The 72,089-nt window shown below is 39.4% G+C and overlaps 1 protein-coding gene and 1 long non-coding RNA gene across 4 annotated transcripts; one reads left to right on the plus strand and one right to left on the minus strand.

Moving 5' to 3' along the window:
- Positions 1-15,994: 15,994 nt before the first annotated feature.
- On the minus strand, positions 15,995-51,994 carry LOC109935772 (trimeric intracellular cation channel type B-A). Of its 3 annotated transcripts, XM_048595017.1 has the most exons (7): positions 51,208-51,312; positions 37,927-38,088; positions 36,584-36,740; positions 22,904-23,088; positions 22,490-22,577; positions 20,836-20,953; positions 15,995-17,874 (listed from the first exon to the last, which is right to left on the minus strand). In XM_048595017.1, the coding sequence occupies exons 2-7, from the start codon at positions 37,934-37,936 to the stop codon at positions 17,650-17,652; spliced, it is 783 nt and encodes a 260-aa protein (XP_048450974.1). In that variant the 5' UTR covers positions 37,937-38,088; positions 51,208-51,312; the 3' UTR covers positions 15,995-17,649. The 3 variants fall into 3 exon arrangements, with proteins under 3 accessions (XP_048450974.1, XP_048450973.1, XP_048450975.1); XM_048595016.1 differs by lacking the exon at positions 37,927-38,088 and having other exon boundaries at positions 51,208-51,994; XM_048595018.1 differs by lacking the exons at positions 37,927-38,088; positions 51,208-51,312 and adding an exon at positions 51,015-51,036.
- Positions 23,950-29,343, plus strand: LOC125482783. The gene is made up of 3 exons (XR_007261755.1): positions 23,950-24,102; positions 26,437-26,781; positions 29,102-29,343. It is a non-coding gene; the product is annotated as an uncharacterized LOC125482783 (long non-coding RNA).
- Positions 51,995-72,089: the final 20,095 nt, after the last annotated feature.

The following is a 72,089-nucleotide window of genomic DNA, read 5'->3' on the forward strand; positions in this document are numbered from 1 at the left end:
AGGTGCAGATAAAACAGAGGATTGCAGGGCAAGAGAAGCTTACAAAAACAAATAGGTGGATAAGGCCATAAAAGGATTTGGAAACAAGGATTTTTTTCCCCAATCAGGGAATGTTTGTAGGAAGAATTGAAGACAAATTGAACAGTACAGCAATAACTTTGACATCATACAAGTGCCAGGCAATGACCATCTCCAATGAGAAAGAATTTAACCATCTCACTTTGAAATTAAACAGCGTTACCATTACTAAATCCCCCACTATCAATAAGAGTCACCATTGACCAGAAACCTAACTGGGCCAGTTATGTTAACACTGTGGCTACAAGAATAGGCCGGAGCCTTGAAGTCCAACAGCAAGTACCCCTCCTCCTGACTTCACAAAACCTTTCTATCATCTGCAAGGCAGAAGTCAGGATTGTGATGGAATGCTTTCCACCTTCCTAGATGAGTGCAGCTCCAATAACATGCAAGAAGCTTGACACCATCCACAAACTTGGGTATTCTATCTACCACCACTAATATTCATTCCCTCCACCACTGACACTCAGTGGCAGCAGTGTGCACCATGTTAAGATGTGCAAAATGTGCCAAGTACTTTGTAAATCAGTAACCTCTACTACTTAGAAAGACAAAGGGTAACAATTGCATGGGAACCTGCAAATCTCCCTACAAATCCTACATCACCCTGACTTAGAACTCTATCACTGTTTCTTTACTGTCACTAGGTTGAAATACTGGAACTACACAGTAGTTCAATAAGGCATCTCACTATCATCTTCTCAATGGCAATTATGCATGGGCAAAAATGTTCACTTTTGCAGCGATACCCACAGACAGTACATGAAAAAAATGTGTTCTCTGATTATCATGTAAAGATTCTCCCTCTTTATTCTACTAAAATGATTTATGATTTTGAACACTTCCATTAAATACTTCCATAGAATTCTCTGCTCTAAGGAGATCAATCCAATCTTCTCTATTCTCAATATGCAATGCAGGTCCCGCACGGTTATTATCATTCTAGTAAAACTCTTCTAAAGCTAAACTAGATTAGGACCACAGAAGACTCAGCAAGTAGCACAGTGGAATTGTAATTGTAGGTCTTAGTTCTAGTCTCTGATCTGCTGAGTTAGCTAATCTCGGCTGCTATTTGTAGGGATTCTATAATTAGCTGGAGTATTTATGGGCTATGGATTGGAAAATATGACCAGGTTCCTACATGTTATTGCTAGACAGTGATTCCTTTTGGAAATGTGTTTGTACTAATGGAGGAGTAACCGGTTGCAGCATGGCTGTGGTACCCACCACAGTTGAGCAATTCCTTGACACATCATCATTATTTTGGGAACTGGGGTATAAAAGAATTAAAATTATGCTGCAGTTGTGTAGGAGTCTGGTCAGATTCCATTTAGCGCATTGTATTCAGAACTGAACACCACACGTCAGGAAGGAGATGTTGATGTTGGATAGGGTGCAATGCAGATTCACTGGTTTAATACCAGGGTTTATAGGATTAAATTATAAAATCAGGTTGTTTCATCTTGTTTTGTATTCCCTTGAATATAGAAGAGTAAGGGCATTTTAAGTTGATTAGAGGAGTTGATAGTTTCTCTCAGCTGACCCTATTTCTTCCAGTGGGGGGACTCCAGGTATAATCAGGTATAACCTTAAAATTAGAACTTCATTCCTCAAGGATCATGCCAGAAAGCACTTCTTCTGACAAAGATCAATGGAAATCTGGAACTCTCTCCTCCCAAAAAGCTGTTACAACTTGAGAGGATATTGAATTGAAAATTCCAAAATTGATAAATTTTTGATGGGTAAGGGTATTAAATGTTATAGAGTATTAATGGATAGATGGAATCAAGTTACAGATTAGCCATGACCTAATTGAATGGTAGAACAGGTCTGAGGGACTAAATAGTCTTCTCTTTTTTCCTATGAGAATTTTTCTAGGTGAAAAAAGGGGTAATATACCAACAACAGCCCAGTAAGGAGCAGGGCAGGTGAAGGGGTGCAATGGATCAGAAGACAAAACTTAAAGAAAGGAAAAAAAAAACTGTCAGAAAGTATTTAATTATGTTTAAAGTGTTACAGTATTTATGTAATTGTCACTGGCATCTGGAGAGGAATTCCATCATATAGGACAATAAGAAACTGCAATGCTTTGAATGATGGTACCTCCCAAACCTACAAACTCTACTACCTAGGACAAGTGCATGGAAACACCACCACCTGCAAGATCTCCTCAACGTCACACAATATCCTGACTTAGGAATATATCACTATTCCTTGACTGTCACTGGTCTAAGTTCTGGCACTCCTGATCTAACAGAATTTTAGGTATTTTGTACAAGATAATGGTTCTGAAAGTGTTAATGGTGAAGTTGAAGTTGCTTCATCAACTCAACTAATGTCATAATGTCTTTGGATGGAGGCTGTCACATTCTAGACTTTGCAGGGAGCACACAGCACCTGAGTGTCCCAGTAATTATGCCTGACAAGTAATACTGTTATTGCTGTCAGGCAATATAACATGTTGTCAACTAAGTCAACTGTCCCTTCTTTAAAGACAAAACAGTGGTGGATCTTCTGCCATTGATCTTTATATAGGCCCTAGACAGAATATAAACAAAACAAGATAGGTGAAAGCAAACTACCTCCACCACCCTTGGCCCACATTCTGGAAGTGGGGGCAAATATCACAGGCATTTCAGCAGGTTCAAGAGGGTGGCTAACCACCATTCCCTAGAACATATAAGGATGAGTAATAAATGCTTATGTCTCAAAAAAGAAGTAAACTCTCCAGACTGAGTGATAAGTTGGGGAGTGATATCACAAACTACAGCACAATGCAAGAAAGAAACTAATTGGTGAGCAGAGATAGTAGGAACTGCCAATGCTGGAGTCAGAGATAGCACAGTGTGGAGCTGGAGGAAAACAGCAAGCCAGGCAGCATCAGAGGAGCAGGAAAGCTGACACTTGGGGTCAGGATTCTTCTTCAGAATTTCTGACCTGAAACGTCAGCTTTCCTGCTCTTCTGATGCTGCCTGGCCTGTTCCTCCAGCTCCACACTGTGTTATAATTGGTGAGCAGGTTAGGTGAATTTCCAGTTCTTTACAGCAACAGTAGGGCCTCCAGTTTGTGTTTAGGTCTCCAGTGGTTTTCTTCTCTCTTGTGTTAAAAATAACTCTTTAATTATTAGATTGATATCCCCTTGTTTAGTTTATATAAATCATTAAAATATCATTACAGCAAAATGTAAAGAGCAGGCAATCTCTTAATTAAATGAAATATGATAGTAATGGCAGATCAGGTGATGTGTTGCTGCTGCACCAAGTGGACGCTGCTGGACAATGTGATCCAGAACAAATATATCTGTAGTAAATGCTTGCAGCACAAGGAACTTCAGATCCCAGTTGAGGAATTAGAATCTGAATTACAGACATTGCTGCAAATCAGGAAAGGGGAAGATTACATGGGAACTTTGCTCCAGAGGGCGGTCACACTGCTCAGATTAAGTCTGTGATCAGGAACAGGACAGTGTGACTGCAGGTGAGGCTGATTTGAGGACCAAAGGGATAAAAATTGAGGAGCCTTGGCTCCTGCAGTTAGAAGGTTCTTGTAAGCTGTGCAGTCAAGAGTTGTGTCTGCAAGGAGGATACGCAAACTGACCACAGCATCTTGGTATAGGGAGCCATTCTAGTGGAGGAAGGAAATACAAATATAGTTGTGGTTGGGAGCTGTATAATTTATAAGATAGATACTTTTCTTGTAGTCATGAATGGGATTGCTAAAGGCTGTGTGGCCTGTCTGGTGGCAGGGTTAAGGTCATCTCCTTGGGGGGCTAGAGAAGAATTTCGAGAGAGAGGGGAGCGATCCAGGAATCATTGTCCGCGTTGATACCAATGACAATGGTTGTAATAGAAAATAGATTTTACTGAATGACTTTGAACAGTTGTGAGCTCAATTAAAAAGCAAAACCTGGATTACTACCTGGGCCACAGGCAAACTGCACAAGGTCAGTAAAGTCAAGGAGTTAACTGCATTGCTCCAGAGACTGGTGCGGGAAGAATGGATTTCTGTTCATGGGGCACTGGCAGCTGTATTAGGGTAGAAGGAAATTATTGTAGTGGGATGGCATTCACTTGAATCATGCTTGGAACAGTGTTTAGGTGAATTGAATAACTCAGGCTGTAGTGAGAAGTTTAAGTTAATTTGCGGGGTGTGGGATTTGGAGAGGGGAAAGGTAGACTTTCAAAACAACGGGAATGACAGCATTACAGGGAAGCTATTTGGATAACAAGAATCAGAGTGGAACAGGGAGGGACAGAATATACAAACACAGAAAAACAGTGGTAAATAGGGTCAAAGGGGGAATATGGTAGCAAGGCAAAATCAATAGCTCTCTACTTGAACGTATGCAGTATTCAGGACAAGATAGATGAGTTAATGCATAAATATAGGTTAACAGGTATGATCTTATTGCAATTACAGAGACATGGTTACAAGGAGATAAAGGCTAGGAGCTAAATATTCAGGGGTATGTGACTTTTCAGAAGGAAATGCAGGAAGGAAAGAGTGGTGGGGTAGCATTGTTGGTACAGGATGCAATAAGCATGATTGCAAGAAATGATCTTGAATAGGAAGACTTGGAATCCATGTTTATGGAGGGAAGACATAAAAAGGGGAAAGAAGATGCTGGTAGGAGTCGTCTATAGGCCTCCAAACAATGGTTATACAGGGGACAGAGAAAAAATCAGGAGATGCTGAGTGCATGTAACAAAGGCAGAAAATTAATCATGGGTGACTTTAATTTTCAAGTATATTGGGATAGTTAGAATGGCAGAGGAAGCCATAAGAAAGAATTCATACTGTGTATTCAGGACAGTTTCCCAGAACAATATGTGGTGTATCCAACCAGGGATCTGGCTATTTTGGACCCAGTGCTGTATAATGAGGCAGGTTTAATAAATTATGTCAGTGTAAAAGATCCCCTAGGAGACAGGACAATAACATGGTGGAATTTAGCGTTCAGTTTGACAGAGAGCAACTTAGGTCAGAAACAACTGTGCTGGCTAAACTAAGGGAATTACAAAGGAATGAAGGCAGAGTTGGCTGCAGTGAACTGAGAGAGGAGTTTAGCAGCAAACGCATTTGAAGAACAATGGCAGATACTTAAGAAAATTGTTCATGGTTCACAGCAAAGATATATTCCAGTTAAGAAGAAGAAGGCTTCTAGGAAGGGATTAAGCTAACCATGGTTAACCAGGGAAGTTAAGGACACAATCAGATTGAAGGAAGAAAACATACAATGTGGCAAAGATTAGTGGAAAGCCAGAGGATCACAATACAATACAATATCCTTTTATTGTCACGTGTGCTCCATTGTAGGAGTACAGTGAAAAACTTTTACAATGTCTGCCTTCTTATGGCAACATCTTAGGTACAAGTACCTAGGTACAATTCTTGGATTAGGAAAGTTTTAAAAACCAACAAAAGTTAACACAGACAAAAAGAGGGAGCAAATAAACTTTGAGGATAGACTTGCAAGTAATATCAAAATGGATAGCAAGAGCTTCAAAAGTGAGCATAGGGCCTTTAAGGAATGAGGCTGGGGAAATAATAATAGGGAGCCAGGAAATGGCAGAGGAGTTGAATAAATACTTTCCATCAGTCTTCACACTAGAAGACCCAAATAGCATTCCATAATTGCCATATATTCAAGGATCAAAAGGAGAGGGAATACATGTCACCAGTGAAAAAGTGTTAGGGAATCTAATGGGTCTAAAAATCAATAAGCCCCCTGGACCTGATGGGATGCATCCTAGAATATTAAAGAAAGCAGCTGCAGAGATAGTGAATGCACTGGTAGTAATTCCCCAGGAATCCTTAGGTTCTGATAAAGTTCCAGAGGACTGCAAAACTGCCAATGTAACACCTTTATTAAAATAAGACAGGAGACGTAGAAGGTAACCATAGGTCAGTTAACATCTGTTCTTGGGAAAATGTTAGGGTCTATTGTAAAGGATGCAATGGTAGTGCTTTCAGAAATGCATATGATTCAGCATGGCTTCATGACGGGAAAGTTGTACCTGACAAATTTATTAGAATTCTTTGAGAAGGTAACAAGTGAGATAAAGAGGGAACAGTTGATAAGAAAGAACAACGAACAATACAGCACAGGAATGGCCCCTTTGGCCCTCGAAGCCTGCACTGACACATGTAATATATTTGGATTTTCAGAAGGCATTTGATAAGGTATCATGTTTTTAGCTACTTAATAAGAACCCATAATGCTGGAGCCAGTATATTAGCATGAATTGGCCACAATTATTTACAATATATGTTAATGATTTGGATGAGGAATGTGAATGTACTATCAACAAGTTTGTGGACATCACAGAAATAGGTGGGAAGGCAGGTAGTCAGGATAACACAAAGAGTTTTCAGAGGGAGACGATCAGGTTAAGCAAATAGGCAAGAACTTGGCAGATGGAACACAGAGAAATGTGAGGTTATGCGCTTTGGCAGGAAGCACAGAGAAGTTCCAATTATTTAAATGGAGAAAGACTGAAGAAAGCTACGAAACAAAGACGATTTGGGAGTCCTCATCCATGAATCAAAAAAAGGCTGGCTTCTAAGTTCAGCAAGTGATAGGGAAAGCAAATTAAATGTTGATCTTTGTTTCAAAGAGTTTGAAGTAAAGGAGTAGGGATGTTTCCCAAAAAAAAATTGCCAGAAAACTCAGAGAAGATTCAGAAAGGAGAGGGTTCACTCAGTTGATATCAGGTATAGAAGGCCTTATGAGAATGTTTCAAATACATTAAGTACTCATTGGAAAATAGATGAGTATGGGGCACGCCTATTATGATATTCAAGATTCATGGAAGACTTGACAGGGTAGATGTTGTTTCCCCTTTCTGGAGAGTCTGGGAGCAGAGGGCATAATCTCAGAGGAAGTGTTGGCCCAGAGGAGGAATTTCTTCTCTCAGAGAGTGGTGAGTCTATGGAATTCTTTACCACAGAGATTTGCAGAAGCTGGGCTGTTAAAGATGTTCAAGGCTGAGATAGTCAAATTTTTAATCAGCAAAGGAATCAAAGGTTATGATCAACTTGAACAACAGAGTGGACTTGATGGGCTGAATGGCCTACTTCTGCTCCAATGCTTTGTGATCTTATGGTCTTATGATTAAATTCTATTATCATGATTTTATCATTTAAATAATTCAACAATTTTGTTTCAAATTCTACACATGCTGTCACTGCAAAAGTATGGGAGGATGAAGCGACGTAACAGAGTAGTCAGCTAATACGCTATCAGGCTGAAGCATTCTATAAGTTCTTGATTTGCTGTACAGGTTTGTTAGTTTATGTAGCATTTTGAACACATTACTGTTTAATATCGATATTTTCACTCGGACCCTCGGATTGAATTAGTTTTTATTTCTGTATTGCAATGGGCAGTTTTATAAGAGGTTCCGATTTAATACAGAAAATATCTACATGTTTTCACATTGCAGGGGATCGAGACATGTTCTACCTTGCCAAGGAATAAACATGAATGTCATGCCACCTACAGGCACACAAAGAAATCCAAATAGCATTCTTGGCATGTCTCCCATTATGGTGCGCTGTAGCTTTTCGGTTAATTCCGGCAACATCTGCAGACAGTTTCCGTTGCGCCTAAAACGAGATCGAAAAGGGCTGGTTAGATTACAGTTCAAGTTTCCGCTAAAACTGAATTGCATTGTCGGAAACATAAAATCTTCGATGAGCAGTCGGGGTACGACAGATAATGTAATTCTTCCCATCAAAACGCATTGTTTAATGATATTTAAGAAGGCAGACGCCGTGTTTTTAATATACAGCTGAGCATTGATTTACTACCAAGAAGCAAGCAAGTCTCCGGCTGTTCACCTTGAGAACGGCTTAAAAATGTACCGAACCATTTTACTGATGTGCACAAGTAAATTCCCCAACCTGTTGCCGTGGTTCAACTGATTCCGTACCATTGAAGGAAAACAAAATAAAACTCAAACTCCTTTCGGATCCAATTAACTTGCGGGTACTCAACATGTGACTAGTACCTGTTTGCAGAGACAGAGGGTTTACCAAAGTGGTGTGAAGTCTGTTGGATTCACACCTCACTCCCAAGTTAGGGAAAATAAGAGCGTATTGGAATCTGCACAGAATACTGCTGCAGTTGTTGCTCTATTAACATTGCGAAGATTAAAAATAAAGGTTTAAAAAAACTCTCGTGTCCAACGGGAGCACATCGCTCCACTTTACAGATATATTACAGCCGGTGCAAAGTGAAGTTCTGTGAGATTAAGGTCGAATCAAACCACTTGCCTAATTTTGATTCATGAAGGAATGCAGTGCATTTGCCATGTCGACGTAAGGCCAAAAATACTTTATTTAACAATATATGAGTTATTATGCAACAAATATTGCTGTTGAGTTCAAGAAATAACCACCACAAAATTGGTGGTAACATGACGTTCGTGTCTTGGACACAACACTCACATCAGCTAGTTAATGTAACAGCCTGAAGTTTAGGTGTTTGCCGAATAGAAAGCTTAAGTTTACACATCAATAAAAAATGAGCACCCATATACAGTGGTAGAATTTTTCACCCAACCCAATTAGATTTCTGAAAACTGCCTTAATTGTAGCATTTAATATAAATTTAATTTCATGAATTTAATTTCACAGCATGGCCCATCACATCTCTGATGGGATGGTTTAAAAAATGCTGTTCAGCATAATCCCACTTTACAGTTCTTGATCTCTCAGCCTATAAGTTACAATTCCTCAACTGGGTATCCAAGTGCTTTATAAAATATTGTGAGAGTTTCTGTCTCTATCACTCTTTCAGGCAGTGAGTCCCAGACTCCTATAACTGTCTGGGTGAACAGAAATTCCCAGCACTCCTCTAATCCTCCCATCAATTGAGTTATATCTGTGCCCCTGGCAAACAGGACTGGACAGAGCCTTCCTATACCAAACCTTCATACTTCTCATTACCACAATTAAATCTGCCCTCAGCCTCCTCCATTACAAAACTACCTAGTCAACACAATCTTTTATCATAATTAAATTTTCCAATTGTGACAATATCCGTGTAAATCCAGCTGAACCCTCTCTACTGAAATCATATTCTTCCTGAAATTTGATGACCTGAAATGCATAATGTAACTGTGGCCTAAGTAGAGTTTTATACAGTCCTAGCATACCTTTGCCACAATTATATGTTATGCCTTGACCAATGAAGTATCCAGTATAATTTTTTAACCACCAGGTCCTGTTACTATCAGTGGGTTGTAGTATACACTCCACAGTCCATTTACTCCTCTGCACTTCTCAGCATTCTACCATTTATTGTGTATTCCCTAGCATTATTTGTCCTCATGAAATGCCTTACCTCAGACATCTCCAGAATGAATTCCATGTGCCACTTTTCTAGCTAACTAGTCTGTTGATATCTTGTTGTAGTCTACAGCTTTCTTCATCGTCAACAACACAGCCAATTCATTTACCATTTGTAAATTTTCAATCATTCCTCCTACAATTAAGTATCATCACAAATAAAAAAGAGATTTAGTACAGCCATACAAATTCCACAGGAAACAGCCTTGTAGTCAGAAAATCACTCATTATTACCCTTTATGTCCTACCACTGAGTTAATTTTTTATCCAACTTGATAATTTTCCTTGGATCCCATGGGCTTTTGTATTTCTGACCAGTCATCCTCAAGGGACAATGTTTATTACCTTGGCAAAATCTACATAGGCAAAATCAAATACCTTATTTTCACTGACCTCCATGTTACCTTCTCAAAATGTCCAATAAACTTAAGACAGATGATAAACAGTTTATTACGATAAATATAAACTATCAAATTTTAACTTCCATCAGTGGTTTATATAAGGCTAAATACTGACCTAAAACAGCCGCCATGATGACCTAACTACAGATTGTGGCAAGTCCAGGGACCCACGTGGCATAAACAAACTGTTGTCTGCACTAAAATTACCATTTATCTAAAGACATTGAAACCAAACAACTGAGTCAGCATCAAGAAATTTGCATTCCCATTTTAAATCACACTTAAATGAGAATTTAATATGTTGAGTGACGAAAGGTTTGCTTGCCAACTCAGCCAGCCTGCAAAAATAATGGAGCCAGACTTAGGAATTTATAGTGAAGCATATTTCTGTAGATGTTTTTGAGCAGAAAGAGAAAAAAAATGGATTGGTAACAGAAGAGACTGTAAGACTCTGTCTGCCTGATTCTTTCTCAGCATCTCAGAAGACAGTGTTCAGTGGAAAAGCAAAATGGGAAAACAACCATTTGCCCAGAATGCAACAATATTTATAAACTTCACCTCTACGAAGATACAAGTCAACAATTAAACATATCTAAACCTCAAGTACTGAAAGGGTAGCTTTGCATTTTTCTTCATGTCCATACCAAACACTCTCCTATTAAAAGTATTACCTGTGTTTGTGTTCGATGTTGCATTTTTATTATTTTCTCAAGGTTAATGACTCATTCAATTCCACTTTCTTTCAGTTGAAGAAACCTTGTAATTGGATCCTTTATTTAGATCTAGTTGGTTACATTATTGACATAGGATCCAGCTGCATTTAAAAAAAAAGGTCTTGTGGTGCAGTGGCAGTGCCCCTACCTCCAAGCCAGGAAGCCTGGGTTAAAGTCCCATTTGCTCCAAAGGTGTGTAAGAGTCATAAAGCACAAGGACAGACTCTTCGGTCCAACTGGTCCACGCTGACCAAGTTTCCCAAACTAAACTAGTCCCATTTGCCTGTGTTTGTCCCATATCCCTCTGAACCTTTCTTATTCATGTGCCAATCCAAATGAGTTTTAAATGTTGGAAATGTACCTGCACCTGCCACTTCATCTGGCGGTTCATTCCACATACGAACCACTTTCTGTGTGAAAAAGTTGCCCCTCAAGTCCCTTTTAAATCTTTCTCCTTTTACCTTAAAAATATGCCCTCTAGTTTTGAACTCTCCTACCCGAGGGAAAAGACCTTTGCTATTCAACTTATCTATGCCCCTTATGATTTTATAAATCGCTATAAAGGTCACCCCTCAAGTTCCTATGCTCCAGTGAAAGAAGTCCCAGCATATCCAGCCTCTACTCATTACAAAATGTCTATAGCTGCATGCAAACAAGTAAATAAAATGTTGCAATCAACTGAGAGTGGTTTAAAAAAAAGAGGGGAGCTGAATTCCCTTCCTCATCTGGTCATAACAAGTTCCAGAAGGTTGTGCATCTTAACACAAACTGGAGCCAAGGAATGGAGAATAAAGAATTACCACAATTTTCTGAAGAGTGCTTGTTAAATTCAAATTATTTTGCAAAATGTAAAAGTTTTTGTGACATATTATTGGTGTCATCTACCATAGGTCAAATACTGAAAGAAAGAACTTGCATTTCTACAGATCCTTTTACAACTTTAGGATATCCCAAACCACTTTACAATCAATGCATTTGAAAATTATTTCAAAGGTTAACATAATATAGGAACTAAAATATTTATTTTGTACTCAGGAAAGTTTCCTCAAAAAATGTGGTAAATGATTGAATATTCTGTTTTAATAATGGTGGTTGAAGGGACTGTATCATTCATGACACTGGATAGGACTATGAGAGAATGTCCCCAGTAGGATGCATCCTTTACAAGACAAGGAAATTAATGACAGTACAATAGCCTCCAAGCAGTTGCTTTAAATTCCGCCAATATGGACCTTGCATTTCCTGCAATTCCATCATAGAAGCGGGAAAGAGGAAGGAGATTACCTCCCACTGCTTCAGTTTTCAGTCTCAGCCACCTCTTAATTTTCCCTCTTCCCCACACTCATCCAGAGATGCTCACCTAGGATCAGAGAGGTGGGGAAAGTTAGGAGGACTGAAAACCTCAACCACAGAACATAAGGGAGCAGGATGAGGAAGAGAATTGTGCTCAAGAGAGGTGGCGATCTCATGTGATGAACCTGCATACAGGGACTTAGGACTCCTGTTCGAATCTTGCTCAGCAACACACGTAGAGCAATCACAGCAACCAAGAATATGCGAGGCGACAGGAGTCACAGTTTAGTTTACTGACAGGGATGTTCTGGCCTCATGCACCACGCTAAAAAATGTTATTTATGGAAGAGTCCACACTGCCATCCCTAGTTGCCCCTAAAAAGGCATTGGTGAGCTTTTTTCTTTAAAATCCACGTGGTTAGGGTATTTCCAGCCTTATTAGGAGAATTCCAGGAATACCTGTTGTTAAGGAAGTTCTAGGATATTCACCCAGCAACAGTGAGATATAGTTCTAAGTCAGAATGGTATGTAGCTTGGATAGGACCTTGTAGATGGTGGTTCTCCCAAAAATCTTGTCCTTCTAGGTGCTACAGATCACGGGATTGGAAAGCAAAGTTAAAACAGTTTTGGTGTGTTGCTATAGTATGTCTTGTAAGTGGTACACATTGCAGCCATTGTGCATCTGGGGAAAGCAAATCTTTTTGAGGAAACTAGTTCAGTTTCTGGTCAATGGTAAAGACCCAGATATTGATAGGGTGACATTCAACCATGATAATGCTGACTCCTTCCATATCTCAGGAATCATAAATGGCACTGAACATTGTACAATCTTCAACCAGCATTGCCACTTATGCAAGAGGGAACTTAAAAAGGAAATTAGGAGAGCTAAAAGGGAAGATGGAAGGGTACTGGCAGGTAAAATAAAGGAAATCTTCCATTGCTTTAAATATATTTTAAGGGTAAAAGGATATCGAGAGAAAGTGTAGGGCCCACTAAGGAACTACAGTGGTAGTTTGTGTGTGGAGCCATAGGATACAGGTGGCATTCTGAAGGAATACAGTGTGTCAGTGTTCACTAGTGAGAGGGATGATGTGGGTATAGAAATCAGGGAGGTCTGCAGTGAAATTAAAGAAATTAGCATAGACAGAGAGGACATTATGAATGGTCTTCCAGGCTTAAAAGTAGATAAACCTCCAGGGCCAGATGAAATGTATCCCAGTTTGTTGAGTGAGGCAAGACAGGAAATAGCAGGGGTACTTGCAAGTTTTCAATTACTCTCCAGCCACAGGAGAGGTGCCAGAGGACTGGAGGACAGCCAATAGGGAACCATTATTCAAAAAGGGAGCAAGCAATAAACTAAAAAAAAACTGTAAGCCACTCATTCTAACCTTGATGACGGAGAAACTATTAGAAGCAATTCTGAGAGACAATTATTATGCATTTTGAGAGACAAGGATTAAGAACAGTCAGCAATATTTTATTGAGGGGAGATCATTTCTGACCAACAGGACTAAATTTTTCAAAGTGACCAGGAATGTATATGAGGGTGATGCTTTTGATAAGGTCATGCATGGGAGCTGATAGCAAAGGTAAGAGCCCATGGGTTCCACGGCAATTTGACAAATTGGAATCACAATGGGCTGAGTAGCAGGAAGCAAAGGGTGATGTTTCAGGGTGTTTTTCCAACTGGAAGTCTGTGTCCAGTGGGGTCCCACAGGGGTTAATTCTGGGGGCCCTTTTGTTTGTGGTTTATATAAATGATGACTTGAATATAGGAGGGATGATCAGTAAGTTTGAAGATGATACAAAATGTGGTAAATAGTGAGGAGGATGGCCTCAGATGACAGGATATAGATGGCCTGGTCAGATGAGTGTTCAGTAGCAAATGGGATTCAATCTGGATAAATGTGAGATGATGTGCTTGGACAGAGCAAACAAGCCAAAGGAATACATGATAAATGGAGAAGTACTGAGGATCAGAGGGACCTTGGCGTGCATGTATACTGGCTCCTTCTTATATCAGGACAAGTAGATAAAGTGGTTAAGAAGACATATGGTATATTTGCCTTTATTAGCTGAGGCAGAATTTAAGATAAGGGAGACAATGCTGGAACTGTATGAAACATTGGTTAGGCCACAGCCAGAGCATTACGTGTATGTCTACATTATAGGAGAGGTGTAACACCACTGGAGAGGGTGCAGAGTAGATTAACCTGGATGTTGCCAAGGCTGGAGTTTCAGTTAAGAAACTGGATTGACCAGATGGGCTATTTTCCTTAAAGAGGGGGAGACTGAGATAGGATATGATTGAGATGTAAAAAATTATGAGGGACATTACAGGGTAGCAGTGAAGAAACTCTTCCCCTTGATGAGGGATCAATGACCAGGGTGCAAAGATCTAAGATAAGGAGCAGAAAGTTCAGAGGAGATAGGAGGAATAAACCTTTCTCAGCCAGAGGGTGGTGGGAGTCTGGAATTCACAGTCTATAAGGGTGGTAGAGGCAGAATTCCTCATAACATTTAAGAAATATATAGATGTACACTTGCAATGCTGTGGGCCAAGTGCTAGAAAACAGGATTAAAATACTTAGGTGGTTGTTTTCAATCTGTGCTGTAAATCTTTATGACTATGACCTTATGATCAAAGGAAGATCTCTATCTCCCAAGCCTCCATTGCACAATTCCCTTCCTGCTCCTATGTTCTGTTATAAACATTTTTGTTCCTGCTAATTTTCCAATCCTGGTCACGCAGGTGAAGAGTAGGAAAGTGAAGATGCGGATGAAACTGTTTTTTGAAGCAGTTATTGAATATCAATAGGAGATGGTTAGGTATTTGTTGCTGATAGCCAGTTCCTACCACTTGTGTGGTGTGAATGTTACTTGAGACTTAGCAGTCCAAAAATGAACATTACCCAAGCCTTGCTGTAATGGTTTCAGAGTTTTGAATGATGTGGAATTTTGTGCAATCATCAGTAAATATTTGATTTTATGGTAGAGAGAAGGTCATTGATGAAGCAGCTGAAGCTGGTTGAGTAATGTTCCAGGACTGAGGTCATTGAATTGCATCAAGCCAACCATCTTCTTTTGTGCTAGCTATGACTTGAATAAGTGCAAAGTTCTCTCCTTCGGATTCCCATGAACCCCAGACTTGCTAAAGGATAAAGACAGTATACCCAGTCAAATACTGTCTTAGATATCTCAAAAAGAGCTTGAATTTATATCAACCATAGTCTGGAGGATAGCATAGTGTACCATGGGCTCATTACGGCACCTCATCAATTTCCCAGCTGTCCTCTCAATTATGACACAAGTAGTTAAATGTACCACATGCTGTTTGAGAACTGGAAGCCCTTCCAGTTAGGAAGCTCAACAATCAACAGATAGAGCCCACATTCCACCCACAGCTCCTGTACTTCTACAAAACCAGCCAATTCTCACACTAAATAAATTAATTGCCTCATAAAATGGCATTTTAATCACTAACCTGGTAAGTTTAGGAATTGAATATAGAACTAATAATGCAAGAATCTCTGGCTAGAGCCAGTCAAAATGAGATCTGGTCCTTTGACTACAACAACAGGGAGATGGCATGCAGCTTTGCTATACAAGATGGCACAAAGGCTTTCTTATTATGTATGTCTCTGGAGTCTGCAAAATCAGAACAAAAGGGAAGATCACAACTTCACACAGCATAATTGGTCATCCTATTGCTCCAAACAAATGACCTTCCATTACAGAAACTCAACCACACCATTGTAACAGACGGAGCAGGTAGGGAAAATTGTAGTTTGCAGGAATACTTGATTAAGACAGGGTGAAGGTAAAATTCAAATCAATCCACTAATAAAGACAAACATAAAAATTTTCAAGTAATATTCCCTTTAAAGTTTACTTCCACTAGGAAAAACTGATTCTGGCAAGCAACTGTAACTGCTCCGTACAGGTTTTACAAGTTTTGGTCTGCATTAGACTTTCCTCAGGTTCCGTATCATTAATATAATGTGAAGTGCGAATTGGTGACATTGAAAAAATGTTAAAAGTACAAATATTGCAGTATTCCTATGTTCTTTGGAATGCAAAACTGATGTGCAGTCAAATGAAATGTTACAAGATACAGATAGACACAGATGTATTCTTAATGACTGACCAAATTGCTAGAGTAGGAAAGTTGAACTTTATTTGCATATCCTTCAGCCAAAAATGCACATTTTTAAAAAATTAGTGCGCATGGATCAAAAAAATTGTTACATTCAAGTCACCATTAACCTAGAAATTATAAAAGTGATCTAGTAACTAATCAGTTGTGTACAGAATGGTGATGGTAATTTCCAATAGTTTTCCCACACAAAGATTGCCTGAATTACTATCATAGAACATTTTGCTTATCTAGACAAATCTTGACTCCTAGTAGGACATGGATTCAAGTCCATTATGGATTCTGATGTCGAGCAAGCAACCATTAGATGATATTTCACATCGGAATATATAAATCAAACATAGAAAATAAATTCAGATATTCTCCTGCATCATAGGTTTCTGGAAAAGTTCCATCTGAAAATACACTATATAGTAATTTTTGTCTACCTCATTTTGCTACAATTGCTTTTTTTTTGTAAATGTACAAACAGGTTTACAAAAACATTTGTGAAATAGTACACTTTAAAACAGTGAACAAAGAAAGATTTGTGCCACAAAAAGTAGTGTTTAATCAATATTAAGTGAAAAAGATCAAATTCACTTTGTATAGGAACAAAAGTAAACCACCTCACGTTCAATGCACAGTTTTTATTTTAAAGGTTGCAGTGAATTCCTAAGTTTGCAGTATACCAAAATACAAAAACAAAATAGGTCCTCTATCAGAAAATCAGAACCAAAAACCGAGTTTGACTATGCTGCAGATTTTATTACCAAAATGTTTTACTTCTTTCCAAGTAAATTACATAGGAAGGTTACGGTCTTGAACCAACAGGACTGCAATCGCTAACAGTTGACGTTGATATCAATGAACAAACCACTAACAGCAGGAAGCAGTGTATAAGATATATTGTTTCAATAGTACTATAACCTGAATAGGAAATTATTAGAAAAGAAGGCTGTCCAAGTTACCTTGCATCATACTCCCTTCAAATTTACCAGACAACGGTAGTTAACAATTCCTCTTCCAGATATTTTGTTATGTAGAATGACCCGGGTGATGCAGTAATGTCAATCTAAACTGCATTACTGCCTTTTTTCACTAGTAATCTAGTTCAGACTGCCAAATGAAATTGAGAATATCTAGGTTTCAACTTCAGGCTTCAGAGTTGGGTTAAGGTGTCCCTTACCACAGCTTAAAATGTTTGTTTCTCCCAGTAATTTAGACGTTCATTCAAAAATAAAATAGCATTTTGTGGAATGTATAATTTTAATATTTTCTGGCACTTGTAAGTCTTATAAACATGAATAGTTCTATAAAAGGTTTCCAAAAATTTATTACAAAATTTGAAACAATATTTTAATCTTGTTTTCTATATATATTACAGCAACCTTCTCTATACAGCAAAAGATCCTCAAATGTTACATGCAAAGATCGAATGTACTTCCCACTTAAACCCACAGAAACATTGCAAAACAAAAAAAAAAATCCACTAACAAGAGTCATTAGACTCCTTTAGGTCTATTTGAATTCTGCAAAACTTTTCATTCGTACCTCAGTACATTTCATTTTGCAGATGTATTTTTGAATTTCAAGCCTCATCCAGGGGATTTTCCTGGAACAGAAGTGCAACAGAAAGATAACCCTGTGGATCTTGCAATTCTTGATGAGCATCTTATTCCACCTTCTTTGTCCTCCTCCTTTTGATACTTTCACTTTCTTCAGGAGTTGCACTCAAGGGGGCAGAGCACTGCGTACCCCGTGTTTCCCCTGTATTAGAAGTTTCCGTTTGAAAATGTGATTCAGAGGAAGTGGACTGCCAACTAAATGCCATATGGTACAAAGCAACTTCCATAGGTGCAAAAGGGGAATGACGAATGTTAAAGAGCACCATTGCAACCTAAAATACAAAATGATATATTTGTCAAATTGTACACAGCTGCCTGAACAATGCACAAAGAACATGAATAAAAAACAGCATAACAATCAAAAAAAGGATATATGATCATGTAACTCAAAATTAGTCACTTTCAAAAGTACCCTAGAGTGGTCAATGAAGTCTCCGAATAAATCTAAACAAATATTTTAGTGTTGAAGTCACACAGCAGATCTAAATACAGCATTTTTAATTTAAAAAAGGCTGAATAAAAGCTAGAATGTAAGCAAGTTTCTAAAAGTTTTAAAATTTTGCATATGTACTAAAATGGGGAAGAAAAATGTCATTTAATATGAAGAATTACAAAATTTACTAATCAACAATTGGTTTCTGCCACCAACAAACACTGTTCACTACATAAGCAACACTTAGTTTTTGTTGATAGCTGCTCGACCAGATTTAATAGATCATTCAAAAACTTATTTTATATAATTCAGATCATTCAAAAAACAGCAAAAGATCATGAAACAAAAATTGAATGTATATATCATTAGGTCGACTGAATAATACTTAACCTTTTAGTGAAGCATTTTCATGAGTCTTGAATCATTAATGAGTAAGCAGTTTATAAGTCATTCAGCCAAAATATGCTGAACCACTGTTCGTGGTTCTTAACACTAATTGTGTTAAACAAAGCTAATTTGTCTGTTAAAGAAACAAATATATCTATTTGTACTGGGTAAAGAAAACACTAGACTTTGATTAAATCAAAGCAGTTTCTCTGAACATATCACTTATCCTTACAGCAAAATTGAGCACCACCCCCAAAGCAAGGGCACAACTTCCAGAATCACTAAAAAGCAACACAATCTAAAGTTTCTGGTCTCTAAAACACCTTGACGGAAGTCAAATCATGTGAAGTCACAGAATGAACAGGCAGGAAACTAAATAAGGAGTGCCTGGTGTCCCACTGAAGCATCTCATTTTTTTCTGCATGGATTTGTTGAAGCTAACAGGAAAACACATGGAGAATCCAATTTTGATACCTTATTCTTTTAAGTGTTCTAAGTCTGAGAGAAATATCTTGTAGATTTTAAATAGCAATATGCTTTATCTTTAAAAGTGACATAAAAAAGAATTTTTCTAAAAGGTCCTGTAGTCAAACATTAGGAAATTTGAGCTTTTAAAAGCTATACCTGATCATGGAATTCAGAAAACACTGGTAACACAAATGCACAGAAATAATTAAATTTCAATTTGCTATTTATCCTGTAGTAAAGCAGATTTATTTAACGAGATCAGATTTTAAATACTTTTGTTTATTTCTAGCACAATATAAATATCATAAGGGGCAAAAGCAAGTAAACAAACATGCACAAGCTACCATATCTTAAAAACATCCCAACAGGTTTAGTTTTCACCTTGATTGTTTAAGTTTCCCTTCAAAATTTCACTTAAATAAGGCATTCCTTTCCCTCCCACAAGATTGTCAGGCAGATGCCTGAGTGCAAAACAAAGGTTCTTTCCAAGTTGAAAGTGCTGTATCATGATGGCACGAAGAGAAACAGGATTTAAGCTCATCCAATTAGGAGTTTTATTGTTATAATCAATACACCAATATTAAGAAAAATACTTTAATGTAATTTGTTTAAAGGGCAGCAAAATTAAGCCTTCCTCTCTCTCCATCCTTAGCAGGAACAATTTCAACCAACTTAACGTTGGTGACATGCTTATCACCTGGCTGCATTTTAAATAGAATTCAGCTGAAACCATCAACAGGAGGGGGAAGACATATCTTGAATTTTTGAAAAGACAAGAATAGATTGCAAGACAAAGTACTAAGGCATGTATAGGGATCGAAACATGAACAATCTTCAGCAACCCAACGGAAGAAGAAATTACAAACCACATTACAATAGCAGAGGTACAGGACAGTATTTAATGCTTGGAATATCCTTTTTCACCCATTTAGACTTGCTTCAGAAGGGCATTTTAGAGAGTAGGCTACTAATGAAGAGAATACATGAAAGAATTCACACCCAACATGAGAACAGGTCTATAAAAAATTCTGAACAGCTCATCCCAGCATTCATTATATCTGAACCATGTACATCAAGTCTATATATGCAGTCTGTTTTTCAAATATCAAATAAGCTCTAGAAGCACAAAATGCTACATCTCCAAATTCATTTCACTCTGCTATCATATGAATTACATGACATTTTGCCTAACTAGCAATACAATTAAAGCTACTGTTGTGTCCTTACTCCTGAAATGCCTACCATTTGGATGATGGCTACTTTCTATAATGACAAATTTATCACTATAAATCACACAGGGCTACAGTATCATTTTGTACTCAATTCGATACACCTTCGATTATTTAGGATGTCCAGTGCAAAGCAATAGGACACAGACGTGGAAAGGGTGGGATGAGAAAAGTACATATGTAAAACAGATATAAATGTTAAAATTTCAAAATGAATACTTTCACCTTCTCAACACTGCTAATGATACAGCACATATTAGAAAAAAAAATCAGCTAATCTAAAAACAAACCATACATGCCTTGGGAAGAGATTTAAGTGCATTGAGATTTTAAATAAAAACAAAGTGGTATTTTCATTGGAAAACTTTTACTCTTGTGCAGCACTAAAGATCCAAATAATACTCAGTCTACAGAAGATTTAAGTAAATATAAATTAAGCAGGTACCATCTGTACCGTAAGGTGCAATAAACAAAATTCAACACCAGTCTGACATCACAATTTATTTTTGTTTCCTACCCCCCAAAAAAGTGCTAGAAAGTCAGACAGTACAACAGACTACATAAATTGCAAGTACTGCAGATAAAAAGAGTGTTAAATGATCTCACACAAGTTAAATAAAAAAGGGTTTATCTAGTTATATTACTCCATATTTATTTTTCAAAAGAAAAATGTATTCAACTATAGCAAAATCACATGTTTAATTACGTTTACATACCTCTGTTGAAACTACAAACATAGTGTACAAAAAGATGAGGTTGTGTTTGGTAATAGGCAGATAATTCATCTGTTGAAAAGTAAAGAGTACAGCTCCTATCAGAGTTACCTTTGTTCCACTGTAACAGAAACAGGATAATTAGTATACATATCAGAACAGAAACTCTTCCAGAGTGACTCCACAAAGAGAACAACATAGCTCTTCTGTTGCCCAACTCTGACTGCTATTCAACATCAGTGTTAATAAGCTGGAGTTTTTGTGCCTAGTTACAAACATGGACTAGGTATTACCAACATCCACAAGTGTGCATTGTCTGGTAGGAGCAGAAACCGTCGTTAATTTTTTTCCCTCCCTCTATGGTTCTGAGAAATAAGATCTTTGGAGCAGCTTGGAACACAACAGTACTAAAAGTGCTTTCAATCAGCTGTCTAGGTGAGAAAATCATGCTCAGCAGAAGCTAGCATGCTTCGCTAGATCACCAGAAATCCTCTACATTGTGATCCAAAACATAAAATAGCTCAAAATTTTCCATATAAAGGTTCGCAAAGGTGTAGTTTTCTAACCGCTTTTTTGTAACATTCTTATCTGAAGTATAATCTCAAGTGAAATTATCAACATGCCAATCTACATTAAGCAGTCAACAACCGAGTGATGTATTTCAGCACACAAAACACAAATGTGCTCTTCTAAAACTATGTTCAATGTCAGATCTGGAAGTGGAATCAGCTTTAAAATTCCAGTAGAGTCATTTACTAGTAACTGTTACTTGTGCAGAATTTCAGTAGTTGACAAAAGTTGAGAGACAATGGAATACGATGCTTGGAAAAGGGATGAGAGGAGCAATATAGATTTGGTAACTTAAAGCATGCAATATCTGAAGGCTAAAATGTGGCTGGAATAAGCTACAATATCAAAATCTCAACATAGCAAAAGGTAACTTCAAAAAACCTTGTTATCTAAAATGAAGTATTTTTGTAGAAAAACAAAAGATCAGACTCAGGACATTTTTTTTTTAAATAAAAAAGGTCTTGCATCTATGTTTCAGAAATAGCAGGAACTGCAGATGCCTGAAACGCCAGCCTTCCTGCTCCTCTGATGCTGCTTGGCCTGCTGTGTTCATCCAGCTCTGCACCTTGTTATCTCTTGCATCTATGTTGTTGTCTCTTCGTAAGATGACAGGACATTCCATTCGTACTTTGAAAAGTGGGAATGAACACAATATCTTTTGCACTGACCAGAGAGAAAATAAATAATTTGCATATAGGTGTTGGATCCTTACTATTCCAGGCTTGATATTAATTGATGTTTTCTAGCAATTTAGGATTTTTAGGCTCCAGTCAAGCCTTTTCAGTGACTTCTTTTAGATCACTGCAATTTTCTTTTTAAATCCTGATAAATAATAGATTTTTTTTTTTTAAATTGTCCTGCAGTTTACCAACTTTACTAAATGCATCATATCCCATTTTTAAAATGCAATTATATTACAAAGTACAGTCTATCATTGGAGGAAAAAAAAACACAAAATGGAAGGTCCAAAACAATTTCTTGATAACAGGCAGGCAAAGAATCTGAAGCGATTTGAAAGGGATTTTTCATCGTTACTTCAGTGCAGAACTGGTTAGAACAAATTAATAATTTTAAAACCACTACGTACTAGGACATTCTCAGCAACTCATTTCTCTCAGGTATCCAGACACCCCGCACTAGTTGTTCAAAGTTAGCTATTAGCCCAGAACCAGCACCTGTGAAAAAAGAAATTTTGTACATACTAAACCAGAAACATACCATTTAAACAAAAACTTAATTGGAAATAGACTGCATTGATTTTCACAAAGAGGTGATATTAGCAGTGACAGTAGTGATTGCAGCATAGTAATTTATTAAAAGACTAGACTAATGTCATCCAGCAGTCCTCCTAATTTCTATCAGGGTAGAGGAAACCACTGGTGCCAACTGAATGGTTGCCAGAACGTTAACTTAGTGCATTAAGAACTGAAAGGCAGGGGCAAAAATAAACAAACAAGTTCAAACCTGACAAGATAGAGCCAAGAATGAAAATGCTACGCACCTTTTGCCCATCCAACAGCAATCACTGCAAGCCAGCCATTTCTGTAGCGGCTGTGTGCATCCATTACACCTGCAACAATTTTGCGGGCTCTTGTCACTTCTTTCATACCGGCAATAAATAACTTTGATGGTAAAAAATTGCAGCATTTGTAGAACTTGTCATATGGACAGTAGAATATCAAATACCTAAAAATATTTAAAAATATAAAACAGGATGAGGACTGGAGATTTTACTCCCCCAGAGCACAATGTATAAATTGACAATGATTTTATTTCAAAATTGTAAAATTCAAGTGTGATTACATTTTCATCAGCGTCATTTGACTCAATTTCTTTTTCCCTCACTCCCACTCCTTAAAGCATCACCCATGCTGCAGTTCTGATCCATAAGCACTGGTCATCTTTTCATAGACGAACCAAGCATACATTCATGAATTAGTCTGGGTTATTTGAAATGCTTGCTCCATCAAAAGAGAAATGTACACTTTCCTACAAGCATACCGAGAAGTAGCAGCAACCCAGCTTGGATCTTTTCTGTCTGACCATCTGGTGAGATAACTGACCAGTACAATGTAATGGAGCTCCTCCATTTAGTTCATGAGCAATTCAAAAAAAAAAGTTTCATTTTCTACTTAACTGCAGTTTCAAAAGAAAGCATACTGAAATCAAGCATTCAAGAATACATCTGGATTATTCAGGTGGAAGGGTGACTGCTATAAATTTATAAATGATCACAAACCCAATGCCCTTTAAATCAGAGAGATCAATGTTGTTTGGTTTAAAAAAAATTCGATCCAAACAGTAATTATACAAATACTCTAAATTATGGTCACCAAGCATAAAGTTAAAGAAAATGGAAAATCATCTCTTTAAAAATTAGTGTCCAGTGTGATCTCAGCTACTTCCAACTCCTCAAAGTGATATTTTAAAAATTATTATTTTACTGGATGTGGACATCGATGGCTAGGCCAGTATTCGTTGCTTGTTCTAATTACCCTGGAGATGGCGATAATGAGCTACCTTCTTGAACTGTGGCAGTCTTAGAGAGGTAGAGACACAAGCATGCGGCTAATTTTTACTCAGCCTTAAAATGAAGGAAAAGCAATATAGTTCAGAGTCAGGATCGTGTGCGCCTTGGAAGGTTCTTGCAGGAGGTGGTGAATCTGCTACCCTGGCTCATTCTAGCGGCAGACGTCACAGGTTTGTAAAATGCTGTTGGGAGGAATCTTGAACTACTGCTGCAGTACATCTTATATGTATGACAAGCACTGTGCATCGACTTTTAAGGGACTGAATGTTCAAAGTTGTGATTATGATTCCAATCAAGCAGGTTACTTTTCCCAGAATGGTGTTAAACTTGAGTGTTGTCGGTGTTACCATCGTACAAGCAAATGGAAAGTATTTTATCACACTCCTGAATTGGGCCTGTTGGTAGTGGAATGTCGCTGGGGAGACTAGAGGTGACCTGCTCATTTCAGATTTCCTAGCCTGTTTCCCGTTCTTGTAACCACAGCATTTTATGGCCAGTTCAGTTCAGTTCTGTTTTTGGTCAATGGTAAGTCCTCAATGTTAATAGTGGGAATTCAGCGATGGTAATGCCACTGACCATCAAGAGATGCTGATTAGATTATCTCTTGTTGGAGATGGTCACTGCCTGCCACTTATTTGGCACAATTTTTACTTACCAGCCCAAGCCTGCATGTTATCCAGATTTTGCTGCATATGGAAACTGGCTGCTTTAGTATCTGAAGAGTTGAAAATATCCCCACCTATGGCCTTATACTGGAGGGAAAGTCACTAATGAAGTTGGATCTAAGACTCTATCCAGAGGAACTCCTGCAGTGATGTCCTTTGGTGAAAATGACTGACCTGTAACAACCACAACCATCTTCCTTTTCTTAGAATGCTGAAGGTACCCGTCAGGAAATGCAGAGAATAATAAAAACAAACACAAATTCTATGGTACCCAAAGAGAATGCAAAAGTGGCTATGACAATAATCATTTTATCATCCTTAAATGTAGAGGTTGTGCTAGAGGTCTAAACAATTCCCAGTGGGAATCAGCTCCAGATACTTAGACTACTTCTGGAAGTGACTCAAATCACAAAATCCTGTTTACAATTGAATCAGAGAAGATATCAATAGCAAACTTCCACTAGACATTTTGAGAAAACAAAACCTGTTTGAGACAATTTGACATGAGATGTTTCTTGACAATATTAAAGGTGTGCAGTATTAAGACAAGGAATGCTTTGGAAGTTGGCCAGATGACAGAAAATAATAACGATGTGCAGATACTCTATGGACTTAAAAATGTTCCACAATATTTAAAAAAAAAAACTTGCAACTGACATTAAAACACAGAGCATTGTAAAGACAAATATAGAAAACTGGAGAAGCTGAACAGGTTGGTAGGTACAGCAAGCCAGTAGTTCTATAATACATTTGATCCCTGAGAGCTGTTACATTTTGAGAAGAACTGACAGATGATACATGATAGAGAATATACACAACCTCTAAAAATTTTCCTCGGTGGCCGCGAGGGTTCCATTCCTGAAAATGCCTGTGAATGATGAATTTGAGAGTGTGGAGCTTAATAACTTATGGGAAAAATAGAATTAGGTTCTTGGACCTTAAGATTATTACTTTTCGTCTATTACTTTTGGGATTTCTTTGTGTTCAAATAATAAACACAAACATCTGAAATAAGAGTTAATATTAATAGAATAAAATGTTAGAAACAATTCTAGTGTATTGAAACTTATCAACAAAGGCAAGAAGTTCTCCGTGGCATGGCTAGGAGTTGTTGGGTGAGGTTATGGGTGGCTACTGAGTGTGGGAAGGGGTGAACATTGCAGACGTGGCTCACTCCCAGCCACTCTTCCCCAATGATGCACCCTCATTCCCCACCTTCACCCCACAAATGTCTTCAATCTGTGCTTCCTCCCGAGCACCTACGCACTTGTTCGTGGAGGACTGAAGAGAAGGGCTGCATAGCGTAAAAGTTCGGAGAGCGAGAGCGAGGTTGCTGCTCAAGTAAAATGGTTGCAGATAGGGGAGCTTTGTTCGTGGATTTTGAATGATTCGTTGCTTATTTTTTGGCGCAAAACGTGAAAATTCACGATGTGAGTTTGTGGATGTGGAACAATGGCTGTATATATACACAGGTATTTTCCATTTCAAACCCACATCTCAAAGGTCGCACACAGACTACCAACTACTCAACCATGACAGCCACATCAATTTCACTGACACATTTGCCTTTCCCTTGCAAGACAAGGTGACAAATAACCAGAGATGACAGTACCTAATGTGGCCAAATGTCCGAGAAGGAGCTGGCCTGTAGTGGTGTACCTGTTGCTTAGGTCGTGGCCTGATGTGGAGTTGAAACTATTCAAGATGACAGTATTCTCATACCTAATCCTCTTTCCCTTATCCTGCACTCACTTCTACGTTACAAGCCACAGATGATTTAAACATGTACCTCTCACTTCAAAACCCTCCTCTCTCAACCTACCCTTTTTTTTCTTTTAGATATCCAAGAAGTGCCTCTTGACAAAGCACTGAAGAAACACCAAGGCGGCAGTGAAGAAAGCACACTGGCCCCCAATTTCACAGTCACAGCAACCATCTTACATATTGATATCGTATATTATGTGTTGCACATGTACCACGAACACAGGATCCTCACATAAAGAAACATCAGGCTTAAGGTGTGCTGAAAGTGGGGAAAGAAGCCAGGATCACACGGACAAGGTGTCATCTCGGAATGAGAATTCTGCTGCAGACAATTCAAATGAGAATTTCAACATACAGCCTACAACGAACACTGACGGGGTAGAGATGAACCAGGAAATTAGACTGTTGAGTCTCATAGCAGTAAGTTAACATCCCTTGAAAAGGCATGGGTTAATTAGGGGTAATCAACATGGCTTTGTCAGAGGGAGGTCATGCCAGAAAATTTGTTAGAATTTTTTGAAAACGTGATCAATGTGAGGGAAGTTCAGTTGATGTGGTCTATATGGATTTTAGCAAAGCTTTTGACGAGGTCCTACATGGGAGACTGATTGAGAAGGTTAAAGCACATGAAATTGAGGGAAACTTGGCAAAATGGATCAGAAGCTGGCTTAGTAATTGGACACAAAAGGTTTGGTGGTAGAAGGCTGTTTGAGTGACTGGTATATCACAAGGATCAGTATTCAAACCCTTATTATTTGTTATATACACACACAAATGATATAGATGAAAATGTGGAAGGAATGTTAAGCAAATTTGCAGATTTCATGAAGATTGGTACAATGGTTAATAGCAAAGATGGTTGCATGCTGCAGGAAGATATAGATAGGTTGGTCAGATGGGCAGACAGCAGCAGACAGTATTTAATTCTAGTAAGTAGGAGGTAACGCACTTTGGAAGAAGAAACAAGATGTGGGAGTATTTAATGAAATAGCAGGACATTAGATAGCTTAGAGGAACAGAGGGATTTTGGGATAATTACTCACAGATCCCTGAAGTCAGCAGAGCACATGAATAGGATAGTGAAGGCAGCATATGGAACGTTTGCTTTCATCAGTTGTGGCATACAGTATAAGAGCAAGGAGCTAATGTTGGAGTTGTACAGAATGTTGGTCAGGCACAGTATTGAGTACTGGTCACTTCACTACAGGAAGGATGTGATAGCACTAAAGCGGGGTACAGAGGAGGTTCACCAAGACGTTGTCTGGGGTGAAGAAATTGAGTTATAGGGAGAGATTGGATAAGTTTGAATTATTTTCTTTAGAGTAGAGAAAACTAAGGGGGTCATGATTGAGGTGTATGAGATTATGAGGGGAATGGACAGGTGAATAGACAGCAGCTGTTCCCCTTGGTTGAGGGGTCAATCAGAAGACGGCATAGCCTAGGGTAAGGGGCAGGAGATTCAGATGCAATTTGGGAAAAAAATCTTCACTCAGCAGGTGGTGAGAATCTGGAATGTACTGAGTAGGAAAGTAGCGGAGGCTGGAAACCTTGCAAAGTTTAAAAAAAATTTAGATGAATACTTCAAATATTGTAACATTCAAGGATATGGGACAAGTACAGGAAATTGGGATCAGCACTCTTTTAGTGGTAGTTATGTTGATGCAGACTTGACGGGTCAAAGGGCCTTTTCTGCACTATATGAATCTATGAATCCTAACTAAAGCACATTCCCCCATATTGTTCTGAGGTTCAGGAAGGCAAATTATTCCCTGAACACACTAGACAGATGTTTGAGACCCAGGGCTCAAAATACATAGATAACAGCTGGCACATTTGTCCTCAAGAGCACCAATAAGGAAAAAAAACGTACGCTGTGAAAAATCAAAGATGGGCCAGAAAAATTCAAAATAGAGAAAAGTCACCTACTCCTTTGAATTCCAAATGGTGTTGAACAATTGATAATGCAAGCATAAGAGAGAGATAAAATAAAAAGAGTTGTGACCGGAGGAGCGCTGAGCAAGGCAGAGTGAGGATCTACTCCTCTAATCATAGTCTGTCTCTACCAGGCTCCTGGCTTCAAATTCTTCTGAGGTTCCCTCAATCCTGCTCCTCCAGAGAGGGAAGCTATAATTGGAGGAGCAGCAAGTACTGAAGAAATGGAACCAGTAATTTGAAATAAAGAAACAGCCATACTGGCTGCTCATGTACGGCTGTCACGTGGGAGACTTTCAGCTCTGTCATCAACAATCACTTAGGCCACCTGCAGAATGATTAGTCCGACCTGATCCACAAGCACTAGCAGCAAAGCAGCAGCAGCAGCAAAAACAAGATAAGAACTAAATAGGAAGAGGGCAAGATGCAGCTAAAAATCATGAACAAGACCAAAAGCAGTTGCAGGGAATCGTCTGCCCTGAGACTAGAATAATGGGTAGCAGAGAGCTGAGAGATAATCCATCCATTTGAATTTTCCTGTAATCCTGTATTGGTGGTGTGGGGAGGCAATGACAAATGTGAATAGAAATTATCAATCATGCATAAATTCATTCAGTGTGTTAATAACTTCAGTAAACCTGTCCAGTTTCTGATTCATTGTGTCAAATGATTAGAATTTGTAATGAGTCTCATCTTGGTTTATAATTGCAAATTGGCAATGTATTTAAAATCCACACTCCAGTGAAAACATCAAGGAACCAAGAAACAATAGTGTCCTGAGCTCATGTCAACTTCTTTGAATGCCTAGACTAAGCCACACTGCCTTCGTAAGTGATGAACAGAGACTCTTCAGATGGCAAGCTCAGCTCATCGGATGTGACACACTGTTTCCATGGACTTCATCCTGTATTACATGTACTACCTGCATACACAGTCTGGCTGTTTGGTATTTGTAGTGCATAAAAAAAGGAATTTCCCAAAACATTAAACACAAATATACAAAGTGGCAGTCACATAATGACATTATCATTTAATAAAAGGAATTGATGAAAAGTTTTGTTTTTATTTATTCATTTGTGGGATGTGAACGTTGCTGGCTGGTCAGCATTTATTGCCCGTCCCTACTTGCCCTGGAGAAAGTGGCGGTGAGCTGCCTTCTTGAGCTGCTGCAGTCCACCTACTGTGGGTTGACCCACAATGCCATTAGGGAGGGAATTCCAGCATTTTGACCCAGCCACAGTGAAGGAATGGCGATATATTTCCAAGTCAGGATGGTGAGCAGCTTGGAGGGGAACTTGCAGGTGGTGGTGTTCCCATACATCTGCTGCCCTTGTCCTTCCAGATTGGAGTGGTTGTGGGTTTGGAAGGTGCTGAGTATATTTGGTGAATTTCTACAGTGCATCTTGTAGATGGTACACACTGTTGCTGCTGAGTGTCGGTGGCGGAGGGAGTGCCAAATCAAGCAGGCTGCTTTGTTCTGGATGGTGTCAAGCTTCGTAAGTATTGTTGGGACTGCACTCATGCAGTCAAGTAGGGAGTATTCCATCACAGTCCTGACTGGTGCCTCGTAGATGGTGGACAGGCTTTGAGGAGTCAGAAGGTAAGTCATTTGCTGCAGTATTCCTAGCTTGTGGCCTGCTCTTGTAGTCACCATGTTTAAGTGGCGAGTTCAGTCCAGTTTCTGGTCAATTGTAACCCTCAGGATGTTGACAGTGGGCGATTCAATGATGGTAACACCATTGAATGCCAAGGGGTGGTGGTTAGATTGTCGCTTATTTGTGATGGTCATAGCCTGGCATTTGTGTGGCGCAAATGTTACTTGCCATGTGTCACCCCAAGCCTGGATACTGTCCAAATTTTTCTGCATTTGAACATGGAGTGCTTCATTATTTGATGAGTCGTGAATGATGCTGAACATTATGTAATCAATTGGCGAACATCCCCACTTTGACCTTATGATGGCAGAAAGGTCATTAATTAAACAGCGAAGATGGTTGGGCCAAGAACACAACCCTGAGGAACTCCTGCAGAGATGTCCTGGAGCTGAGATGATTGACCTCCAACAGCCACGACCATCTTCCTATGTGTGAGGTATGACATAAAACCACCAGAGAGTTTGTCCCCTGATACCCATTGATTCCAGTTTTGCTCGGGCTCCTTGATACCACACCCAGTCGAATGCAGCCTTGATGTCAAGGGCTGTCGTTCTCATCTCACCTCCGGAATTCACCTTTTTTGTCCATGTTTGAACCAAGGTTGTAAGGAGGTCAGGAGGTGAACGGCTCTGGTAGAACCCAAGCTGTGCGTCACTGAGCAGGTGCTGCTTGATAGTACTGTTGATGACATGTTCCATCACTTCATTGATATCAGGTGTAGACTGATGGGATGGTAATTGGCCAGGTTGGATTTGTCCTGCTTTTTATGTACAGGACATACTTGGGCAATTTTTTGGCTAAGGGAGCAGCAAGTTCTGGAAGACAAATCTTCAGTACTATTGCCAGAATGTTGTCAGGGCCTGTGGCCTTTGCAGTATGTAGCGTCTCCAACCGTTTCTTGATATCACATGGAGTGAATCGAATTGGCTGAAGACTGGTATCTGTAATGCTAGGGACCACTGGAGGAGGCCGAGATGGGTCATCCACTTGGCACTTCTGGCTGAAGGTTGCTGCGAAACCTTCAGCCTTATCTTTTGCACTGATGCGCTGGGCTCTTCCATTATTGAGGATGGGGATATTTGTGGAGCCTCCTCCTCCAGTGAGTTGTTTAATTGTCCACCACTATTCATGACTGGATGTAGCAGGACTGCAGAACTTAGATCTGATCCGCTGGTTGGGGGGAATCACTCAGCTCTGTCTATCACTTGTTGCTTATGCTGTTTGGTGGTTCACCAGATTGACACCTCATCTTCAGGTACGCCTGGTGCTGCTCCTGGCATATCCTCCTGCACACTCCATCGAACCAGGGTTGATCCCCCAGCTTGACGGTAACGGTTGAGTGGAGGACATGCCAGGCCAGGACTGTGCCGGAATACAATTCTGCTGCTGTTGAAGGCCCATTGCACCTCATGGATACACGGTCTTGAGTTGCTAGATCTGTGTGAAGTCTGACCCATTTAGCATGGTGATAGTGCCACACAACACGATGGAGGTTATTCTCGATGAGAAGGCGAGACTTCGTCTCCACAAAGACCGTGCAGTGGTCACCCTTACCGATACTGTCATGGACAGATGCAACTGCAGCTGGCAGATTGGTAAGGATGAGGTAAAGTATGCTTTTTTTCCCCCTCTTGTTGGTTCCCTCACCACCTGCTGCAGACCCAGTCTAGCAGCCACGTCCTTTAGGACACAACCAGCTCGATCAGTAGTACTGCTGCCTAGTAACTCTTTGTGGTGGTCACTGAAACCCTCTGTCCAGAGTACATTTGTGCCCTTGTATCGTCAGTGCTTCCTCCAAGTGTTGCTCAACATGGAGGAGTACTGATTCATCACCTGAGGGAGGATGGTGTGCGGTAGTCAGCAAGAGGTTTCCTTGCCCATGTTTAACCTGAAGACATGAGACTTCATGAGATTCAGCGTCAACATTGGAGGACTCCCAGAGCTATTCCCTCCCAACTGTATACCACTGTGCCGCCACCTCTGCTACTCGGTCCTGCTGGTGAGACAGGACATATCCAGGAACGGTGATGGTGATGTCTGGGACATTGTCTGAAAGGTATGATTTTGTGAGTATGGACTATGTCAGGCTGTTGCTTGACTAGTCTGTGAGACATCTCTCACAATTTTGGCACTAGCCCCTAGATGTTAGTGAGGAGGACTTTGCAGGGCTTTTTAGGGCTGTTTCCACTGTTGTGTTTTCTGCCTAGGTCTATGCCAGGTGATCTGTCCGGTTTCAATTCTTTGAGACTTTGTAGCGAATGGTACAACTGAATGGCTTCCTGGGCCATTTCAGAGAGCAACTGTGAGTCAACCGCATTGCAGTGGGTCTGGAGTCATGTGCAGGCCAGGTCATGAGGATGGCAGATTTCCTTCCCTGAAGGGCATCAGTGAACCAGATGGGTTTTTCCGATAATCGACAATGATTTCATGGTGATCTTAATTCCAGACTTTTTTTCTTGAATCAAATTCTAGCATCTGCTGTGGTGGGATTCGAAACCAAATCCCCAGAAGATTAGCAGAGTTTCTGGATTAATAGTCTAGCGATAATACCACTAGGCTATCGCCTACCCTAAGTTTGAAGAAAATTAATCTACGCAATTTCTTCATTACCGCAAAAAAAGTTCATAAAAAGAAGTTTTTGACTCCTCCTTCCAACTTTTTATTCTTAAAATTTGTTCATGTACCATGAATGTCGCTGACTAAGCCAGCATTTATCCCTAAACAGCATTTCCCCAAACTGCCCTGCAGAAGTTGGAAGTGAGCTGCATTCTTGGGCCACTGCAATCCATGTTGTTAGGTACACCCACAACGCTATTAGGAAGAGAATTTCAGGATTTTGATCAGTAACAATGAAGAAACAGTGATATAGTTCCAAGTAAGGGTGGTAGATCACTGGGATGGAACTTGCAATTGGTGGCATTGCTATACTTCTGCTGCCCCTGTCCTTCATGTTGTAGAGATTAGAGGTCTGGGCAAGTTGTTGCAGTGCATCTTGTAGATGGTACACACTGCTGCCAGTGTGTCACTGGTGAAGGGAGTGAACGCTGAAGGGTGCCAATCAGCATACTGCTTTTTCCTGGATGTTGTCAATCTTGAGCATTGTTGGAAGTGCAACTACCCAATCACTTTTCCCCCCAAACAGCCTCGGTTTATTCTCCAACTTCTTCACCTTCCCAACACAAGTATAGTTGGATTTGTGTAAGAGCCCTGGCCTGAGCTGCTCAGCTTTGAAAAGAAACAAAAGAGTAACATCACAGGAAAGTGATGAGTTGCTTGGCAGTGCAGCAGCTGCAGTGAGGGACTGTGTTGTCATCCGCTGTAATCTTGAAAAATGTAAATTTCTAAAGCAGCGCAGGGAAAGAAAGAATTTATGGACAAAGGAAAGTGAATGGACCTGGTCAGCAAGACCAAGTTATTTCTACTTTCTATTAATATATTATTTAGAGTTTAGTTAATAGGGCTGAAGAAAAATATTGAAATTGCAAGGAGTTACTTGAAAAGATATTATGAGTGAAGAGGGGCACGTAAAAACAATGGGAGCTAAAATGAAGGAAAATCCAAAAAGTGCTTTCTATTTTAGGGACGAGATGATAACCAGACAAAGAATAGTGTCTGTTAGAGACCAAAAGTGGCCATCTGTGTGCACAGCCCAAATATGGAGGTGAAGTTTTACATTAATATTTTGCATCAGATTGTACAACAAAGAAAGAAAGAAATAGAAATCAGGGATGACTGTCACTGAGCAAATTAGTATTGAAAGAAAGAGAGAAGGGACTGGTGGTTTTAGCGGTTTCAAAATTGGACAAATCCCTGAACCCAGATGAGAAATATCCCAGATTGATACGGAAAGCAAGAGGAAATTGCAAGGGCCTGGATATTAATTTTCAAATCCTCTCTGGCCACAGGAGAGGTGCCAGAAGACTGGAGGACAATTAATGTGGTACCATCATTCAAAAAGAGTGGTAGAGATAAACAAGGGAACTATAGGCCAGTGAGTCCACCATTACTGGTAGTGTAAAGTTTGGAACAAATTCGGAGAAGCAAAATTAACCTCTACTTGAAGAGACAAGGATTAATCAATGATAGTCAGCATGGCTTTGCTAGGGAAATCCAAGTCTGACAGTTTCTCCAAGGAGTTAACTAGATGAGTGGGTGAGGGTAGTGTAGCAATATAGGGACTTTGGGAAGGCTTTTGACAAGATGTTATGTGGGAGACTGGTCACGATGATAAGACGTCATGTATCCAGGGCAATTTGTATTCAAAAGTGACTTAGTGGCAGGAGGCAGAGGGTCATGGCCAAAGGCTGTTTTGTGTGACTGGAAGTCAGTATCCAATGATAATACTGCAGAACGATGCTGTGTCCCATACTGCTCTAGTGTACAACAATGATCTGAAAGCAAACATAGGAGGTTTCATCAGTAAGACTACAGATGAAATGAAAATTGCTGGTGTGGTAAATAGCGAAGAAAAAGCCTTAGGCTACAGGATGATTTGGACAGGTTGCTCAGATTACTGGAACAGTGGAAAATGTTACTTAATCTTGAAAAGCATATGAAATAATCCATTTTGGGAGGATTACATGGCAGTACATAATGAATAATTAAGACCCTAGGAAGTAGAGGATCAAGGGACCTTGATATGATTGTCGATAGATCCTTGAAGGCAATTGGACAGGTGGATAAGATAATTTACAAGGCAAATAGGATACATGCCTTAAATTAGTTGAGGCACTGAATACAATAGCAAGTAGGTTATGACAGAGCTGTATAAGATGCTAGTTAGATCATAGCTAGAGTATGGTGTGCAGTTCTGGTTGCCATACCATAGGTAGGATGTGATTGCACTAGAGACGGTGCAAGAGAAATTCACCAGGATATTGCCTGTGCTGGAGTGTTTCAGCTATGAAAAAGGGACCAGACAGGTGGAGACTGTTTTCCTTAAAAGAGAGAAACTGAGCAGCAACCTGATTGAGTTGTACAAAATTGAGGGCATATAGATAAGAAGAAACGTTTCTCCTTAGTAGAGGGGTCAATAACCAAAAGGGCATAGATGTAAGGTAACGGGCAGCACATTTAGAGGAGAATGGGTAGCAGGCATTTGGAACACAGTGCCTGAAAACATGGTATAAGTAGGAACCATCACAACATTTAAATATATTTAGATGAACACTTGAAACATCATAAAATACAAAGCTACAGACCAAGTACTGGAAAATGAGACTAAAATGCTTTATGACCAGCACGGACATGAAGCCAAAGGGCCTCTTTCTGTGCTGTAGAGCTCTATAACTCCGTGATTCCAGGTTATGATGCATTCCAAAGGGAATTGCTGCCTAATGCATCCATATATGGAAGGAATTGATTTGTGCAGAAATCTTGAAAGCAACAACAACTCTTTAGGATTTGTCACATGAGTCCATGTAGACTTCTGCATCTTAAAATAACTACAGAGAGCTGCAAACACTTGTAAAATCTAAGTAATAGTTGGAAGAAAATCAGCCAGTTGCAAATAGTTGCTGATCCCGTTAAGTAGTGATAGTGAAGAATTAGGTAGTCCTTTCGTCTGCTAAAATTGTGTTCAGCAATTGGAGATTAAGGGCAGCTAGAATTTTGAGTTCCAAAATGGAGCTGCTGTTAGCATGATCTGTCGGCCTTGCCTATTCTGGACAGCTGTTGCTGTGCACTAATACCCTCATAAATATGAAGCCCACAATTATTTGCTCCAGAACGTGTGTACATAGGCTTTGAATGCCAGTTTGGCTGTGCAAAGAGCACTTGTAATACTCAGGAAACATGCAAACATCCAAATCCCTCACAAGATCTCAACTTCACATGTGGAACAAGGGTTGGCGGCAGGGTGGGGGCATCAATTAGCATATACTAGATATTGTTGAATTTTAATTTCTCTGTTCTGCAACTCTATGTTTTGATCATGTAAATATTTTAAAGACAAGTTAATAAATCTGTTTTAAAAAAATGCTCATCAGTGCCAAGGATTCATAAATAGGAATACAGAGTGCAAAATAAAGAAATCCTACAAATCATTACTTAGGGATAGTACTTAGATTTCTGAAGAAGGGTCTAGGCCCGAAACGTCAGCCTTCCTGCTCCTCTGATGCTGCTTGGCCTGCTGTGTTCATCCAGCTCTACACCCAATCATTACTTAGGCTTTATTTCAAATATTTAAAAGCCATAAGTTAGTGAGAATGTCAAGGCCATGAGGATGATAGCATTCACAAAGATGACACCAGAAAATAGAGAAATCCAAGAGGAAATCCCACACTGTTTGCAATCATGCATGTGTTGAAGATTATTAACACTGTAGTATTAACACTGGTCTGTGTTTTGGTAACTACAGAGCATAAATTTAACAGTAAAGGTGTGAAGGAAGAGATTAGGAGAATTAAATAATGCAGGGATATCAGGATATTGAAGGGCACTTCAGTAACTGCTATGGATGTAAAACTCATTTTTTAAAAAAAGGCATTGGATTAATACCTAAACACAACATAAATGTTATTCGGGATCACAAGGTAATTCTTCCAGCTAGACTGCACAGATGAGTTGGACCAAATGGTTTCCTCACTTTTAAACGAGCCACTAACAGTCATTATATATTTATTTTCCACACTTACCAAATTATGGATGCCAGTATTATATTTCTGTTGTTTGTGAAAGGTTCAATGGGAGGTTCACCTAGAAGTACAGATGCCAGAATTGCTCCACCAAAGCAGCAAAGCATACCACTGAACCAACATGCAATTGGACTGCGATGTGCTACATCTACTGCTCCTGCAACATGGAATATTGAAACAATTCTTTTTAGGATAAACTTAAATAATAAAGTACAACATTAGTTCAAAGTAGTCTGTTTCAATGATTGATCAATTAATTTGTATAATTTTCTATGCCTATCATGGCTAAAGAAAGTGATACATTTGCTGTCATTTTCCCAGCAAAAATTCACCAACATTAATTCACCAACATTGGGAGACATTTTAATGTTTGTACAAAGAAATATATCAGCACAGATTGGGGAATTTTGTAGAGGCAAAAATGATTAGAATTAACTCCAGGAATACAGGTGCACTCAAGTTGTAACTTCTTTGGAACAGGTGGTGTCAACATGAAATGATATCTATGTCAATGCATGGAAAATTTCAATTTTTGACACCTAGCTCAAAAAAGGTAAAGCTAACCACAGACGGAGGCAGAAGATATCTCCCTTTGCTCTGCCTCAACAGCGTTCTTGTAACCAACTTCTCATTATAGTTTAAAAAAAAACTTAATACAGTAGTGCTTACATTTTATATTTCCTACAAACTACCTTTGAGGTGTCAGTCAGATTGGTCAAATATTCTGGACAATTATGCACTAAGACATACCTTACCTAGGATCCATTCAACCAAAAGGTAGGTAATTTCTACACAACTACTAAAAAAATCCAAATCAAATCTCAGATTAACAGGCAAATCAGTTATCAGATCATAATTGCTCTTTTAATACTCTTTATTGCAATGAGAGTTTGCCTAATACTTCAGAAAATAAAATCATTATTCAAATGTTAAAATTTGTAAATTTTATTAAATAAATTTATTAAAATAAATTATAAAAATATTAATGGTCCATTCTATTCTATATAGTGTGGTAGGAAAACCTTCCTTAGTATGAGGATAGAGTGATCTTTATGACTTTCTCATGTTCAATTGCCTTCTTCATTTACTGTGTCAGGTTCAGAAAGAGTATTCACAGTCTCGATAACCGCACAATTCACACTCACATATATTATTACACAAATGCCCACAAATGCTTTATCATACAGTGCTATACCCTCCAAACTTTCCATTGGATGAAAGCTACTATCAATGCCTATATTTTTAGGCAACTGTGGATGAAATCTTATACGGGTGTGAATAGTTTTCAGTTTCAGCCACCTGTTCATTTTCCCTCTCCCACAGACTCATCCAGAGATGCTCACCAGGGATCATAGAACTGGAGAAAGGTTAGAAGGAATGAAAACCCCAGTCACGGAATATAAGGGAGTAGGATGAGGAAGAATTATGCTCAAGATGTGGAAATCTCAGCAGATGAACCTGCAGTCAGAGACCTAGGACTCCTGTTCCAATCTTCTTCAGCAAATCTAGGGGGAGAAAAGGGAGAAATAAGTAGGCCCACTGCCAAAGGAAGGAGACTCAGGAGGTGCAAAGTCTATGGGATTCACAGGAGTGGCTTCCAGGGAGGGAATCTGGATGTTCTAGGAAACTCCGACACATAGGGGCAGAGGCTGAAAATCACTATCCAAAGAGCATTTGCTGTGCCTTCCTCATGCTGGAAATTGAAACTACCAATGTGGAAAACAAAATGGCTGCGACCACACTTGCAGTTGGCAGGGCAACTGTCTCAAACTAGGAGAGAAGATTCAAGTGAGACCCTCTAGAGGACACGAAAATTACACACAGACATACGCACTATACAGAAAACAGAACTGCTGGTGCCCTAATCCCTGGCAATCATAATTCATTAGCTTCATGCATGCTGTACAAGTTCTTGCCCTACATATCACTGGCCATTTCATTCACACCAACACTTTTGTAAACAGCGAACAGGGAATGAATATGGATATTTGTCCATGAGGAGCAATGGAGGAAGGACAACCTAGTGCTCTATATACAACTGGTTCATTCCATTTCCACAGGCTGCAGCAGCCTTTCAAAAGAGTCAGATTCATGGTACAACCTACATGGACAAGAGGTTATGTATCATGTGGGCACAGTTACACTCAGGGCTATACAAAGACTTAAACAAACAGATATACTGCAAAAAAAGTAAAATTCAGGCAAACGTGATACTTTATATATACAGTGCACTGTCACCCATGCCACAAAAGTACCCTCAAAAAGGATTTTTTTCTCCTTCTCACTATGTCTCAGTGTACACTCTGGTGCCACAGGTACAGTGGAGTCGGTTGGCCTTGAAAGGGCAGCCCCAGGACATGCATATGGTTAGCTCAGACATGGTGTGGGTCTTCTTCAGAGGACAGCCTGGACTGAGGACCAATGGCTGAGGCGATGGAGTAGGTGAGTGCTTCAAGCAGAGCCTGAGGTTGCTGAACCTGGGTCACCATGGCAGCCAGACAATCGATACTTGAGGAAGTTGGATCCACATAATGTAGTTGCACGCCTTCAGCCTCTGAGCTACGAGGGCCATTGTCTCCCATGCACTTGGCTGCCAATCCTGCTCCTCCGCATACACGTGGAAGAAGTCCTTGATTCCCAAAACCACAAGTCCTTCCTTGACAGGATCTGAGCAGGTGGCTGGTCTCGGCAGTCCTCCAATTGCCAGGTGTATGGGCTAATTCTTCCTCAACTAACTGCAGAGATGTAGCAGTGAGGTGCTCACCAGCTTATGGTCCAATATATTTTGTAAGGTGTGGAGCAATCAGGTTGTCAGTATCTAAGCTGGTGAAGAGTGCAGGAGGCACTCTTCGTCGAAAGCCTCAGAATTCTTATCCTCAGAGGTACCTTCTGTCAGAACAACCCATTTCCTCTAAGGGGTCGTGGACATCTCTTGATACTTGCAAGACACAATAGAAGGAAGGTGTGAAGTGGTATGAAGTAAATGATACTTACAGCAGGCTTAATGTATGAATTGCAGTGAAATGAAGAATGTTACCTACTCAGTTGGTGGGATATAGCTTGCTTGGCATTCCTGCAGGAGCAATCCCAATTGTCTCCTGTGAGGGACAGGATTCTGTCTTCACAGTGGGTGAGAGGCCTGATGCTGGGCACCATGGATCCTGGCCTTTCTGCAGATTTCTGGAAAGTGGTGATTTATTCAGGGAGTGGAGATTTGTAAGATGAGGCTAGAATCAAGTAAGAGCATGATAGGGGTTGGGCAGATAGTTAAATGAGGCGAGTTTGGTAAGATACAGCAAGAGATCACACTAGGCCCTGCTGTGAGAAATCAGCCGAGAAACTCACCAAAACTAAAACTTAGTCAAACAAAACCCTTCAGATTCAGCGAAATGAGACTGGTATGTACATTGTACACACTTTTTTTGTATTAACGAAATTGCGCATTACTTTCAAAGTTGCCTGTTTTTTGGAAATCTTCAACCTTTGGATTGGCCACTATTTACTCTAGTTCAAGCAGGGTAGCAGCAAAAAAGGCACTGTCAGCCCAATATTCTTCCCTTTTCCCATGTTTCAGAAAAGCAGCTCCCTATCCCACATATACATTTACTACAAAGGAAAAATCTGATGTCGTAATTCTATTAGACATTTATCAAATCACTGCCAAAATATTCTGCACAGTTTTGAACACTTTAAATAAACTTCTATAGTAGCCAAAAATACAAAATCTGTTAAACTACCATGTACATTCTTTAGCTACTCTGATATATTTTAAGTCACAGCAATATCCAAGTTAGTCTTTTCTGGTTAAGCAATTAGAATCTCTGGAGTGAGAGTACTGCTCTACAATTGACTGAGTATGGTACCAGGCAGGCAGAGAAAAACCAAAAGATACAATAATCATAAATCAAAAAAAAAATAAACAGGGGAAAACTCTCCATGCATTGATTCATAACCAGTACGAAGGAAGGTGGTTGCAGTTGCTGGAGGTCAATCACTTCCATCCAAAATATTACTCTGAGACTCAGCCTAACCGTAATCATTTAAAGCTACTTCATAAGATCAAAAGTGAGAATATTCGCTGATGATTCTCAGCCAAAACATTTGTGTCCATCTCTACTACAACCTGGACAAAATTCAGGTCTGACCGTTGGTGGCAAGTGACATTTTCCTCCTGAACTGCCAGGCAATGAGAATCTCCAAACAGAATCTAACCATGATGGTATTACCATTGCTAATATCAACAACTAAGAGTTAGCATTGGACCAGCCATATAAGTACTACGGCTACAAGACCAGGTCAGAGGCTGGGAATTCTGCATAGAACGGCTAATCTCCTGACTCCCCAAAGCCTGTATGCCACCAATAAGGTGCTAGTCAGGAGTATGACGTACTGCTCTCTACTTGCCTAGATTAGTTGAGCTCCAATGATACTCAAGAATCTCAACACCATCCTGCTTAATAACACCTCATCCACTATCTTCAATATTCTTTACCTCCATCAATGTCACACAGTGGCAGCAGTGTGCACCGTCTACAAGATGCACTGTAGCAACTGACCACATCTCCTTTGATAACCCTTTCCAAATCCATGATCTCTATCGCCTAAGACAGTAGAGGAAACTGATGCAAAGGAATAACACCACTTGCAAGTACACCTCCAAGCCATATACCAACCTGACTTGGAACTGTTACTATGTCAAAACTCTGGAACTCCATCCCTAACAGCACTGAGAGTGTAGCTATATCAGAGGCACGGTAGTTCAACAAGGCAACTTACCATCATCTTACAAAGAAATCAAGATGCTGGCCTATTTGCAAAAAAAATCCTCATGTTTATACTTGCAAAGTATGCAAAGTACTTCTGTATTAATATGGAATTAACTTTAAACTTGTTACTTGTTTAGTTTAATAACTGTTCATCAATTACTGCAACTTTACTGCTGTTGCAATTTATGTACCTAGTTGAGAAGATTTTCAGAGTTCAGATAGCTGTATTTTCAGGCAATGGTGAGCCTAATTATCACTTGTTAAGCAGCAGAGCGCCATCTATTGGCATTGAGACACTGCCCATTATATTATGGAGCTACTAAATAAAATGACATACAATTGAAAAATTATTAAATTAATAAAACTAAATTAACTTAAAATTATTCCAGTAATAAATAATGAGTTAGAAAATAGCCAGTAAGTAAATCATTTTTCTGATCATTTTCAATTACTCCACTAATTCTAGTTTTTTAAAAATCCTTCAGCATAAAATGCTTTATTGTCGATTCTTTTGTCTTCTAATTTCATCTTTCATTCCCCATTTCACTTTCAATACTTGATTTAACACAAAATACTCTAAACACTTCTTGGTTCAAACTCATTAGCTAATTAGCCATTCTTAAATTGACTGGCTAAGGAAATACAGTGATTTGCCCTGTTCAGACAGATTGCAGATGCTCTGTAGATGGCATCATGCCATTTGGATGTTCCACTAATGGCAAATTGCCATACAAAGCCCTATAATAAGTCTCTGGGCAATTACAGGACTAGCAGATGGCACAGTTCACACTAAAAATCCAGTCCAATGAATTAAAATACTCCCTCTGCCCACCCATTTCACCCTCATTCCTTACAAAAATTACAAGGACCTTGTGAGAATCTATCTTTAAGATGACTACACATTCAGATGCCTCTACTGATTCTGTTTCCTATTAATCAAATCTCTCCCATCCTCACCCTGAAATCTCATTTCTCTAATCTTGCTCTTTCTTCATTACTTCTCCACTTGTTCATTGGCCTCATTCCCATTAAATCGTTAACCACCCAACGTCCCTTCATGATCCTCATATGATCTTAGTATTGAAAACATTTGCTTTTCTTCAAGTACTGTTCCCCAAAATTGCCATCATCAACCCTTCTTACACGCTGACACTACAGCCTATACATCCTTGCCACCAATTCCAATTCCCTCTACAGACACACGCTGGCTCAACCAGTTTGAACCCAGGTGTCCTTCGAACCCCAAATTCACTCCATCATATAATCCACTTGTTCACTCCTCTATGTCATAGTCCTCCGAGTATCTGCTGCTGAAGTCTTCATCCATTCCTTTGCGACTTCCAGACTCAGTTATTCTAATAATCTTCTAGCCACATTCAAATTTTTCTCCCTTAGATTTCAGCTCATCTAAAACTTCTCACCTATCCTATAGTAACTCCCACTCACTCAATATCGCCACCTTAAATTGATTCCCACTTCCTCATTATAGAGCTTAAATATCAGTCTTCTTACTCAAAAATCTCCTCCTGCCCTACAATAGTCACACTCCCAAACTCTCCATTCCTGCATCTCTGGCCAGTAAAGTATCCCCTTCTCTTCACATCATTATTGATGATCACACTTCAATTACTAGACCCTAGAGTGGACAATATTCCTTAAACTCCTAGACCTTTCCTCCTCTCACTTTCTTTAAAGGGATTCTTCAAAATCCAGAGACAACACAGTATGGAGCTAGAGGAACACAGCAGGATAGGCATCATTAGAGGAACAGGAAAGTTGATGTTTCGTGTTGGGACCCTTCTTCTTTTTGCTGAAGCAGGGTCCCGACCCGAAACTTCAACTTTCCTGCTCCTCTGATGCTGCCTGGCCTGCAGTGTTCCTCCAGCATCTGCAGTTTCTCCTATCTCTTCTTCAAAATCCAACTCTTTGACCAAGTCTTTGGAAGCGCTTCTTACAGTTTCTTTGGATAAGTGTTCACTTTATCATTATGCCCCTTTAAAACATCTTAGGGCCTTGCTCCCAAATTGAAAAAGGTGCTATTATTCTTATATCGGTCTGTAAAGATGATTTTCCAAGGGGCTTAAAATTACAGGAGGCAGACTGCTCATCACCCCAACTCCATTGGTTGGCAGCTCCAGCAAGGCCACAGGCTCTGTAGTGGACACCACAGCCAGGCCTACAAAGAAGACAGAATGGATCCTGGGGTGAGGCAGCTCCAGGGTTTTATATAAGGGAGGGTTTTGGAAAGCTTAGGGAGGGGGATCTTCAGAGTTGGCAAGTGGTAAGGAAGGATATAACAATCATGTGTGCACTTTGTGTGTACTTCAGATTTGAAAACATGCTTAGAAATGGTATGTCTGTGCCAAGCCAATTTTGATACGGGAAAAATGTTATCAAAGTCAATTAAGCTTTAATTAGTTAGAATTGATGGTCAGACTGCCAATATTGACAAACTTTCCTCCATATTTTGGGAGTAAGCTGGGTGAATGGGAAGGTGATGGGCTAACTACCTGGCCTGTTTTACATGACCCCCACCAAAAACACACCCTGTCAGGGCAGGTAACATCCAGCCTATGATCCTCCTACAGAACACATCCAAACCATAATTTTGAGAAGAAAGGTGGTGGTGATTTGAGTGGAGAATTAAAACAGTCACACCAAATTTGGTATTTAGATTAAATAGGAGCTTGCTTGACAGAAGTTATCAGACGTGACTTTAAATATGTTGATATGCGGGAACTAGCCATGACACGTGGTGCAGTTATCATTGAAGATGAATAAAGATGAAGCAAATTAAGTTCAGTAACGTAAATCTTGAATTTTAAAAGTCCACAGTTTGTGTTTTAGAAATGTTTAGGTTGGATCATGAAGGAAAGGGTGAGGAAAGTAATATTTCCATAATTCTGAAAAGGATAAGTTAGCATAATTGCAAAATCATTTCACTATTTCAACACAAAGATGCGAGGTACAAAGATGAAAGCTCAAACAAGTCTAATAAAATATAAGAACAATAAAATATACAAAGAGAGAATATGAAAACTTTTCACTGCAGTACAGAGACAACAAAAATAAACCTGAATCACTGTGCCGCGAAACATGAAGATTGTGTGCATTAGGTCCCCAACCCAAGCAGCACAATGACTGTACAATGGAATCATGAGACAGTAGACAGGGTTGAAAGAATAAAGGGAGCCACTGATGTGGAGAATCAGAGCGTAAGAGGAAAGAGTGCCAGAGAATCTTAAAAATGATGAACATATTGAGGCAGAGACTGAGCAAATAATTACAGCACGAAAGAAACAATTTGAGACAGTAACTAGCATAGTCTTGTTGCAACAGTGTTCTTACTCAACATCAAATTAAACAGACAGTAAACAATCATTGCTACAGTTACCTCTCTCATTGCAACCTACATGAGTGACTATTAATTACAAGATGGCTGAGCACCAGAGTCGTAGCTTAGTTAAGTAGATAAGCCCAAATCCGAACACAAAGCATTGGGATGAGCATTTACATAAACTGTACAGTTGGTGGAGTGAGGTGTGGGGGAGCGGTGTATGCTGCATTTTGATGCAAAAAGAGAGCACTTCAGTTGGGAAGTATCAGTGACAAACCACACCAGTTTAAAAACAGACTTCAAGTATTATAAAACAGAACACATGTCAGTACCAATAGTAAGACTTGATAAATATTTCAACATGTAGGCCTGACCACAATCCTTCCGTTCTGCTCTGCTTGTCTCACAACGAACTTTCGTATCTTATTTCTCATCAGTATATATTCTGCACAAATTCTAGACACCATCACAAAAAAGCTCCTAACCACCCAAAACATAATGGACAGTCAATAATGACATTCCATCCTAGAGAAGATACGGTTATTGTTAGTAAACATTTGTTATGTAGTGAAGCTTTTCATAAGTCTTAGAGTCCAAATCATGTGCAAATTGAGTAAATTTATTTTACAACAACAATCGTTGCAGAACAATAACATGCTTCATGACTTAATTTGCATTTCAGTATAAATTTTAAAAAAGCTAAGTATTATGTTGTAGTTCACTGCGACTAGTTGGCTCCTTTCCTTCAATAGTTAACATATAATTGAAATATTGAGCTCTTCTGGCACAGTAATAGTGTCCCTATCTCTACAACAGGGGGGCTGTATTCAGGTCCCACTTGTTCCAGACGTGTGTAATAACATCTCTGAACAGGCTGATTAGAAATATCTGTAATTGAAACTTGGAATAGTGTATATCATAGTCTTTTTGATGACACAACTTTGATAAAATTTGGAAATCCTGCAATAAAAAGTCACTACTCCTGTAGGAGGGCTCTCATCCATGGCAAGGCTGGAAAGCCCGGCACGGGTCTCTGGTGGAGGCATAACAAGGGCTGGAAAGCTCCGAGTGGGACTGCGGCAGTGGAAAGGAAAGTTGGAATCTCTTAAGAAATCTTTTCTTTCTTATCTAAGTTAATGTGAATGGTGCCATGTATGTACGACAAAGGTACACACTTTTCACTGTATGTTTACATTGATTGAATACACTTGACAATAAATGATTCGATCATCAGGCAACAGATTAAACGAGAAGCAGCTTCACTAAATCCACTGGGCTACGAAAAACCAATACCAGTTGCTGTTTGAGACCATCTTGCACAGCATCTCACAGAAGTGAGTGATATCCTAAACAAGGGGCAGAATCCCATTCTCAGGGATTTTTGTAGCATCAACATCATTAAAAGCTTTACATTTGCTGTGCCTTTCAAGGACAAGCTAGTGTGAACTATCCTGATAAATCACAGAGAACCATGCACTTTCCTGTAGAATTTCTAAAGGGCCAGATATATCACCAGAATCCTAAATTAATTCCTGACATTAAAAATACAAAAAACAAAACATCACAGCATGGGAGTAGGCCCTTTAGACCACCAAGCCTGTGCTGACACATAACATCTTTCTAAACTAAAACCCCCTTGCCTGTAAGCAATCCATATCCTTCTATGCCCTGCCCATTCATGTATCTTTAAAGATTCCCCTCAAATGTTGCTATCGTATCTGCACCATCTCTGGCAATGCATTCCAGGCACTTGCCACCCTCTTAAAAAAAAACCTTGCCTCGCACATATCCATTAAAAACTTTCCCATTTTTACATTAAATCTATATTGTCTAATAATTGACATTTCTACCCTCAGAAAAAGACTCCAACTATCCATGCCTCAATGTTATAAAATTTCTATAAGTCACCCCTCAGCCTCTGACGTACAAGTGAGAACAAACCAAGTTTGTCCAATCTCTCCTCAGAGCTAATACCCTCCAAACTAGGCATCATCTTGGTCAACCTTTCCTGTACCCTCTCCAAAGCCTCACCATCCTTCTGTTAGAGCGGTGAACAGAACTGTACGCAATATTCCAAAAAGAAGCCTAACTAAAGTTCTATGCAGCTGCAACATGACTTGCCAATTTTTATACTCTATGCCCTGACTGATGAAGGCAAACATGCCATATGTCTTCTTGACTACTTTATCCAGTTGCATTGCCACTTTCAGGAAACTGTGGACCTGTACACCTAGATCTCTCTATAGTTAAAGCTTTCAAGAGTTTGGTCATTTACTGTATACTTCCCTCCTCCATTAGACCTTCCAAAATGCATCATCTCACATCTGTCCAAATTAAATTCCATCTGCCATTTCTCCACCTAAGTTTCCAGCCTATCTATATACTGCTATATCCTCTGGCAATTCTCATCACTCTCCACAGTTCCCCCAATTTTTGTGTCATCTGTAAACATACTAGTCAGACCACCTATTTCTTTTATATAAAAGTAGTCCTAGTACTGAACCCTGCAGAACACCAGCGGTCACAGATCTCCAATCAGAAAAACACCCTTCCACTGCGACTGTCTGTGATCAAGCCAGTTCTGTATCCATCTTACCAGCTCACCACAGATGCCATGGTGAACTTTGTCAAAGGCCTTGCTAAAGTACACGTAGACAACATCCACTGCTCTGCCCTCAATCATCGTTGTCACTTCCTCAAAAAACTTAATCAGGTTTGTGAGGCTCAACCTCCCCTGCACAAAGCCATGCTGCCTATTGCTAATAAGTTCAGATTTTGCTAAACATGAGTGAATCCTATTGCCAAGAATCTTCCCTAATAATTTCCCTTCCATTGATGTAAGGTTCACCAGCCTGTAATTTTGCACATTATCCATGTTGCCCTTCTTATACAAAGGAACAACATTGGCTATTCTCCAGGGCACAGTAATAGTGAAGAACTGCTTCCATTGTTGGAATGTTAGAGAACAAAGACAACTGGTAAAGTAACTGGCAACATGAAGAAAAACTTTTTTATTCACCTAGTGTTTAAGATCTGGTTTGTCTTAGAATGTGGCAGAGTTAGGATCAGTCAAGGTTTTCAAGAGGAAATTGGATTGTTACCTGTGCAAAAAAAATGTGTACGATTACAGGGAAAAGGCAGGGGAGTGGCACTAGTTAAACTGTACCTACAGAGGACTGACAGATGTGATGGTCCAAATGGCATCCTTCTGTGCTGTAACAATTCTATATTCTGTGAAGGCTGAATCTTGTTTCCACCTTGAATGCACTCTCCAAGCTGTTTGAAGTCACAGCAAGATTAAAAGGTTAGGCCACCATATAAAACAGACAAAGGCTCAAAAATGTAAACTTCATGATTAAGGCATCGGATGGCTGGGGATAGTAGTGCTAAGGTAACAACTTTTAAAAGGAGAAAAAAATTGAACATGCCATACCACGGATTAGTGCACTATTAAGGCAGAAACATAAATAGTGCCTAAGATGTAAATTATCTCAATATAAAGTCTAAAATTAAACAGTTTCTTCAAATCTTCAATTTTTGATAAAACATGCACTGCCCTGGAAAAGTCTATTACTTTTCATCTATTTTGGTCACAGCATATTACATCAGTATCAATGTGCACAACCTAATTTGGACAAATGTAGAATTTAGCTTTTAATATATGCCTAAAAAGGAAAAACAACGTGCATTTATAAAGCTTCTTTCACTTCAGTAGGTTCCACACCACTATTCAACAAGTGAACAACTTGAGTACAGTCACTGTTGGAATGCAAGAACTACAGTACAAACAGCAATGTAATATGACCAAATAATCTGTTTCTTATGATGCTGGAACACATAAATATTGCTTAATATAGTATACAGGACTCATTGCTTATCAAAATAGCGCAATGTCAAATGTGCTACTAGATGATTTTAGTACGAAGAACACAGAGAGACGATAATATCAGAGGGTATAATTCTAAAAGTAGCGTGCAGACCCGAAAGGACAGACATCGTCTCAGATTAACATCTTAGACAACAGTGCAATACATGCTTATTATGGCACTAGATTTATCAAAATGTTCCAGAGAACAATGACATGATGTAATTCATTTTCTTTGCCTAAAACGTGCATCTTGATATTTCACAACACATAGAATGGAAACAGGACTCTATCATACGAATCATGAGATACGGTAAATAGTGAAAAAATGCCTATGTACTTATTAATATAGTACTGTATCATGTCCAACAGTAATTAACTTGCAATCCTATAATGAAATTGAATCATGAAAACATAGCTCTAGTGGATTATTAATGCTAATGAGAATGTAAATACTGTCCTAAATTCCCTTTAAAATTTCTTAGAACTTGACAGGTAGCTCAATTACAAATAAAGTTCAGTATATTAAATTACGTGAAAGGACAGGATCTAAAACTATGCGATGCACTGTGACTAACTCAGAACAGATCTCATCAAAATGACTAACCATTGACTTCCATGCTATTATTAACACAGGTCACCTACACTGAAAAATAAGGCATGCACATGTACATGCTTCCTCTAACAGTCAGTCTACAAAATAATGTCCATCTTTCAGGAACTAAAGAAATTGCAAATGAATGAACTAAAACAGAAGAATGCATTTATCCAAAAATGACTATAAGGAATTCGTTAACTGACCATCACAGGCACATTTGCTCTACACATAGTTGGGCACGGTACAAAATTTATCAATTCGCGTGAACCAAAACAATTGCGTATTAGATATCAGTCACTTTTTCCCTTCATGGTAATTACCCACTTCTCCCTTGTTTCCTTGTTCCATTTGCTGGCAAGGGAAAAATGAGAGAGTGTGGTGCTAAGTGTTACAGGTGGGACCGAACTGAACACCTCAAGTTCTTTTTGGATATACCTAGTTCCCTTCAGGCTCCTAACATTTACCAACCTTCCTTTCGCAAAAAGCAGATCACTGCAAATGCTGAAATTTGAAATAAAAACAAGATGCTATAAGTACTTAGAAGCTCAGACAGCATCTGTAGAAATAGAAGCGGCGCTAAATTTTCAAGATGATGACCCTTCATCAGAACGGGTAATGTTAAAAGATTCCACTGTTTTCCAACCTATTACAGACTTGATATTAGTCCCTATCCCATCCACCCCTTTGCTCAAAACCATCACTCCCTTTTCTCAAGCACTTTTATTAATGGTTATCAACTTTGAAGCACAACTCTTTCTTTTTCGATAGTTGCTGCCTGACCTCCTGAGTAATTGCAACATTTTCAGAATTTTAGTTCCTGGAAGCTGAATGCATTCTCCAGAGCTCTTTAACATAGAAAAGTTTAAAACCACTCTTATTCTAACAGAAATTGGAAGGCGTAGGGGAGAAATGGGGATGCATGCTGGTAAGTGTTTCAGGTGGGACCAAACTGAACATCTGAAATACCACTTAGATGGACCAGTTGTTTCTAGATTTGAGGGCCAACACCTCATCTTCTGCCCAGGCTGTAAAGCCTTCAGGAGCAAATGCAGTTTACCAATTCAGAACATGACTATCATCCATGCTGTTATCCTCCCCTAATCCCATCGGTCCTGTTTTGCATGTGTTGCTCCGAGCACAGACATCCCGCTTTCAAACATTGTTACATCTCGTTAACATCCTACCCAGCATTTCTCTCCCTTGACTTAATATCTGCAATCTCTTTGTTTACTTATCCTTTTTTCCTTTCTCTCTGGGGGCACCATCTCTAAGTACTCTATTCACGTCATCCCCACTCCCCTCTCCATCCTGTCATCAACATAAAAAACACCCCTTCCTAGATTATTTTTAATTCTGACCGTGGGTCACTGGACTCGAAATGACAATTTTTTCTATCTGCAGATGCTGCCAGATCTGCTGAGTTTCTCCAATATTTTTCTATTTTTGTTCCTTGACTTCGTTCTCCTCAAGCTCCTACCAATTACTACTGCATCAGCCTCATTTTTTTTTAAATACTGTGGATGCTGGAAAACTGAAATAAAGAGTTTCCTCATCAGGCCGGTAAGGAAGACAGCAGCACACGGACGCGGCTCCAGTCACCACCTCCACCTGAGACAGGTGAGAGGCGCAGAGGAGAACACGTGGACCCACGCTACAAGGCCGCAGCCCAGGCGGCACTTCAAAGCCACGCCCCCTTCCTCACAATAGACTCATAGCGTCGCGCAAAAACCCGTCGCTCGACTCCAGGTAACTCGCGGGAGCGCGCAGCGTTGGGCGTAACCCATTCCACCCCAACATGCAGAGAGCAACACTGCACCCACCTCCCCCCCCACCTTTTTTTTCCCCCCTTTGTCTCTGCCAATCACCTGCGCCGTGCTAGAGCCCGGACCATTCCTGGACACTTGCAGGTTTGCCCCACGTTCAAAGTCACGCCCCTCCTTTCTTCCTCCCTCTTCTCCCCCACCCCGCAACAACCCCGCGCGCGTTGGCGCGGCTGTCCGTTGCGCCGGCTTGCGCCTCCCCATCTTCAACCCCCAATCACGGACACCTTTTCCTCACCTGGCTGCTCCTTGAGCTTCATGATGGACAGGGTGTAGTGAGCCATGTCGAAGAAGGGATACATGGAAATCCGGGAAAATTGGATGACGAAATTGGTCAGCCCCAACGTCGACACGATATCCATTCTTAATTGTTAACAAACCCCCTTGTAGGAATTTTTTTTATATATGAAAACAAACAGCTGTGAGGAAACTGCACAGAGAGGCCGCAGCCGTATCGTGTTACCAGCGTTAATCCCCGAGTTTACACAAGTGGGTATCGGATGTCTCTCTCACCCCGGGCTGCGGCGATTGGGATATAAGAGTGTTTGGACTAGATTGTTATGCTGACAGCGAAGCCCACCCCGGTTCAACCAGCGATGTTGGAGAAACTGTCGCTTTTCTCTCTCTCTCTCTCTCTCTCTGTCTCGGGGGGGGGTTTTAAATGGAGAGCGGAGGCGCGCGCACCGAGCCTCCCAGACGGGAAATGTGGAGCTGACAGTGCGCATGCGTAAGCCGCCAGTTGAGCATCAGCACCGTTCCCATCCATTCATTCCCTGCACCCAGTCAAACATCGTAGAAAAAGAAAGTCCATTCAGCTTTAATAGAGACAAAACAGATAATTGGTGTGAAAACTCCACAGGTCTACTTCTGAAGAAGGGTCACTGGACCGGAAACGTTCGCTCTGTTTTCTCTGCACAGATACTGCCAGACCTGAGGTTTTTTTTCCTGCAATTTTTGTTTTTGTTTCTGATTTCCTGCATCTGCAGTTCTTCAAGTATTTTTGTGGAGCCTTTATAAAGTAGTGGGGTAAATGTGCTTCTGTGTCACTTTTCATAATCTCAGGATGTCCCAATCTATTTTGTGGCTTACTAAATTCTTTGCAATTGTAGTCACTGTCATAATTTAGGGAATAGGTTACTCAGGTTCCTGAAGGCGAGCTTCCATGCAAAGCAACGTAATAATGACCACGTAATGTGTTTTCAGGGTGTTTGGAGGGATACGTATTGACCAGGACACCAAGGTGACATTACTGTTTTTCCAAATAGTGCAACAGGGACCTTGTAGGTTCCCTTAAGAATACAGGCAGGACTTTAATTTAACATCTCACCTGACATATGTCATATTTGACTGTGCAGCACTCTCTATTTCAGAATTCTATGCTCAGATGTATGCAGGGGCTTGAACTACTGCATGTTGGACAGTGATCAGCACTGTTACCTCAGAACACTAGGGACCACAGCTCAATTCCAGTGTGGAGTTTGTACATTCTCCCCGTGTCTGTGTGCTTTTCTGTTAGGTGCTCCAGTTTCCTTCCAGAGTCCAAAGATTTACTGGTTAGGTAGATTGGCCATGTTAAATTGTCTCAGAGTGTCCAGGTTTGTGCAGGCTGGGTGGGTTAGCCGTGGCAAATGCAGGGTTACGGAGATAGGGTGGGTCCAGGTGCAATGCTCTTCAGAGGGTCAGAGCAACTCGATGGGCCGAACAACTTCTATCTGCATGGAGGAACTTGTGATTCTGACTCAGGCAAGGATGTTACCTATTGAGGCATTGTTCAGCATGATGCTGAGTTACTAGTAATTCTTCCTCCTACCATTAGAGTCATAGAGCTATACAGCATGGAAACAGACCCATCTGTCCCACTCGTCCATGCCAACCAGATATCCTAAATTAATCTAGTCCCATTTGCCAGCATTTAGCCCATATCCCTCTTAAACTCTTCCTATACATGACACCGCCATCTACATGAAAAAGTTGCCCCTTGGTCCCTTTTAATCTTTCCCCTCTCACCTTAACCCTATGCCCTCTATTTTTCTACTCCCCCAACCTAGGGAAAAGACCTTGATTATTCACCGTATCTATGCCCCTCGTGATTTTATAAACCTCTATCAGATCACTTCTCAGTCTCTGACGCTGTGTAGAAAATAGCCCCAACCTATTCAGCCTCTCCCTATAGCTCAAACCCTCCAACCCAGGCAACATCCTTGTAAATCTTTTCTGAACCCTTTTAAGTTTAACAATCTTGTTCCTATAGCAAGGAGACCAGAATTGAATACAGTATGCCAAAAGTGGCCTAACGAATATCCTGTTCAGCTACAACACCACCTCCCAACTCCTATACTCAATGCACTGACCAATGAAGGCAAGTGTACCTCTCCCTGCCTCCAAATTTACTGGATCAGGTGAAATATTGATTTTACACCCTTTTGCTATTTACTATTCCACTTCAACATAAAGTAAACTCTGGTAGGGTTTGAAAACAATATTGCATCCTATCTTACCAGTTAAACAATTGGGAAAAAGTAAATTTAAAAAACCCTTTGGCTGAGTTTAATGTCAACAATCTGCATAAACATATGCATTTTCCACCTTGTGAGTAAGGCCAAAGTTGTTTCTACAGTGCAAAAACAGGCCATTCAATCCACCTTTATTTCATGTTTACATTTATGCTCTACAACATCCCCGTTCTATTCTACATTATTCCACCCAATCAATATTTGTTCCTTTTTGCTTCATGTGTTTCTACATGTTTTCCCCCATGTGCATCTTTGCATTTCAATGTACAACGACCCCAATTATGGTCTAATCAAGATTCAACATAAGTTGAACATCTCTAATTCCAATTTTATACCTCTAGAAATGAACCATAGTGGCTGTTTTAATGGCCTTATTAGCCTTCATCTCTGCTTTTAGTGATTTATAAATCGATTATGGCTCAATCCTGTATCAGTCTCAGACTTATTACCTAAATAGCGTGTTGTCTTTCTTGTTCCTTGTTTGTATATTGAAATTCATTAGCCATTTACACATCTATTCTGCAAATTTGTTCATTCAATTTTGTATTTTGTTACTTGCAACAAGTGGTTCTGCAACACCAATAGCTAGCTGCACGATAAATGAGGCAAAGCACTTACTGTATTTTCCCTTTCCACATTCTCCATTAGAAGCACATGCCCTTGATTTAATAGACTAATCCAAACCGTCACTCTGTTACTACTGCTATACTTTATTGACTATTCTTCTATTTGTTCCTTCATTCTTTTATCTGGTACTCTTTAGATTCCTTCTTGCAGTTGTTGACTTAGAAATTCAAGTGATTATTTTTAAGCAATAGTTTGCACTTGTATAGTATTTTTAAAGTATTAAAGCATTTTGAAGGAGCCTTAATTAAACAGAATTTGTATAATTAAGCTGAATGCTGCAATAATATTTTAAGACAGGATGCCTAAGCCTGATCCAATAAGTTAGTTTTCAAAAGTCCCTTAAAGGAAAAGTGGGAGCTTTAGGGAGGGCAAAGTAGTAGATTTAGGCAGTGAATGCCAGAGCTTAGCACTGATCCAGTTGAATGTGTGATTGTCAATGTTAGGGAAACAAAAGGCAGGAATGCAAAAATATCCAAATTTAAGTAAGACCTGGCAAGTTAGTCCTCGTGATTGTAAATTTCTTACATTGTTTTAAAATATATACTGGGATTTTTATTCAGGAAAAGTAGAATCCTGAATCAATTTGAATTATATGACTGAATTAAGAACAGTAGACTGCAGGTGAAAGAGTTGGGCAGGTGGCAGCACAGATAGGAGAGTTGGCAAGTAGACATGTGTCTCAAGGAGTGAAACAGCCCATTCTAAAGTTGGGACACAAAGGTTTTATTGGCTCTGGTAAGAAATTATGCCAAATGATGACAAAATGTATGTGCACAGGTCCTGTTCTTTGAGTGTTGCTAAATTAGGCAACTTAAAATGAAGAGTGACTATGTACTATTAGTCTTGACACCCCTACGAAAGGAAACTGTTTCTACACATACTTGATGAAATTATTTTAACATTTTAAGCTCTTTGATCACATTGCCCCTCAATCTGTACACTCACAGGAATGCAAGACATAGTAATGCAACCCATTCTCATAACTTAACCATTTAAGCCTGAGCATTGTTCTGGTGAATGTAATTGTAAAGGCATGGAAATTACATTCACCAGAATGAAACATCATTGTACTCCTGTGATGTGGTGCTCTTAACTCTATGCAATATTCTAGATGGAATCTAACCAGGGTTCTCTACAGTTGAAGTATAGTTTATTCCCCTTTGTTTTCAGGCCACTTGCTTGTTGTGATGCATGTTAATGATTCGGACTTAAATGTAGAGGGTATGATCAAGACATTTACGGTGACCTGAAAATTAGTAGGTGGTTAGTAGTGAGGGAGATAGCCATAAACTGCAGAAGGATATCCACAGACTGGTCAGCTGGGCAGAGCAGTGTCAAATGTAATTCAACCCAGCAAAGTGTGAGGGAGTACACTTAGGAAGGAATAACAAGGCAAAGGACTGCACTATAAAATGATAGGATCTTGGAGAATAATGAAGTTCATTGGGACTTGGCGTGCATGTCCATAGATTCCTGAAAGTGGCAGGACAGGTGATAAGTTGATTAAGAAGACCTATGGGATTTTTGCCTTTATTAGTCACAGCATAGAATACTAGAACAGAAATAATGAGAGAACTGTATAAAATGCTGGTTAGGCTGCAAATGGAGTATTGTGTGCAATTCTGGTGACCAAGTAATAGGAAGGAATGTGATTGCTCTAGAGAGGGTGCAGAGGAGATTTACCAGGATGCTGCTCAGGCTGAGGGGTCAGAGATATGAGGAGAGATTGGATAGGCTGTGTTTGCTTTCCTTGGAGGAGTGAAAGTTGAGAGGGACGTGATAGAGATGTCTAAGATTATGAAGCATGTAAATAGGAAGGCACTTTTTTCCATTAGTAGAGAGGTCAATAACCAGAGGGCATAAATTTAAGGTAGAAGATTAAGAGGGAAATTGAGGAGAAATTGTTTTCATCCAAAAGGTGGTGGTATTCAGGAAATCAGGGCCTGAAAGGGTGTTTGAGTCAGTAATTTTTGTAATTTAAGCAGTATTTAGATATTTACTTGAGTTGCCATAGTCACCAGGGCTATGGGCTAAGAGCTAGAAAATAGGATGAGTGTAGTGAGAATTGTGTTGACCAGCATGGACATGATGAGCCAAGTGGCCTCTTTCTATGCTGTGAATGTCTTTGAATCTGAATCTAAGAGATAAAGTGCAACATTCAATTTGTCCTTTGCATTGATTTTTGTTCTTCGAAATTACTTTGCCCTTCCACAGTTCCTGGTTACAAAATATTTAGAAAATACTGTACTCTGATGTATAGATTTTTTTAGATCCAAAATGCATGATCTCATATTTGCTGATGTTCAATTCTGTTTGCCACAGTTTTGTTCACTTACTTGTATCTGTCTTTATCAAGTATTATTAAATGGAATTATTCATTGTTAGTGATAAGGCAAGATTTTGAATAATGAATACTTCAAGGCCTGGGGACAGTTTTTGAACAGTTAATCAGTGAACCAGACAGATGATGCCTTCAATCCTTATTTCACAACATTTGATGAAGGATGACCGGGTGGAATATATGATCTTGCCCCTCAAGGAAAATAAAATGAAGTCTATACAAAAGCTTACAAAAACTTAATTCATATAGAGGTATTTTGCTCCATTCAAAGGGCTACTGTAGCCATACAACAGACATCATGTCTGAACAATCTTGCCCAACGTATAACAATGGTGACATTTTACATGTGGTTTTAAAAGTGCAATTTAAAACTGAATCAAACATAAAGAACCCGTTGACAAATAAAAGATTTTTGTCATGCCGTGTTTCCCGCCGCTGACCTTGAACTAATTTGATTACTTACTTACTCTTTAATGTGGTAATCAGTTTTATTTCATATTCTCATTTTAGTAAATTGTAAATAGTATTAAGTGCTATAAGGCCAGATGCAGGTTAAATGTCAGGAATTAGATCTATGAACATGATGTCATCAAGTAGATGCTGATTTATTGAACTCGTCCAGCAAGAGATGAAGCTCTTCCTGGTTGGGGCAGAGATCACCTTTCACCTTCACTATTTACATGAATTTAACTCAGTAGCAAATGTATGCCAGTAACAATATACAGCATTTCACCCATGTTCTGCTTCTGGTTTATTTGCATTGACATAATGGACTAACATCTGTACTCTGCCAACATTTACATGTGTAGTGTGAGCTAACCAGGTATTATCTGCTGAGATTATAATTAAAACTTTTAAATGGAAATAATCTGAATCTGAGTCTTGAAGATTGAAAGTGATGGAGCTGTGAATATTTTCTTTGGCAGCTTGTTCCATTGTGGAATTCATTGGAAAGAATGATTGTTGATGCACTGTTTTGGAAACAAATGGTATTTGTAGTTTGTGTGGATAGCAACCTTATTTTGTTTTTTATTGCTGGAGCGTATGAAACACTTGACTTTGTCAAATCCCACAGTGCATTTCATACTTTGTAGAACATGTGATTCTCTTTCCATATCTTTGATCCAGGCTGCAATACTGTTATAACTCCCATACTGGCTGTCCAGAATCATGTTTTTTTTTTAATCAATTCATTCTTCTGTCTCTTGCCATATAAGGATTTCACAATTTCATTATGCAGGATTAGTTGTACCAAGTGTTTGTTACAATATAACTCTAATATTTTTATTGTAGTAGCAATAATTCCTTTTTAGAAACTGAAGAAACTGTTCACTAGACTGTTACAACAGTGCAGTACCAAAGGGGCACTGCACTGCCAGAGGTGCCATCATTTGGATGAGAAAAGGTTGCAGTCTCAAAAGTTCCTTCAAATGGACATGAAAAGATTGCATAACACTATTTCAAAGTGGAACAGTCGTGTACTCCAGTTGATTATTTATCCATCAAACATCATCATTATAATGGATTATTTGGTTGTTCCCGTTTATGGGATCTTATTGAGTGCAAATTGACTTCTGTTTTTCCTACAACGCAACAGTGTTCAAAGTAGTTCAGTTTGTAATATCTGCGAACACATGAAAACAACTCTAAAAGCAAAAGCTGAAATTGAAGTGTCAAATTCAGGTAGTGTCATGGAGGGTTTCTCTCCATAAACTCAAGCACAATTGTCTCATGCAATTTTGTGCTGCTTACCTAATTAAGTATGCTCACACCTCCACAATGCCAATCTCCTATCATCCAGCAGAAATGCCTCCTGCTGCTGGGACCTTCTGGGTTTTCTGACACCAATGCATTAGTTGAAATACTGCAAGCCATTTATTAACTTATACTGTTCAAGTGTATGAAGAATTACACAATGGATGGTCAAGAGAGTGGTAGTGGAGGGGGTGTGGAGGTAATAAATCTGTGGAATTCTTTATGACTGAGTGTTATCAAGACCGAGTCATTGAGTAAATGCAAAACTGTATAGATTTTTTTTTAATCACTGAGGAAATCAAGTGTGATGGGGTAAAGCAGGAGTGTGGAGTTGAGGATTATTAGATCAGCCATGATCTAATTGAATGGCAGAGCAGACTTGATGGGTCAAATAGCCTTCTGCTCCTATGTCTTAGGATTTTAAAAGGCTCACAAGTAAAATTTTGTGATTACAAATGCCTTTAGCCTGTACTGTCTAAGTGCCTGAGCATTACAATTGCCCATTGAAGGGCCTCACATCACTGACAAGTAGACCTCTCCTTCAGGCGAAAAAAGTACACTCCATCCACCCCAATGTAGTAGCAACCATTTTTTATTTCCATTGTGCATTTGTGATTCGGTTGAGGATAGAAGGTAGCACTTCAAGAGAATGATTTGCAGGTTCAGCCTGTCAATCTTGGTGACCCTCCAAATGTTGATGTTCCTTTTTGCCTAATACTCCATGTCAACCCTATCAGCTTTGAGCCTCCTCACCTCTCAATCCAAACCTTATATTTGATTCTTCATATCTCCACTTTACACTAGAGCCCCAGGCCTAACATTATTATGGCAGTGCCCCTCCTAAGGCAGTGATAGTCAATGACCCCATCTTGTGTCCTCACGCTATCACTGCCACTCTTGCACGTTGTTGGCCTTTTTATAGTTATTGTCCTCTCTGCATCCTGGCATGCAGTCTCCAATTCATACTCTGAAGTTCCCCAGTACCTTCGGTTAAGGAATGGAAACCTTGATTTATAACTGAATGAACCCCTGACTCATTGGTGCAGCTCCCCGACTGACTTAATGTGAAGTGCTAGACTATTTGCAGTGGACCTGACCATAGACAAACTGACCAGACTGTAACATAACAGATCCCAACTCTGAATGCTCCAAGTATGTCCACACCCCTGAACTGATATCAGATGTTGCCATTACTGACTGTGACATCAGCCCCTGACTGATGACAGTTGCCTTTGACGTTACTAAAGATTTAAGCTTTGAGATATGGCCGTTTGGTTGAAGCACATTGTGTTTTTGTCATGGAAGCCACTAGCACGTGGTGCAGGTGTAAGATTGAAATAACACATTGTAGTGCAGCAACATGTCTCCCTTTAACTGATTGTGGCTGGAGAGCATGACAAGCTGTGTGGTTTTGTGTCTGTGCTTGAAGTAGAGGCAAGAAAGAAGTACTGTGGGTCTACAAGTTCTGAATGAGTTGCAAATGTGCAAAAAGACAAGGGAAAGCATAAATTTAGTTTGCATCTAAGCAGGCATAAATAAATGAGCACTAAGAATGCATGCTGTAAGACCTGAGATGCACCCTGCTTCAATGCATGCAATTGATGCCTGACCCTGTGCTCGAAGTGGTCTGTCAGCAGCATTGCAATGAAAGGCAACGTTGAACGCAAAAGAGAAGTATGAATTGGTGAACTATTTTAGATTAAGCAGAAATGTGTCATGATGTGATGCCGATGCCAATGCCAACACCTGTGTATGGATGGTGCAGGCAACCACTGCCCATGGAGTAGGCCCTGAGATGTTGGGAAATGTTGGCCAAGTTAGATACCTAAGAAGATGTTGATGAGTTGCAACTGTCAAGTACCACTCTGACTTTAAAGTCAGGAATTGTCACTGCCTCAATTCTCTCTGTTGCCTCAGAAAATAACAAACTTCAGATGAAGGAGGTGAAATTCACTAATAATGAGATGTTAGGACATGCAAGTAGGCCCTGTACTAGTCAAATCTCATCAGGCTGTTGAAACGTGAGCAAAATTGGACAGTTTTCTCGATTGTGAGAATCTCATTTTTCATTCTCACCATATTTTCCCAACTGTCTCACCATTGCTCACATTGTTCAAGGGTTAGGCAAATTCTATCCCAAGTGTTTCTGCCTCATTGGATGAACTAAATTTGCCGAAGATCTGACTATCCGTAAATAAGAAATACCTGTTTTCATTGCGGGATTGGTCAGCAAAGTGAACATGTCTTCGTGGAGATGATATCAGACCATATGTTAAAGATTATACATTGAGGATAGGGGAGAGAACTTTGGAACAACGTCTGAAGTACGAAAGGTTAAAGCAATTGAAGTCAGCAGTATTTCTGCCAACAGTAATGTTTGCTTATGTCTCTGTCAGCACTCCCTGTACTCAGTGACCTTTTCTTGCAGTGGTGTCCATAAGCAATCTTTCAATCCTGAGGTAAAATGTGGAATGATTATGACCAATATTTAGTGTTGGAGTTAGCGGCAAAGTAAATATTTTCAATGGGATAATGTTCCCTTGTAGTTGGAGGTTACAGAAAGTTACAAGCCCTGAATTCTGCGCTGGAAACATTTTAAATTGTACCAACTGGTTGTTGCTGGATTTTTTTGTGTTAAATTGATTTTGGTACTGGAAAGCCCAGGTAGTTAATCAAAAATAGATCACAGCTGATAAAACGTGGTAAAGAAATAAATGGAATCTCAATTCATCACTGATAGATCATTCAATTCTATGAAACCTTCTACTCTAACTAATTATGGTGGACTCTTTTGGACGAAACCACACTTTCTGTCTGAATAAGCTCACTAGGTCTGTCATGCAGCTTTTTACAGCACTGGACTTTGACTCTTCCATTAAGACATTGACAAAGACACTTCAATTGAGATACACAACTTTCATTGCCCAGTGGTGAGCAGGTGTGGAACAAAGTGAAGCATCCTGACCTAAACAATATTTGCCATTTCTTCACTGCTTCTAGGTCAAAATCCTGAAGTTATTGAATAAATTATCCACCTTGACTTTGAGGCAGATCTGGTGCATCATGGCTGTTTTCCCATACAGTAACAGTGAATCCTCTGCCAAAAGATAACTTGAAGCAAATGCAGAAAATTCTGTAGAAATTCTACAGATCAGGCAGCATCTGTGGAGGGAAAAATAGTGTTAAAGTTTAAAGTCCAGTATGACTCTTCTCCAGAACTACTCATCTTAGTTCCAATCTTCGTTCATTTTTTGCCAGTGGCCACACATAGATCACGAGAGAACCTAACATTGGATCATGTTCCTCGACACCGCTGAGGTTGGATAAGTTGATGGGGCAAGCAGTAAGCCAAAAAAGGATCAAAAGGTCAATGACATTTTCTTGTCACTGGGCACTTTGATCTTTGCGCTTGCAGGTTTTTAAATGTTTCTGTTCAGTCAGCCAATCATTAATGGACCCCTAACTGTTCCCTGGGATCCAGCAACAATGTATAGTATCTTTAATATAAAATCTCCCAAGACACTTTGCAAGGATTTTATCAAACAATATTTAACATTGATCCACATATAGGGATATTAAAAATCTTATTCAATAAATTTAAGGAATATCTTTCAAAAATGATTTGGAAAAGACTATGAAGATAATCCCAGAGTTCAAGGTCTAGGTGGAGCATAGAGATTTCAGTCTTGAGAATGTTACAGGGATAGAGAGGGATGAGGGCATGAATTAATTTGAAAGTTGCTGTCAGAGGGCTGCAAGTCATTAATGTGCATCCACACTTAATGTTGAATCTTTATTGAAGAATGATGCAAAATAGGGATTAGAATCAGCGCAGGCTTAGTGGGCCAAAGGGCCTGTTCCTGTGCTGTATTGTATTATATTCTAGAAACCAACTATATATTTTCTGTTTTTTTAATGCTTTTTTTGAAGTGTTCCTATCATGTTCTATGACTGACTGCTAGGATATGCAGAAAAATTATTAGGGTTGACCCCTCCTCCAATATTCTGCCCTGACTTCCTAGCAGAGATCAGGCTGTTTCATTTTCCAATAAATGATGAATAAAGTCATGCTTGTTATGTATTCAAAGGTTCAATAATTTTATCCCTTTGATTTCACTATCCTCATAAAAAGAGCATTTTCTAAAAACACTTCTTATAAACCAATTTGTCAGGGTGAGCTAAAAAGCTGGCTGAGATGCAGGATTTTACACAAGAAGCAGGGAAAGTCACAGTATCTTGTGACCCTATTGAGTTCAACCCAGTTAGAGCTGAGCTTTAATTCCCTTTGAAGGAAGAGCACAGCTAGTGTTTGATTTACCCTCACTAGCTGTTCATGCTTTTAAATAAAAACATTCTCTGGCATTGTATTTCTGTGGGAGCCAATCCCTGTTATGATCTGTGATGCTGTTTATAAAGTCAGCTGCAGAGTCAATTACTTTCATTTCTTGACCTTGATGTTTACTTCCTCAAAATGAGCCAGATTGCATTGAGGCAGGAATGCTAAAATGTCAAATTCAACCACATGCAATTTTATTTTGTTTAGTGTTAACAGTAAAGTCATCATATTAGCAATTTGATTTTTTAAAAAGTGCCCACACATATTCATCCGCTCCTTCCACATCAGCAAGTGCAAAGAATACTACTAATTTTCTTGCATTAACTGAGACTAAAATAGGACAACTATCTTAAAGTAGCAGATATTGGTCTTATTCTTTTTAGCTTAAAAGTAAATTCCTTCCAATAATTGCACTCCTGCCACTTTTTTCCAGGTTGTCTCATCACAAATTAACACACAGTTTTAAGCTGAAGACAAGGAAACAATGCAGTAGAAAACAATAAGGTTAAACATGTCAGCTGCAGATAATTACTGTGTGCAATCTACTGTGTGCAAATGTTGCCCCTGAGAGTATTCCCTTAAATGGCTGGGACAAGATTCATCTGTGCCTTCTATTATTATGCTGTCATTTGTTTATGAGCCTGATATATTTGTGGAGCAAGATACTATGCTGCTACAAAGAAAGTGTGCTGACCAGAATGCTCAGTGATACTGCAATGAAATTGGAACACAGGTATTTAAGGCTTCTGAAAATGGAAATAACTATTATATTTATATACCAGAAGCAAAAGACAACCAATGTCAAAGGTATAAAATAAATTGTTCCAGCTCGTTCCAGTGATTAAGGGTGGTGTGTTGCCAATGATTACATCATCCTAATGTGTTCACTCCATAGTGTACAATGCAACTTGGAGGAGCACTATGAACTATTACAGTTAAGTAATTATTTCAATTTTTAGTTAAAAAAGGAAAACTAATTAAAATTAGAATGCAAAAAAACGTGAGTGTTGTTCCAATGAATGTCTCTTTGAATTTACTTCTTTGCAGAATTAAAGCCTTGGCTTGGAGAAATGTGCTATCTTCTGTCAGAAGTATATTATGTGACATTTATTTGCATCTATTAATGTGCATTCAGCTTTTTTGAAATGGTCGTGAGACAGTGCATCATAATGTTGTTGGCTAACAGCTAAAAATTACGTTTTGGAAAATGTTCTGTCATTCAGATGGAAAATCACTTTTTTTTTCTGTATCTTTTCATTTCAAAGAATGAAAACAAACCTTTACTACTGCTAGTAAGCATTTTTAATTGATTAAAAAGGTAGACTTTGATGATTTTCTTTGTATCTTTTCTGAATATGCTAATATTTACGTGATTCCACCAACAATGATGCTTTGTCCGATAGGTCATTCTTCACAAGAAATAAGAAAAGGAACAGACATGATGCCCCTATATGCCCCTCTAAAATTATGACCTCTGCTCTTAACTCTACTTTCCTTTGCAATCCCCACATCCAATTATTATCTGTCAACATTATTTATATTCAACAATACAGCAGCAACAACTCTGAGATGTCCAGAAATTCTCTGATTTGAGTGAAATAATTTCTTCTCCATTTGGTTTTAAATAATCAAGACTTTAGCTTGATACTGTGCCTTTAAGTTCTGGATTCCTCAGCCAGGAATAACAACCGCTCGGGGTCTTTCCTGTCAATCCCCTGCAGATCCTTGTACGTTTCAGTGAGATCTCCACATTTTTCTAAGCTTCAGATAGGATAGGCACAATTTACCCAGTGTCTCATTAAAGAAGATGTGCAAATCTTTCATGGTATTGCCTGACAATGCACATATATCCTTTCTTAGCGATGGAGACCTGAATTGTGCACAGTACTCCAGTTGTGATATGATCAAAGCTCTATCAAGACTTTGTTATTCTTATATTGCTTCCACTTACAATTAAGTTTTACTTTTCCATTTAAATTCCTAAGTGTTTTTAGAATTATTGAATCCCTACAATGTGGAAAGAGGCCACTTGGCCCATTGAGTCTGTGCTGACCCTGCAAAAAGCATCCCACCTAGACCCAGTTCCCCCATCCTGTCCCTATAACCTGACATTTACTGTGCCAATCCACCTAACTTGTGCGTCTTTGGACTGTGGGAGGAAACTAGCTCACCCAGTGGAAACCCATGCAGACAGTCACCAACAGTCAACCAAGATTAGAGACAAAAAACTGCAGATGCTGGAATCCAAGGTAGACAAACAGGAGGCTGGAAGAACACAGCAAGCCAGGCAGCATCTAGAGGAAAGGAGAAATCCATGTCTCGCGTATTACCCTTCTTCAGGAAGTCTGAAGAAGGGTACTACCCGAAACGATAACTTCTCCTTTCCTCCAGATGCTACCTGGCTTGCTGTGTTCTTTTAGCCCCCTGTTTGTCTACCAACAGTCAAACCAGGGTTCCTGGCACTGTGAGGCAGCTGTGCTAACCACTGACCCACTGTGCCACCCCATATGATATGTTGCCTGCATGCTAACTTTCCATATTCCATGTGTAAGTGCACCCGTTGTTTTCTGAGAATCAACATATCTATGAAGTATTTTAAATAATACATTCTGCTTTGTTTTCCATGCTACAAAGTAAATTTCCCCATATTCTAATCCATCAGAGACAAAAATGCTTCAGTAATATTGCATTAGGTGGTACATGTTTCTATGTCACAAGGTGTTTCTGTCAAAGATACCAGTATTTAAGGACTTTTTACCATTACATCTATCATACACATTGGTCCAGATATTGTGATGGGCAATTCCCTTGCATCCAGAACCCTTGACAAAAGCCTCTTAAAGCCAGAAAATTCAGAGGGTTCCCATTCAGATCAGTTTAATAGTTAGCCAGGAGTTAAAACTATTCTAACCCCTGAGTAACAACTAAATTGACTCCCAGCTCAACACTGACCCCCATCACCACCCCCATCAAATCATCACTCCACCCAACCAATTAGACCTCCCATTGACCAGACAATAGCCTCTCCCCTTGCTGGCATAACACACCCTCCTCCCAGATCTGACAACAACCCTGAACCCCAGCATACCTGAAGCACTCATTCACTCACAAGGCATTCCACCTGCTACCCCACACACTCATTTGGCACCTTAAACCCTCAATCATAGAAGATGGCACACTGACTGATACAAAAGGTGGTGTGGTTTCTACGAAGATTTTCTGCACTGACAGATTTGAGGAATTCTGGACTGATTGATAATAGGAGGCAACTGTCTAGCAACATCCAAGACAGAAAATGTCAAAAGGTAAGCGGGTAATTTTTAATCCAATCATGACTGGAAGTTGGGTTTCTGAAATTTATTGGAACATCTGGACCATAACAATTCAACAGGAAGTGAGTATTAATTGTCCTCGATGAGCACTTTATAACGTATTCAAACCATGTGTTTTCCATAGCCTGTAAATTGACAGATGTGTGCATTCCCTCCAGGTTTAGTGAAGGGCCAGCCAACTCATTTTCAAGTGTACCTGGGGGTTTCAGCACATGACCTCTGCTTCCAACAATACTGCCAAGCCAAACAATCTTTTCTCCATTTTCAATATTTTTATAACTACTAAAAATTCATTCAAATAAAATGAAAAGTAACAACTTTTTGTGATGCCTCTATGGTTTTTCTACTGGGTTGCTCACAGCAGTGTCTGAAAATTTAGTTTTTATTTCTTGGAGACTCCAGGGTAATCCTGGAGGTCTGGCAACTGGATTAAGTGGTGGCATTCCTTAAAAAAAACAGAAAAACTTTTCCTTGTCCAAAAAAAGTCTCCGATCTAGATAATTTCCCCACATTTGGCCCTATTAATTTCTCAAGTACTATTTTGTTATTGATTTATTTGTTTAAGTTCCTCAATTTCACAAGGTCCTTGGTTCTTGATTGGTACAGAGTATTTGTTAGTTATCATTAAATTCCCATTCCTTACTCTGCATTAGAATTTATCTTGTTTTTCTGTATGTCTTATTTGCATACCTCACTGATGTTCATGGGATCATACTGTGTGAAAATTCAATGCTGCATTTGTCTTCGTGTTGGCAGGGACAACACTTCAAAATTAAGTGATTGGTTTTGAAGAGCTTTTAACGGCACAGAAGGCAGCCATTTGGTTCATCATGCCAATGCCAAATATTTGCTTCAGCAATCCAAAACAAATCCCATTATAGTCAGGAATGATAAAAGAATATTAGAACAATATAGGTCATAAGGAGGCCATTTGGCCCGTCGTATGTGTACCATTCATTTGAAAAGGCTATTCTATCAGTACCACTCCCTTGCTCTCTTTCCACAGTGTTGCAGATCTCTCTGCCTTGTATTCATGTAATTTTCAATTAAATATACTTCAACCATCCTTTTGGATAGTGCATTCAAGATCTTAACAATTCACTGTATTTTTTTTTCTTCTGTCACCTCTTTCTTTTGCCAATTAACTTAATTCTGCACTCTAATGACTAACCCGTCTATGACTAGAAACAGATAGTAAGGACTGCAGATGCTGGATTCAGAGATAACGCAGTGTGGAACTGGAGGAGCACAGCGGGCCAGGCAGTATCAGAGGAGCAGGAAAGTTGACATTTCGGGTCGTGACCCTTCTTTAGAAATTTCTATTAGTACCACTCCCTTGCTCTCTTTCCACAGTGTTGCAGATCTCTCTGCTTTGTATTCATGTAATTTTCAATTAAGTTTACTTCAACCGTCCTTTTGGATAGTGCATTCAAGATCTTAACAATTCACTATATTTTTTTTCTTCTGTAACCTCTGTTTCTTTTGCCAATTAACTTAAGTCTGCACTCTGACGACTAACCCGTCTATGACTAGAAACAGAGATAGTAAGAACTGCAGATGCTGGAGTCAGAGATAACACAGTGTGGAGCTGGAGGAGCATAGCGGGCCAGGCAGCATCAGAGGAGTAGGAAAGTCGATGTTTCCTGGCCCAAAACATCAACTTTCCTGCTCCTCTGATGCTGCCTGGCCTGCTGTGTTCCTCCAGCTCCACACTGTGTTATCTATGACTACAAACAGTTTCTCTTTACTATGTCAAAGCCCTATAAGATTTTGAACACCTCTATTAACCTTCTATGACCTAAGGAAATATATTTCAGCCTCTCCAGTCTCTCCACATAACCAAAGTTATTTATCCCTGGTATTGTTCTTGCAAATATCTCTGCAGCCCTCTTCAAAGCCTTCACATCATTCCAAAGTGTTGTGTCCTGAATTGACCACACTAATTCAACCATGATCTAACCATCATTTATAAAGTAATGCTTTGCTTTAAACTCTTTTTTAACCCTTGGATGCAATATGCCTCAGTGAGTTGTATGGACTTAATTTGTGCTGTACCTCTCTTTGGCTTTGTGAACACAATGGACATAAGGCGATGTTCAGTAAGGGATATAGACATTTAGATATTTCTCATCTTTCTTCGTTGGCAGTATAGTGTGATTTCAAATTGAGCACATGAATGTAAATGTGTTGCTGAACAGTTTTCCTTCATCATTCAAAGTCTTTAGGCATGCAAGATTTAAGAGAAAACTGAGAGATGGTAATGGGACATAAAAAAGAGGGAATTAAGTGCAGGGGGAAGAGGTCCAGCAGACACTGAGAGGCCACTAAACATCTCGAAGCAATCAGACTCTTATCAAGTGCTTAAGCTCTAGAACTCCATTTTTGTTTCTCCCTCTCTCTCCTGTAACGCACCTTAAAACCTACCTCTTTCACCAAACACCATTTTGCAGCTTGGTGTCAAATTATGTGTGACAAAACTTCCATAACAATGTTTAAGAAATGCAAAACCCTGAATACCAGTAAGTTGCTGATGTTTCTCATGAAGCCCTCTATATCTTGTTTTCAGCACAGGATGCAAGTAGTAAAAAACTTCAATTGTATAAGAGGATGATGATGGCAATGGATGAACACATTTTATAGCAGTTGGACTGTTCATGATGACTCTAGGAGGAAACTAATAGTATCTGGCATTTGCCCAACTGGAGCTTAAACTTGTGCTTGACTGTGTCTTAATGCCCACGTAATGACTGTCCAACTTGAGGAGAGTAAAGTAGATTCTTTCTACTGCCAGGGTGGCTCCAGGATGACAAATCAGTACCACACTCCATAATTCCCAGCAAACTGACATTTTACACACAATAAAAATTACACGACATGGAGTTTCTGTCTGTATATGTGCTTTCATGCAGATGTCTGTTTGGAATTCTAATGTCTTTGCTCTGTACAGTGCAACTCAGCATTGGTCCTAGACCAGTAATGCAATATAACAATGGCCTAAAATTAAAATCATAACAGTTTTTTTTCTGTATGCCATTTACAAATATATTATGCTCTCTTGTTGTATGGTACTGTGCATAATAATGGAACGTGCTTAATAGTTCTGTATTAGCACAGTTGTAACTGTCATATTTGTCATGGTTGAAGCATATTAAAGTTGTACATTAAAGCCTTTTCCATGAGTGTCTAAAGTCAGCCAGCAGAGGGCATTGCAGTAAGTACAATTCAATGCTACAATGCCCACAGCATTTAACATTTGATACTGAAAACTGGTGGTATCAGATCAACCACCTGCTATGCATGCGCCACAGTTTAACCAAGAGGTTAAATTTTACAGTTGAACACTTAAAACATAATTTACTGTAATAAATTGTCAAAGGTACATATAACTTAAAATAGTTAAACATAGAATGTATCATTGGGATGGATTTCACAGAGTGAAGGAAAAGGGTCCCTGCTCTGCCAGATCGCTCTGCAGCCATTTAAATGGCTTAAGGCCCCAGTTAAGACAGAAAATTCCACCTCCAATCAAATAGTCTAAGGCTCTCTGATCACAGTTGTGACATAGGGAGTGTTAATCAATATGATAATATTATAATATTTCAGGGTATTATAATGGTGTGCCTGAGAAAACTTGGTGTTGATTTACTGTCATCAATCCTTACCATTGGTATTAGGCGAAGTTACTGACACACATGGGGAGGGACATCACATGAAGCCTTTGACAGTAAACCTCAACTTTGGACTCAGTCTTAATAAACCAGGAAAGGTTTATTACATGTTCTGAGGAAGGGTCCATCAACACAAAATGTTAACTCTGATTTCTCTCCACGGATGCTGCCAGACCTGCTGAGCTTTTCCAGCAATTTCTGTTTTTGTTTCTGATTTACAATCCGTGTAGTACTTCAAGTTTTTATTTAAGGTTCATTATATTGTACTTATTGTCTTGGTACATTACTTATAAGGTACACAATGGTCGCATGTATGAATGAGACATCAGCTTCAAATAATCAGTAGATACACATTCTGATTACACATAAGGGTGTTGTTATGATCCTAACTGATATTATTACTGAACAAGTCAGATCCCAGACTGAAATCTGGATTAATAGTTTGTACTTTGTACTTCTTTTTATTGGCTTTTACAGGGTGAGTTTTCAATTAATACAAAACACAACACCTGAGCAGTAGAGAAGAGCTTGAAGTGGTGCATCCAATTAATGCAGAGGTCCTGTAAAGGTCTTCCGTCTTGACTAATCACCAGCTTGTCCAATGAAACTTGTCAGAGTGGATACTTGATGCCAGCCTGCCTTGACATGGGGATGTCATACCAGTGCTGAAAGAAGGTCTTTAAATGGCCTTTAAAGAAACACTTGTGAACCACAATTTTCTTACAGCCAGGTCTCCCAATACCTCCCCCATCTCAAGTACAGTTCATAGAACCATAGAATCCCTACAGTGTAGAAGCGGGCCATTCAGCCCATCGAGTCCACACTGATCCTTCGAAGAGTATCCCACCTCGACCCATCCACCCCACCTTATCCCTGTGACCATGCATTTCCCACGACTAATCCACCTAGCCTGTACATCCCTGGCCACTATGGGCAATTTAGCACGGCCAATCCACTGCACGTTGTTGGACTGCGGGAGGAAACTGGAGCAGCCAGAAGAAACACGCAGACACAGGGAGAATGTGCAAACTCCACACAGATAGTCATCTGAGGTGAAATTGAACCTGAATCCTTGGCAATGTCAGGCAGCAGTGTGAACCACTGATCCACTGGGCTGCCCCATAATTGAGGCAGTAGGAGGCATATTGATGTTAGAAACAGCACATATTTTAGCAATGCTGTTGTTTATTTAATATATTGACCAATACAATAAAATTGATGCTCTGTCGGATATTGGTAAAGAAATCAATGTAATGGTCAACTCACTAACAGACTAGCTTGCTGTAATTTGTGCTTAATGATGGAATAATACCATCAACATTAAGAAAGAGTCAAACAGTGTAACAACCTTCAAGGTATTAAATGGAACAAAAGTCACCTAAAAAATTTTCTGTATGAGATGAACTGTAAATGCAAAAGAACAGTGGTTAGCTTTGTGCCAGTGTTTTGTTTAAATAGCTCACTTTGTTGGGATAATGTTTAGAGAAGAAATGTTTAAATTATGATCTGAATAAGGACATCCTTTATCTAGTACCCCCTTGTTCAAGCATCACAATTTCTACAAGATTTTTTATCTGCCCTGTCTGATCCTGCTTGAAGCTGCTCCAATCAGACCTGCTGACGCATGGTGTCACATTTATCTGTCTCATGCAATCCCTTCACACTCCCCCGGTGTGAATTCATATGCGATCAATCTCTGAAGTCTTGCCATCAAAACAAAGCATAGCTCAATCCTACTTACTGTTATCCTCTAGAAGAGATCACTGTCCTTTTCTGCTTTGATCAAATGGCTAAAGTATTGACATTCCCTTTTGTGAATGTCACTTTCTAGAATTCCTTTTGGTCTTGCAATTTCAAACTCATTTTCGTTTGTTTTATTGTCTATGTGTGGAATTTTAAGCATATGCTGCAGCATCCACATTTCAAAGGTCTCTGTTACCTTCTACAGATCTTTACTTATTGTCCAGATTTCTGAGACACAGAATGAAATGTTTAGAATGTGGTATCTTATGAGTTTTTTTTCCCCTTGTTCAAAGCTTTCCTGTTGTTAATACAGCCTTCAGCTTTGCAATATTAATTCTGGTTTTCTCTGTCATTCTTCTGACTTTGGCATTACATTTATCATCATCTGGTATCATTTGTCTTATTTAGATAAATCTATCCACTTGTTCAAGGATGATATTATACATTTCAATCTTCACTCTAGTTTCCTATGTATCCCTTCTGACTACCACTGTTTTTGCCTTGTTGATCTTCATGTTGAATCTATATTCTTGGTTAGCTCAAGGGGTTGGAAGGCTAGTGTGTATACAGAGTAATGCCAGCAGTGTAGGTTCAATTCCTACACTGGCTGAGGTTACCGTGAAGGACTCTATTTCTCAACCTCTCAACTCGCCTGAGGCATGGTTCCCAAGTTTAACTGCCACAGCCCTATGGTTGAGTAGTACTATGGCAACTTTATCTTTATAATCTACTTTTAAAATTTTACTTGATCTATGATATTTTGTAAGGTCTGTTCTGATTCTGTGAGTAGCTCTGTGTTGTCAGC

Source organism: Rhincodon typus, chromosome 3 (genome assembly GCF_021869965.1).
Source record: "Rhincodon typus isolate 14 chromosome 3, sRhiTyp1.1, whole genome shotgun sequence".
Lineage (NCBI taxonomy): Eukaryota > Metazoa > Chordata > Chondrichthyes > Orectolobiformes > Rhincodontidae > Rhincodon > Rhincodon typus.

What these genes read in the sequence shown, in the direction of transcription:
- LOC109935772 (XM_048595016.1), bottom strand. Translation starts at nt 51,331, where the DNA reads ATGGATATCGTGTCGACGTTGGGGCTGACCAATTTCGTCATCCAATTT. An exon ending in TGCTGTTGGATGGGCAAAAG is followed by an intron (nt 22,578 to 22,903) that starts GTGCGTAGCATT and finishes CTTTTTTCACAG; the next exon opens with GTGCTGGTTCTGGGCTAATA. An exon ending in GAGTTGCTGAGAATGTCCTA is followed by an intron (nt 20,954 to 22,489) that starts GTACGTAGTGGT and finishes TTTCTGTTACAG; the next exon opens with TGGAACAAAGGTAACTCTGA.